At 38.9% G+C, this 72089-nt stretch overlaps 2 protein-coding genes across 2 annotated transcripts; one reads left to right on the top strand and one right to left on the bottom strand.

Annotated features, from left to right (window-relative positions):
- Positions 1–18067: 18067 nt before the first annotated feature.
- On the top strand, positions 18068–24565 carry LOC132631091 (vacuolar-sorting receptor 1-like). The gene is made up of 12 exons (XM_060346691.1): positions 18068–18662; positions 19557–20249; positions 21024–21112; positions 21207–21276; positions 21363–21446; positions 21894–21970; positions 22081–22162; positions 22259–22341; positions 22507–22573; positions 22855–22983; positions 23272–23378; positions 24084–24565. Exons 1-12 carry the CDS (start codon positions 18368–18370, stop codon positions 24177–24179), a joined length of 1872 nt encoding a protein of 623 aa, XP_060202674.1. The 5' UTR covers positions 18068–18367; the 3' UTR covers positions 24180–24565.
- Positions 24566–32131: 7566 nt separating this feature from the next.
- On the bottom strand, positions 32132–38398 carry LOC132631090 (protein FATTY ACID EXPORT 3, chloroplastic). The gene is made up of 7 exons (XM_060346690.1): positions 37991–38398; positions 35803–36196; positions 35450–35617; positions 34306–34352; positions 34156–34193; positions 32792–32893; positions 32132–32581 (listed from the first exon to the last, which is right to left on the bottom strand). The coding sequence occupies exons 1-6, from the start codon at positions 38222–38224 to the stop codon at positions 32803–32805; spliced, it is 972 nt and encodes a 323-aa protein (XP_060202673.1). The 5' UTR covers positions 38225–38398; the 3' UTR covers positions 32132–32581; positions 32792–32802.
- Positions 38399–72089: the final 33691 nt, after the last annotated feature.

Raw genomic sequence — 72089 nt, 5'->3', positions numbered from 1 at the left:
CTTGGTCTGGTGGTTCTAGTGGTTTTGGAGGTGGTAGGGAGTGTGTGTTTTCGGGTTGGGGGAGTGTGGTCTATCCTAGAGAGAGTTTTTTTTTTTTGGATTATTTACTTAAGTTACGTTGGAACTTACTTAGGTAATGTTAGAATTTGACATAAGAGTATTATGTTAAACTTTTTCTTTTGGATTTTGAATTTAGGTTATATTTTGAATTCTAAGTTATTTTCTTTAGTACTATTGACTTGTTATTTCACATTGTATGTTGTTTATTTTTCACTTACAGTTGATGGATTTTTTGTGTCAAACATTTGAAAAATGTTATGGCATTATATTTATAAATATTATTGTTTTGTCAAACATCCAATCCATGACGTTCTCACAAAAAAATTCTTCTTTTAAGTTTTATAATTAATTAAAATTAAATATTATTAATTTGAAAAATATATATCAATTAGTTTTTACAATATTAGTCACGAATATATAATTATTAATTAATATATTTTCAAGAAACAATGTCTTATTAAATAACTTATTTAATATCATTTACAAAGGAAAATATTTTTTAAATATTAATTTTAATTTTTTTTTATAAGTAAATTTTATTTTAAAATTAAACTAACTGTGTAATTACACTTGTGCAACCAAACAACACGCTTGTAATTACACTGTAATTACGTTATGACAAACAAATAAGTTTTTGTAACTACACTACTATGTAATTACTAGGTTGTGTAATTACTACCCCAGTAATTACACCAATTCCAATTACCAGGTGGCTTTCTAAACAGGCCCTTAATGGCGAAAATATATATTCATATGATATTCTTTGTCATAAATAGTGTATTCAAGTATCTAAATATTTGGTTAAAACCTCTAGACCTATTATTGGTTTTTTTTAGAGATTCGATTCTATAAAGATTTTTTTTTAACTGGTAACTGTATCTATATTTGATATGAGCAAAACAGTACAATGTACTGAAACCAAATTTACATAAGAACTCCATTACTCTACTGTCCTGTTCCTATATTGAATCCAAAACATCAATGACGGTTTGAGTAAACTTGATTACACCAAAAGTATAAGATCAAAAGACAATCCAGCTTGATCTTTTGCATACTATTCTCTACATTCTCAAAACATCTAGAATTCCTCTCCTTCCAAATAGTCCACCAAATACTTGTTGGGACAATTCTCCATCTACCTCTATTATTTGCCTGCAAACCTGCTTCCTCCCAACTCTGAAGTGCTTCCGTAGTCTTTCCAGGCATAGTCCATGAAATGCCTTTGAGATTTAAGAATAGTCTCCAAAGCTGTCCTGTAATCTTGCAGTGTAGAAATAGATGGTTAACTATCTCTGCATCTTCACCAAAAAAGAAACATCTAGAACATAAAGGCATCCCCCTTCTAATCAGATTGTCTTGTGTCAGTACTGCTTCCTTAGCCAACAACCATACAAAGCAAGCAACTTTGTGTGGGATTTTTGTTTTCCAGATTTGAAACCAGGGCCAATTGTGTTACACCTCGTGGTTTTGTACATTGAGATTCGTCGTGTGCTAGTGGTTCTAGTCTTGGACACCGAGGTTATCAAGGTTAAATGAGATTAGACAAGTTTATCTTATAGCTATAACGGGTTAAGTTCATGTTTAGCAGGTATTGAAAGGATTAGAGGCTCAATGAATCGACGAGAATACGTTTCAGGAAAACGTTTGGTTTTACAGTTGAATATACGGACCGTATATCTAACTGACCCCCACCGTAAATTGGTTCCATAAGGGGTGAGCCACTGGATGGATTTTACGGTCCAATTATACGGACCGTATAATTTTTACGGTCCATAGAAGTGGACCGTAAATCTGAGTCGGTGCCAGATTTTTTTTTTATGATATATTTCTACCCTTGCTCATTTTAGCTCATTTCAACATTTCCCAAAGTTCATGAAAGCTTTAGAAATATCTTCTAAACATATCTAACCAACCCCAAGTGAAATCAAAGATTAAAACACAACAACCAAGAGATTCAAGTGTTGGAAGGCTCACTAGGGTTTGTAGAATCCAAGTATTCCTTTGATATTGAAGTTGGAGGCTTCATCCTAGTGGAATAATTTGATCTGAAGTTTGTTCTTGTGTGATTGAGGTACGTTTTGATCCTTATTACATGTTATTGAGGTCGCTTGATTGTTATACAATTTGATTGAAGAAAGAAAGTGAAAAGGGAAGTTCAAATACGAATTTGAGGATATTTTGAGTAGTAAATTAACTTGATTTATAATTATTAGAATATTTTGGGCATAATCTTGTTATGAGGGATAATAATGATGATGAGGAAATGTTGTATACAAGTGTATAAGGGGTTGTGTTGAAGTTGTTGTTATAAATTGATTATGAGAAGAAGTTTTGGGATTTTAGTGGATATAATTTGAATGAAATCTCTTAATCATGGGATTGTTGATGTTGTTATTGTTGTTTGGGGGTTGATTTGGAATTTGGTAGAAGTAGATGAAACAGGGGAAGTGCTGCCCAAATTCTGCTATCTCATTAATTACTTTAGTTTGAACTTATGAGTGTTTCAAGAATTAACTCTAGTATGAATTCTCTTGAATGTCGATTTGTGAGTCTGGGAGGAGAAACGTTAAGTAGTTAAGGAGACGTAAAGGTATGTTAAGGCTAACCCTTTCTTTCTTAAGGCATGATGCCTTTGTTGTGAACCTACACATGATATCCATAATGTCCCTATTCCTAAAAAAATGCTGGAAGCTTGTGACTCTCAAGGTTCTTATGATATTGTTGATAAATGTCCTCCATGATGATGATTCCATTTCTAGAGATACCAAAGCTTATAGTTCTTAATGTTCTCATGATATTATTGAACTTGTTCCATGATTATTGATCTTGTGCATTGTTGTTGATCTCATCTTATGATAGTTGTTCCTTCAAGGTGAGATATAGCGATGATGATGATTCTGTAACGACACTTCAGAGGTTACCGACCTTACGTCACTCCGATAGATTTGTAGTTGTTATTTGGGCTCTCATGCATGCTTTTATATATATGTATGTATTTTCTCACACCCCTCCACGCTATAGTCGGCCGGGCAGGCACGTAGATGTGCACACCACTGCAGTGGGCAGGTTATGGTGTTACCCGGGACGCGGGATGCCCCGAACGCGGGATGCTGTGATGTACGGATCGGGTTGCACGTTCCGCAACACTAACAATTATATTATATATGTATGTATGAAAATGTTTATTTTTTTAAAAGGCTAAGCATGCATGATATCCGCCTTCAGAGGCTATCAGATGTACAGGTTATTTCTCGTATCTCATGTTTCTTCCATATTTTCATTATGTTGTTATTCATGGCTTACATAGTCAGTACGTTATTCATACTGATGTCCTTTTATTTGTGGAGGCTTCTTTCATGCCCGCAGGTAGGTAGGAAGATAGATCAGACGCCTAGACTGCTTCATCTATGATTGCACAGGAGTGCTCCATCTGTTTCGGAGCTACAGTTCTGCTGGTACTATTCTTTTGTGTATATATAGGCATGCTGGGTCCTGTCCTGTCTTTATGATGTTATGCAATCCATGTAGAGGCTCGTAGACAGATGTATATGGTTAGATGTCCTATAATCTCACCGATTCATATTTTGTATATCATTTTTGGCAGCCTTGTCGGCTCGTACATATGGGCATTGATGATGTTTATATAGGCATGTATATGTTTATTGACCTCATGCCTATTTCAGTTTATGATTATTGTAAGTTAGATATGCGGTCCACTTAGATATTATTTGGAGATGGATGTTAGAAGGTTAGCTCCAGGTGCCCATCACAGCCCTCTGGTTGGGACGTGACAGAAGTGATATTAGAGCAGTTCGTCCTAGGGTGTGTCTACGAGTTGTGTCCAGTAGAGTCTTATTTATGGGTGTGAAGCGCGCCACACTTATAAACAAGAGGCTGCGTGCATTTAGGAATGATTGACCTTTCTTCCTCATCTTAGATCGTGCAATAGAGCCATGTTATAAGGATTCCCCTTTTCCTGACTGTGTGTTATGATTTCAGCGATGCCTGTGAAGAAGAAAGCCACACTGGCCCAAAAAGGCAAGTCAGCGGCAGGTAGGAGGACTAAACGGGTACCGCCTACAGAAGTGGAGGAGGGCGAGTCTCAGAATGACATTCCATCTCAGTCCTCTCACACTCCGCCCGCTCCAGAAGAGCAAAGAGGAGCCCCAGCTCCAGTCTCCAACACCCCAGTTCCTCCACCAGATGTCTCAGGCCAGGAGATGAGGGAGGCCATTCAGTTGTTGACCCAGTTAGTAGTCGCTCAGGCCCAACGGCAAGGTGCAGGTCATGGTGATAAGGCTGTTAGTGCCCGAGTTCATGATTTCATTAATTTGGATCCTCTAGAATTATTTGGGTCAAAACCAAATGAGGACCCGCAGAACTTTATAGATGAGATGTTGAGGACATTGCGGGTAATGCATGCGTCGGATGTTGAGTCGGTAGATTTGGCCTCTTATAGATTGCGAGATGTGGTTGTTCATTGGCATAGTACCTAGGTGGCTTCTAGAGGGGTAAATGCACCTCCACTGGTATGGCAAGAGTTTGTAGATGCTTTCCTCCGACACTATTTGCTGCCAGAGGTTCGACGGGCCAGAGCTGATAAGTTCCTAAACTTCAGACAGGGGAACATGAATACTCGGGAGTATAGTCTTTTAATTCACTGGCTACGTATGCTCCAGCTATGGTAACTGATATGGGGGATCGTGTCCACCGGTTTGTGAGTAGTTTGGGGCCATATTTGATTGATGATTGTTTAACGGCCTCACTTCAGAAAGGTATGGATATTTCTGGCATTCAGGCCCACGCCCAGAATTTGAAGGAGCGATACCAGCAGCGAAGGGTTGAGCGTGAGCGTGATAGGGGTTATAGTAAGAGAGTTAGATCCTCAAGTGTTGTTAGTGAGTTCAGAGGGGGACAGAGGCAGCAGTATTCTAGGAATTCGGGCCATCCAGCAGTTAGTACACCTCAACGATTTGAAGGTAAGAGATTTGATCACCCTATTTATTTCGGACCAGATCAGAGTTCTAGAGTCTCGGGTTCTCAGTATAGGGGTGATTCAGGCCAGATGAGGCTACCTTTACTATGATATACTCAGTGTGGTAAGCTACATTCGGGACAATGCCGCTTGGGTTCAGATGCTTGTTATACCTGTGATCAGACAGGCCATATGATGCGCGATTGTCCATCGAGAGGTGCTAAGGTTCAGCCCATGGGATCAGCAGCTGGTTCTTCATCATCGGTACGCCCTCTAAGGCAAGGCTCACAGACACTGGCAGGCCGTGGTAGAGGTAGAGGGAGAGCGTCCAGTTCCAACGGTCCTCAGAACCGTATTTATGCATTGGCTGGACGACAGGATCTTGAGTCTTCCCCCGATGTTATCATAGGTATATTATCAGTATCTTCTCATGACGTATATGTATTGATTGATCCAGGTTCTACATTGTCATATGTTACTCCTTATATTGTCGGTCAGTTTGGGGTGAAACCTAGGTCGATTAAACCTTTCGAAATGTCTACACCCGTTGGTGACCCAGTGATAGCTAGTCGAGTATACAAAAATTGTGTGGTTATAGTATGCGATAGTCGTACCATGGCAGATTTGATTGAGCTGAATATGGTATATTTTGATGTCATCATGGGTATGGATTCGTTGGCTTCCTGTTATGCCAATGTTGATTGTAGGACAAAAATGGTTCGTTTCCAGTTTCCGAGAGAGCCAGTTCTAGAATGGAAGAGTAATACAACATTTCTGAGAGGTGGGTTTATTTCCTATCACAAGGCAAGGAAGATGATTACTAAGGGGTGTATTTATCATCTAGTCCGGGTTCAGGATACGGAAGCAAAACCACCAACTCTTCAATCTGTTCCAGTAGTAAATGAGTTTCCAGATGTGTTTCTGGACGAGCTTCCAGGTCTTGCACCAGAACGGGAGATTGATTTTGTCATTGATGTGTTACCAAATATTAAGACAATATCTATTCCTCCTTATAGAATTGAAGGAGTTAAAGGAGCAATTAAAAGATTTTCCAAAAAAAGGATTTATCAGGCCTAGTTCGTCGCCGTGGGGAGCACCTGTGTTGTTTGTAAGAAAGAAGGATGGCTCATTGCGGATGTATATTAACTATAGGCGGTTGAATAAGGTGACGACAAAGAACAAGTACCAATTTCCAAGGATTGATGATTTATTTGATCAGTTGCAGGGTGCCAAATGGTTCCCTAAGATAGATTTGAGATCGGGGTACCACCAGGTGAGAGTCAAAGAGAAGGACATTCCGAAGATAGACTTCCGAACTAGATATGGTCATTTCGAGTTTTGAGTAATATCGTTCGGGTTGACTAATGCACCGGCGGCGTTCATGGATTTGATGAATAGTGTATTCAGGCCTTTTCTAGATTTGTTTGTGTTTATCGATGATATCCTGGTATATTCTCGATTCGAGGTAGAGCATACAGATCATTTATGTGTTGTCCTTGGAGTTTTCAAGCCCGAAAGTTATATGCGACATTCTCTAAATGTGAGTTCTGGTTGAATTCTGTGACTTTTCTGGGGCACATTATTTTAGCTGATAGTATCCGGGCGGATACCCAGAAGATTGAAGCTATGAAGACTTGGCCGCGACCTACAATACTTACTGAAGTTCATAGTTTTCCGGGTTTGATAGGTTATTACAGAAGATTTGTAGAAGGTTTTTCTTTTATGTCTGCACCACTGACGAAGTTAACTCAGAAATCAGCTAAATTTGAATGGACGGATACTTGTGAGCGCAGTTTTCAGGAGCTGAAGAACAAATTGACTTCGGCCCCGGTTTTGACACTTCCAGAAGGATCGGAAGGCTATATTATTTATTGTGATGCCTCAGGCGTTGGATTAGGTTGTGTGTTAATGCAGCACGGTAAAGTTATTACTTATGCTTCAAGGCAGTTGCGGATACACGAGAAAAACTACCCGACCCAGATCTAGAATTAGTCGCGGTGATTCATGCATTGAAAATATGGAGGCATTACTTGTATGGTGTTAATTTGGATATTTATGTGGACCATAAGAGTCTCCAGTATATTTTCAAGCAGAAAGAGTTGAATTTGCGGCAAAGGCAATGGTTGCAGCAATTGAAAGATTATGATGTTAGCATCTTGTACCATCCTGGAAAGGTGAACGTAGTAGCCAATGCTCTTAACCATAGGTCCATAGGTAGCTTATATGACATCCAGCCAGAGAAAAGGGAGTTAGCTAGTAAGCTTCAGCAGTTAGCTAGCCTAGGAGTTCGATTATTGGACTCGGGCGATACGGGAGTTACTATTTAGGATTCAGCTGTCTCGTATTTAGTAGTTGAGGTAAAATAATGCCAGTATGAGGATCCCATGCTAGTTCATCACAGAAATACATCTTCTCAAAAGGAGTCGCCATTTGAAATTTTTGCACATTGAGTTCTCAGGTACCGAGTCAGACTATGTGTTCTTGATGTTGTAAAGTTATGTCGCCAGATTTTGGGGAAAGTCTATTGTTCCCGTTATTCTGTTCATTCGGGAGCGACAAAGATGTATCACGAGATTAAGTCATTTTATTGGTGGGATGGAATAAAGAAAGACATATCAGAGTTCGTAGCTCAATGTCCTAATTCCCAACAGGTAAAGATTGAACATCAGAAGCCCGGTGGATTATTGCAAGCTATTGAAGTTCCGACTTGGAAATAGGATGTAATTGATATGGATTTCATTACATGCTTGCCTCGTTCTCAGCGTAAGTATGATTCCATATGGGTAATTGTGGATAGACTTATGAAATCAACTCATTTTCTACCTGTCAAAACCACATACTTAGCTGAATATTATGCAAAGCTTTATATCAAAGAGATAGTATGACTCCATGGTGTTCCAGCATCTATTATCTCCGACAGAGGTCCGCAGTTCACAGTTAATTTCTGGAAGTCTTTTCAGCAGGGTTTGGGGACTCAGGTGAGTCTTACCACAATATTTCATCTCCAGACTGATAGACAGGCTGAGTGTACCATTCAGACCCTCAAGGATATGCGTCGGGCAAGTGTGCTAGACTTTGAAGGTAGTTGGGATGATCATTTGTCGCTCATTGAGTTTGCATATAACAATAGTTATCATTCCAGTAGCCAGATGGCCCCGTATGAGGCTTTATATGGGCGAAAGTGTATATCACCAATTGGATGGTTCGAAGTGGGAGAGACTAAGTTAATAAGGCTAGATTTGATCCAGCAAGCGGTGGAGAAGGTCAAGCTTATTCAGGATCGATTATTGGCAGCTCAGAGTCGTCAGAAGTCTTATGCAGATAATGGCCGACGAGACTTAGAATTCCAGATTTATGATTGGGTATTCTTGAAGGTGTCACCAAAAGGTGTCATGAAATTTGGTAAGAAAGGTAAACTTATCCCCCGATACATTGGACCTTACAGAATTGTATGCAAAGTAGGCTAGGTGGCCTATGAGTTAGATCTACCTTCAGACTTGGAGTCAGTCCACCCAGTTTTCTATGTGTCAATGCTTCGGAAGTGTATTGGAGATCCTTCCAGGGTTTTACCCGTAGATGATGTTCAAGTTACAGAGCAATTATCTTACAAAGAGGTTCTCGTTGCTATCCTAGATAGATAAGTTCGTAGATTGAGGACTAAAGATGTAGTTTCAGTCAAAGTTCTCTAAAGAAACAGTAATAAGGAAGAAATGACTTGGGAAGCTGAAGAAGATATGAAGTCCAGGTATCCACATTTGTTTCTTATTCCAGAGGAGATTCAGACAGAGACGCCATTGGCTTCAGGTGAGTAATGTTCTCTTTTTATAGTTTCTTGGTCGTGTTGAGCCATTGTTGTATTGTTGTTGTGGCCCTGTAAGGCGTTGCATATTTTGGGTTGTTGTGGCAGGTTGTTAGTGTATAGTTACAGGAGAAACTCTGAAATTTTTGTAGAATCCGCAAGAGTCTAACAATCGAGGACGAATGTTTCTAAGGGGGGGAAGGATGTTACACCTCATGGTTTTGTACATTGAGATTCGTCGAGTGATAGTGGTTCTAGTCTTGGAAACCAAGGTTTTCAAGGTTAAATGAGATTAGACAAGTTTATCTTATATCTAAAAGAGGTTAAGTTCATGTTTAGCATGTATTGGAAAGATTAGAGGCTCAATGAATCGACGAGAATATGTTTCAGGAAAAAGTTGGGTTTTATACTTGGATATACGGACCGTATAATTTTTATGGACCGTATATCTGACTGAACCCCATCGTAAATTGGTTCCAGAAGGGGTGAGCCACTGGTTGAATTTTACGGTCCAATTATACGGACCGTATAATTTTTACAGTCCGTAGAAGTGGACCGTAAATCTGAGTCGGTGCCAGATTTTTTTTATGATATATTTCTACCCTTGCTCATTTTAGCTCATTTCAACATTTCCCAAAGTTCATGAAAGCTTTAGAAATCTCTTCTAAACATATCTAACAAACCCCAAGTGAAATCAAAGATTTAAAGGTAACAACCAAGAGATTCAAGTGTTAGAAGGCTCACTAGAGTTTGTAGAGTCCAAGTATTCCTTTGGTATTGTAGTTGGAGGCTTCATCCTAGTGGAATAATTTGATCTGAAGTTTGTTCTTGTGTTATTGAGGTAAGTTTTGATCCCTATTACATGTTATTGAGATTGCTTGATTGTTATACAATTTGATTGAGGAAAGAAAGTGAAAAAGGAAGTTCAAATACGAATTTGAGGATATTTTGAGTAGTAAATTAACTTGATTTATAATTATTAGAATGTTTTGGGCATAATTTTGTTATGAGGGGTAATAATGATGATGAGGAAATGTTGTATACAAGTGTATAAGGGGTTGTGTTGAAGTTGTTGTTATAAATTGATTATGAGAAGAAGTTTTTTAGTGGATATAATTTGAATGAAATCTCTTAATCATGGCATTGTTGATGTTGTTATTGCTATTTAGGGGTTGATTTGGAATTTGGTAGAAGTAGATGAAATAGGGGAAGTGCTGCCCAAATTCCGCTAGCTCATTAATTACTCTAGTTTGAACTTATGAGTGTTTCAAGAATTAACTCTATTATGAATTCTCTTGAATGTCGATTTGTGAGTCTGGGAGGAGAAACGTTAAGTAGTTAAGGAGACCTAAAGGTCTTTTAAGGCTACCCCTTTCTTTCTTAAGGCATGATGCCTTTGTTGTGGACCTACACATGATATCCATAATGTCTCTATTCCTAAAAAAATGGTAGAAGCTTATGACTCTCAAGGTTCTTATGATATTGTAGATAAATGTCCTCCATGATGATGATTCCATTTCTAGAGATATCAAAGCTTATAGTTCTTGATGTTCTCATGATATTATTGAGATTGTTGCATAATTATTGATCTTGTGCAATGTTGTTGATCTCATGTTATTATAGTTGTTCCTTCAAGGTGAGATATAGCAATGATGATGATTCCATAATGACACTTATGAGGTTACCAACCTTACGTCACCTCGACAGATTTATAGCTGTTATTTGGGTTCTCATGCATGCTTTACATATATGTATGTATTTTCTCACACCGCACCGCGCTATAGTCGGCCAGGCAGGCACATAGACGTGCACACCACTGCAATAGGCAGGTTATGATGTTACCCCGGACGTGGGATGCCCTGGATGCGGGATGATGTGATATATGGATCGGGTTACACGTTCCGCAGCACTAACACTTATATTATATATGTATGTGTGAAAATGTTTTTTTAAAAGGCTAAGCATGCATGATATCCGCCTTAAGAGTCTATCAGATGTACAGGTTATTTCTCTTATCTCATGTTTCTTTCATATTTTCATTATGTTGTTATTCATGCCTTACATACTCATTACATTATTCATACTCACGTCCTTTTGTTTGTGGACGCTGCTTTCATGCCCGTAGGTAGGCAGGGAGACGAATCAAACCCCTAGACGGCTTCATCTATGATTGCACAGGTGTGCTTCATTTGTTCCGGAGCTACGGTTCAGCTGGTACTATTCTTTTGTGTATATATGGGCACGACGGGGTCCTGTCTCGTCTTTATGATGTTATGCACTCTGTGTAGAGGCTCGTAGATAGATGTATATGGTTAGATGTCCTATAATCTCACTGGTTCATATTTTGTATATCATTTTTGGCAGCCTTGTCGACTCGTACATATAGGCATAGTTGATGATGTTTATATAGATGTGTATATGTTTATTGACCTCATCCTCTTTCAGTTTATGATAATTGTGAGTTAGCCATGTGGCCCACTTTGATATGATTAGGATATGGATGTTAGAAGGTGCTCGGTAGGTTAGCTCTGGGTGCCCGTCGCAGCCCTCTAGTTGGGACGTGACAAATTGTGTAGCTTTAGATTGGAGTGATTCATTCTTCTGTAGGCTAAACTCACCTTGAAAGATCCCCTACTACTACTTTGCCACCATAACACATATTTACCTGCTTCCAATCCACTAAATTGGTCTAATGTGCTGAAAAATTCAGCCTCTCGTGGAATTTCCCAATCATTTAGTTGTCTTCTGAAAATAAAAATCCATCCTTGAGGTGTCCAAAGTTCTGCTATAGTCCTCTGCTGATGTAGGACTAAATTATGAAAGTTTAGAAAGAGTACTCTCATGTTGCCTGCTTCATGCCAATCATCTTTCTAGAAGTCAGTCTTCTCCCCATTGCACACTTTTTTAGTTTCAAGTTTTAATTCATCCCATAAAACTCTGATGAACCTCCACAAGCTTACACCATATGGTGTAGTAACAATCTTTGTTATCCAATTTTTCTCCTCCTCATACTTAGCTATGATGACATTCCCCCATAAAAGTTGATTTTCATTGTTGTACTTCTATAGTCATTTCATTATAAGGGCCTTGCTATGTATCTCCGGGTTCTTGATTCCCAGTCCCCCCCATATCTCTTTCCAACTAACAGTGATATCTATTTTACCAAGTTGTATCCTTTCCTTTATTTATTCCCCTTCCATAGGAAATTCCTTCTGATGCTATCCAGCCTCTTGATAATACCTGCTGGAATTGTGAACAGAGACATCATATATGTTGGAAGGGCATCAAGGACAGAGTTAATGAGAGTCAACCTACCCCCCAAAGACAAATATTGAGACTTCCACCTTTCCAGTTTCTTTTCACACTTCTCAATCATATTATTCCAAATTCCTGTGGATTTAGACTTAGCTCCCAAAGGCATTCCAAGATAGGTGGTTGATAGAGCACCAACTTCACCTCCGAGGATTGCATTTAACAGCTCCATTTCTAGTACTTCATTGATAGGATACATAAAATGTTTCCTCCAATTGATGTGGAGGCCAGATAAACCTTCAAAAGAACCAGAATCACCCTCAAATTTTTGAGTTGTTCTTCTTCTGCATTATAAAATATAAGGGTATCATCTACATATTGGAGATGAGTTATCTCTGAGCTTTCCCTACCTGCTATAGAAGCATCAAAACCTCTTATCCAACCATTAACATTTGTTGTTTTAACCATCTTGTTGAGTCCCTCCATGGCTATTAAAAACAAAAAAGGTTATAAATGATCTCCTTTCCTAAGACCTCTTTGTGCTCTTGAAAATCCTGATGGTGAACCACTTATCAGAACTGAGAAGCTTACTGTTAATATACAAAATTTGATCCAATGCATCCATTTCTGCCCCAAAACCCATCCTTTCTATAAGACTCAGTAAATAGCCCTAGTTAGCATGATCATAAGCTTTCTCAATGTCAAGCTTGCATAGAATACCAGGTTTTTTCTGCTTTAATCTGGAATCTACAGCTTCATTTGCTACCAAGACAGCATCCATGATTTGTCTTCCTTTGATGAAGGCCATTTGTTGTGAGTCTACCAGTTTAGCCATTACCTCTTTCAACCTTTCTGTTAGCACTTTGGAAAATAACTTGTAAATGCTGCTTATCAAGCTAATAGGCCTGAAATCCCTCAGCTTTTTTGCCCTTTTCTTTTTTGGTATAAGAGCAATAAAAGTGGCATTAAAGCTTCTTTCAAACATCTCTTGTTCATAAAAGTTTTGAAAGGCATTCATGATATCCTGCTTTAACACCTCCCAACATTTGATATAGAATCCCATGGTGAAACCATCTAGACCAGGGGCTCTGTCAGCTGCACACATTTTTAAACACCTTAGCACTTCATTCTCCTTAAAGTTTCCTTGAAGAGACTCCTTCTCTTCCTCGGTCAATAGTGAACAATTAGTAAATTGACTGGCTGGTCTCCATAGTGTTGTTTCTAAGTATAAATATCGATAATACTCAACTATTTCTTCTTCAATCTTAGTCGGGTCTTGATTCAGTTCCCCCTCAACAAGTAGTTGATCAATGTTGTTATACCTTTTATGAGCATTAGCTATTTTGTGGAAGAACTTTGTGTTTCTGTCTCCCTCTTTTAGCCATAGTGATATTGATCTTTGCCTCCATGAAATTTCTTCATTTTAATCAGTTCTTCATATTCCATTAGCATTGATGCCTTTCTAACTGTCTCCTCTTCTATTAGCATTCTATCTTCCAGAACTGCATCCAATTCTGCCATCTTCCTTAGCAAGTTCTTCCTCTGTGAACCCAGCTTTCCATGTTCACTTTTACTCCACTCCTTAAGTTTGGTTTTTAAAGCTTTCAGCTTATAAGCTAGTATGAAATCAGGTCTTCCAGTAAAGTTAAATGTGTTCCACCACTCCTTGATTCTGTCAAAGAAACCTTCAGTACCTAACCACTAATTTTCAAATTTGAAGTAGTTCTTGTTTTTGTTCCATGAACCACCCTATAAATCAATTGGTAAATGATCTGATATCAATCTTTGAAGAGGGACTTGTTTCAAGTTGCTAAAGCTATCGTCCCACTCTTCAGAAAGCAGTATCTTATCTATTCTAGAGGTTATTTCTTGATTGTCTCCTTTAAACCAAGTAGTGGCATCCTCTAGTTGAAGGTCAACTAAGTTCATGTTTTCTATGAAGTCAGAGAATTCCCTCATGCCCCTTGTTCTTCTAACATAATTTTTTTTTTCTGATATGAATCTGGTTGCATTAAAGTCCATCCCTTGACTGACCTAATCTCTTCCTAAACTAACCTTCTTTCAATATAGTTATTAGGAGCATAAACCCCTGTAATATGACAAGAAAAATTCTGAAGTTGTGCCTCAAATTTGCAGGTCAGAGTATAAGTACCTACTTCCAGAATTTCTCCATTCTAGATTCTACTATCCCACATCATCATTATCCCTCCTCCTGTTCCACTAGCCTCCAAACAAGCACTTCTTATCAATCTTCCTCCCCAAATCTGCATCACCATCTCTGTTATATCCCCCTCTAACTTGGTTTCCTGAAAACATATGATGTCTGCATACCAATCTATCACCAATCTTCTTTTGTCCCTGTCTTTCAAACCCCTTACATTCCATGACACAAGTTTAAATTGCATCAAGAAATAGATAGAGTGTTCCTCCCATTGCTCCTACTTCCACTATCTTTGAACTTAACATCAAAATTCACCAGATTTTTTAATTCATGTGCACCTTTGAATCTTGTCTTCTTGCTTATAGGTTGAGACTCCATTCGTATAGCTTGTCTGGCACTATCAATTTGCAGCAATAATTCCAGTGCCTCTTCTTCATGACCCTGAAAATCATCCTCCAGCATTTTCCCCACTTTAATCATAACTTGTTGTACCCAGATTGAAGTCTCTTTTTATTTTTTTATTTTTTTTATCCATGATAGCTTGTTGCTTAAGAATAAGAAGTGGTTCAAGCTCTTCTACCTCCCAATTCTCGATAGGGTTGATCAAGTTTTGATTTACTAATTCAATCGACCCTTTTTCCACTGCCCCCCTTTCATGAACCCTTTCTTTGACTTGAGTTTCTACCCCACTGTCTTCTTCGAACTCTCCCCCAATCACCAACTCACTAGAATTCATCGCCATCTCTGCATAAGTGTTTGTTTCTTCTGTACCTCTTGAGTTTGCATATGTAGAACTCTGAACTGAAAGTTCCAAGGCTTCTATGAAACGGTCCTTATGTTGCCAAGTGGAAATAGAGAGATTTGGGCCTTGTAAGTCATTAAAAATGACTTGGCTTGCAAAACCAGGCCCCATTCTCTTTTTCGGAGAGACCCTTGATATGGGCTTGTGTGTGAGGCCCAAGACTGAAAGTTCATTTAAAAATTGCATGTGCAAGTCACATAATTCCCCCTTCTTTGAGCCACCAGCTGTCAATAAAGTACAACCCATGTGCTGTCTTTCAGTAAAATCCCTAAATTTATGGGATTCTTGTACTTTACCACAGAGATTACCCCTCTTTACCTAATGGACAAAAGTATTTCCTAGATTCTCTTATGCTGCTTCTTCTCCGGCATCTCCACTGCCTTCTTCCGATGAAAGTTCAAATCTGGTTTGCTCTCCACCCAGATTGGGATATGATAGGTGATTCCATTCCTGGAAATAGACACCTCCCTCGGAAAGCATCTACCGTCGTCCGAGACAAGAATTCTAGCCCATTTCATGTGATTTTTAAGTTCAGTCTCCTCTTCTGTGGCCACCCAACCCCCCACAGTTTTTCAACTATCTCTCGACATACTTTCTGTGATTAGAGGTGAAGAGGAACTCCAACTGCTCTAATCCAAGTTTCCTTAACCTCGATGGAATTTAAAACACTCCACACTGTTAGACTCCACCATTCAAGATGAAGACAGAGTTTCTTCCATCTCCATTGGCCTTGAAGGATCAATTCAGCCATATGTCTATTCAGGAACTAGAACAGGAACATTTCACCATAAATGTCATAGCTATTCACCCCGAATGCATTCCATCTCATTATATCAGCAAGAGTAGGTCTTTCTTTGACATCCTCTCTAAAGTATCCAACTAAACATCTTCTCAGCAGCCCATTATCCTGTGAAACTAGTGGCTCAACAACTACAATGTTTCCTTCCTTGCTTTTAACTTCAACCTCACGAAGTGTTCTTGATTGCCATTTACTTTCTTTAACAGCCTTTGCATATGGATAGTTGGCATTAGTAACTCTAGGGGGGACTATCAACTCTGGTTTTGTGTTGCATTTAATGAACCCCTCGATCTTAAATGCTAAGTCACACCAACCTGCGTTCAAAGCTAGTCCAAGATGATAAATATTGATCTTCCACTACCATTTAATGATAAAATGCTCATATATCTCCCATGTTCATTATGTTTCCCGGTACAAAAGTGTTATGTGTCACCTTATGTGGTTTTCCATCTCCTAACCACCATCTTTTTGTCTCTTGATGCTTCTTTTAGAGTGAAACATATCCATTCCATGATCTTGCTGCTCATGGATGACCTTCTCATCATCTTCCGACTTCTTTCTACCCATTTATACCACACTATGCCTTCAGAAAACCATCTGGTAACATCAAAGGACTTGAACCCAACATTAAAGTAGATCTTGTTCTCTTATTTCCTTATGAAGAGAGATAACCAGGCTGAAAAAGAGAAAAACAAAAGAAAACAACTATCACAGAAGATAATAGCTTAATAGGAAAGGAAAGAAAATGGATTTCTCCTGCAGAAAGACATCGGAAAAGTGAGTTTCCCCCTTCTAGGAAGTAGGAGAGAGAAAAGTACTGAGGAATGTGCCTAGGTAGTTTTCTTATTTTTTTTATTATTCTATAAAGATTGTTAACTTTTAAATTATCAAAAAAGAAAAAAGATAACAGTTATAGGGGGTGTGATTTTACAAAGAGAGAAAAACTTGACTATTATAATGAGGTATTGTTATATAAGGATGTTGTTATAGAGAGGAGTGACTGTATAGGCAGAGTTGTAGTCACCCATTGAGTGCTTTGATAGCAGCTATAGAGAAACAACACAACCATTAATAGACAATGTTTTGAAAATTCAAACTAATTAGTATCTCTTTCTCTTTCATTTATGTAAATATTATTATTAAATAATACTTATTACATATATCATTCTCCTTTTACCATGACTTTCTTGTTTTGTTATTCCTTGCTTTCATATTGTTTTCAATACGCTTGATCATATCTAACCTTTTGTCTTGTCTTGTCTTTCTTTCTCTCCTCTCTTGAGCCGAGGGTCTTTCGGAAACAGCCGCCCTACCTTTCAAGGTGGGGGTTAGGTCTGCGTACACTCTACCCTCCCCAGACCCCACATAGTGGGATTATACTGGGTTTGTTGTTGTTGTTGTTGTTGTACTTATTACACATATCAACCCCGCAAAATTTAATGTTCTTTTAAAAGGAAAAAAGGACTGACAAGTCTAAAGGAAAAAAATATGTATTATCCCTTTCTTTTATCGGTCTTGCTGGTTCATAAATATGAAGAACTTGAGATGTAACCAAAGCAACCGAATGACATTGACGTATTAAAAAAATAAAAGAATATTAAAGAAAGCATGTCCCATGTAGCATGATAAAAATGTGGTATGGTTAAAAAACGTGGTAAGATTGTTTTATATAAAAATGTTGTAATATAAATAGAATTTGAGGGAAGATTTGTTTCACAAGTTTAGCTTCGATAACATAGATCACTTTCAAAAAAATTATTTTCAAAAATTAAATCAGAAGAGAAATTGATGTTATAAAATATAAAGTTAAACTAGAAAGAATATCCCTATATTTTCTTTAACACATATTCACTCCAAACAATTTAAAGATCCAATCTTGAACTAGTAATTAATGATTAGTAGTAGCGCTACTTACTTCTTGTTGACATTAACTAATTTTCACTCCAAGCTAATGAAAAGATCCAATCTCGAACTAGTGATTATTATGATACTGAGTTAATACAGTTACAAATTTCGTGTGAATTTTAATCCTCCATTCCTCTGTTGGTAAAAGGTTTTTTTTTTTTTTTTAATCTACTACTCATCCTAGGACTACTATTTCATCCACATCCAAACAAATATATATATATTTATATTCACATGGCCAATTCAAATATCTTTATCTGAGATAGTTGTGTTTATATATAGTTTTCATATCATATTGTAACACGTAGCTTTCTTTCAGTTTATCATATTTTACACGTCTCAAGTCGTTTGGTCTTTCTTTTGTTTTTTCTACCTTCCCCTTGAAGTTTTTTCTCATCTTTATACTTGTTCAAAGACTCGACCTTTTTCCATATTCTTCTCCTAAATAATACTTGCCTCAAAGAGTCTAAATATTGCTAGATCATTAATGTTTACGATCTTGGGTGTCATCAAGATTTATTTTTTCATGTAAATTTGTTTGTTTAGTAGCTAAATTTTAACTTTTCTTGATCTGGGTCATCTTTATTTTTCTCTATTTAATTGAGGAAGTAAAGATGAAGGAAAAAATAGGGATTTTAGTGTGTGTATGGTTTGTGTTGTTTGGTTCTTGTTTTGGTAGATTTGTGGTGGAGAAGAATAGTTTGAGAGTAACATCACCAGACTCAATTAAAGATGTGTATGAGTGTGCAATTGGGAATTTTGGGGTACCACAATATGGAGGAACAATTGGTGGTATTGTTATGTATCCAAAAGCTAATCAAAAATCATGTAAAGATTTTGCAGATTTTGATATCTCATTCAAATCTAAGCCTGGTGCTATGCCTGTCTTCCTTCTTGTTGATAGAGGAGGTAATGTTTCCAAGTATTTCTATTGCCTTTGAATTGGAGTTGCTACTTGTTTTTATGTTTTAATATTCTGCTAAATGAGATTCCTGTTAATTCAGTTAAGAATTTTGATTTGTGCTTACATAATAGGAACATGAAAGAATGGATTCATATATGTTAGATATAATGGTCAAAAACACACCTGAACTATTACTTCTTTTTGCTAGTTTCACACCCAACTATCAGTTGTTCCCTTTTCCAACCTGAACTTTTACTATCTATGTATTAAAATACACCATAGTGATAGTTCAGGTAGGAAAAGGGAACAATTGATAGTTGATGTGTGAAACTCGCGAAAAAATAATATTTCAGGTGTGTTTTTGACCATTAAGGCTATATGTTATCTAGTTTTAGTCCTTTGCTACTTGATTTTATTATCAGATGTAGACCCTGGTAATGGAACATGACAAATTTCTGCTGCCTGTTTAGGGAAGAATTGCCTTTACTTTTTATTTTTTTATTTTCTGAGAATTCAAGAACAGGCAAGCCTTACCCCATAAGAGAAAAGGAGAACTTGTTGCTAGGTGTTTGCTGATATTACGATCTTTCACTCAGTGATATGTAGAATTGCAAGCTAGTGCTCAGAGAAACATTAATTCAGATGATTCTGATGCCTTTTGAAGCTAAATATTGTAATGCAACTGTGAGCATGGATTATTTGGCTCTTGCACTAAATAACCGGGGAGTATTATTAATGCACGTTTTCTGTATTTGGAGTGCTTTTGCTTGTTAACTTATTGTAACAGTTTCATGTTGAAACAAAATATATAGGATTTATTGTCGTGGATGATTTTAAAGCTTGTATAAACTGTGTACATCTAACTTGTGCTTTCCACGTGTTTGTTCCTGTGCTGGCAGATTGCTATTTCACGCTGAAGGCTTGGAATGCTCAGAAAGCTGGAGCAGGTGCTATTCTTGTTGCTGATGACCGTGTTGAACCTTTAATTACCATGGACACCCCCGAGGAAGAGGATGCACAGGCAGATTATTTGCAAAATATAACTATTCCATCCGCTTTAATTAGTAAATCTCTTGGGGATAGTATCAAGAAGCAACTATCTAAAGGAGAAATGGTTAACATAAACCTCGATTGGAGAGAGGCTCTTCCACATCCCGACGAGCGAGTGGAGTATGAATTTTGGACCAATAGTAATGATGAGTGTGGGCCCAAGTGTGAAAGCCAGAGAGAGTTTGTCAAAAACTTCAAGGGGGCTGCCCAGATACTTGAGCAGAAGGGTTATACACAGTTTACTCCCCATTACATAACTTGGTATTGTCCGGAGGCTTTTATTTTGAGCAAGCAATGCAAGTCTCAGTGTATCAACCATGGCAGATACTGTGCTCCAGACCCTGAGCAGGACTTCAGTAAAGGTTATGATGGGAAGGATGTTGTTTTGCAAAATTTACGGCAAGCTTGTTTTTTTAAGGTTGCCAATGAAACTGGGAAACCCTGGTTGTGGTGGGATTATGTCACTGACTTCGCAATACGGTGTCCAATGAAAGAGAAGAAATACACGAAAGAATGCGCAGATCAAGTAATAAAGTCACTTGGTAGGTTGGAGTTTCTTTCCTTTCATATTTCTGCTGCTGTTTGCACTTTATGCACATCATTGCTTCACTGTTGCACAGTACATTTGGTGGTGCTGGTCATTCGTTGCTAGTGATAACTGTATTTTTTTTCGGTGTTTCTGTCTTCTCATCCTTGTTCATGAGATGAGAGAACTAGAAAATATCATCGAACTTTTGTAATCTACCAAAAGATCATAGTTTTGTTGAACTTGGTGTCAGATATTTATTATCCTGCTTGAGTTTAAATAGATTTGTTTGGCTGCAGTCAAAATATACAGAGTTGAATCTACCTTCTTTTTTCTTTATTTGATCACCGAGAAATTTGTCTGGAGCCGACCCTTTGGGCCAACCGCAGCCTTCAAAACTCAGGGATGATGGGCCCGCCCCTCTACCCTTCTCCACTTTCTACCGTCTTTCTTGTATGCTATTTTTGTTTCTGCATTGATAGTTCAATTGACAATATTCTACAAGAATTTTCCGTATGATAATGAGAAATCCCGACAGCACGTGATAGTTTTGGCTATATGCTTTTATACTAATTCCTTTACATTAGCTGTTCAAGTATCAGAAATGGGCCACAAATGAGATCACGCTCCATGGTTTCTCTCTGGAGCTAAGGTCTATGCTGCGCATGGCTATACAAATTTTTTTCCTTGCTATGTGGTTCTTGTGCTTTAATTAATTCTCCTTACTCATCATAGGAATTTGAAATGATGTCTTGAATTTTCCTTTTTTTTCTTTCAATGAACTCTGCAGGCTTTGACGTCAAAAAGATCGAAAAATGTGTTGGAGATCCTGAAGCAGATACTGACAACCCTGTTCTAAAGGCTGAACAGGACACCCAGGTGTGTATCCTATAGAAGTGATAGAACAGATCTTCTATATTGCCTCTGAGACTTTGTTGAATTGAATTTGCACTTTTTACATTGCTTCTTTCAGATAGGTAAGGGTGCACGTGGGGATGTGACTATCTTGCCAACTCTTGTTATAAACAATAGACAGTACAGAGGTATACCTTGTTTCATTTAGAGCAAGTGTGTTTGACTTAAATAGAAAGAAAAAAATCTTATTTTGAAGTATTTGTCTTCATCGTAGGTAAGCTGGACAAGGGAGCAGTCCTCAAGGCAATTTGTTCAGGCTTTGAGGAGACAACCGAGCCTGCAATTTGTTTAACTGAAGGTCAATTTTCTTGATCTTTTCTTCAGCTTGAAGGCTTAATATTTATTTGGTTTAGCTTCTTGCTGCTTGTGTATGATGAGACAAAAGACTGAGAGATGTCTCTTACTGGGATCTTCCTCAGTTCTTTTTTGTATCTCCAATGGTGTAGAATCATTTTCTTGGTTGCAAAGCCTGGTGAAAATATGAGAAGTTTTGCTTATCTTCTCAAAAGGAAAATAAAATATAAGAAGGGAGAGAATATTACCGGTATAAATTCTTGCAAATGCTTTTGGCTGCCCGACATATTCCAACTTCTAATTTGATGAGATAAAAACTACATTAGCTACAATTGCTACATCAAATTCGGATTATTCCATTCGAACAGGTTTTCAGGACCAGCTAGTCTGTAGTTTATGTGTTATTTCAACAAGGTGGTATATAAAAGTTGTTTTAATACTTGCTTTGCAGATATAGAAACAAATGAATGCTTGAAATCAAATGGTGGGTGCTGGCAGGACAAGGCTGCTAACATTACAGCATGCCGGGTAGAGTTATTTGTCAATCGGCTGCTTATTTGGCAGACCTTATTTTGCACAGTTCCAGTTTTATTTGCTTCTAGTTCAATTTCTGATCCATGCACAAAATTGTGATGCAGGATACTTTCCGTGGTAGAGTATGTGAATGCCCAGTAGTTCAGGGAGTAAAATTTGTTGGTGATGGTTATACTCACTGTGAAGGTAAGATTTTCATCCACTAATTGTCATCGTTTGGCGTTGTAGTGATGCATGCGTGTTGCCTTCAGAGACTGATCTTTCGAGATTGTGGTTTGACAGCATCTGGAGCATTGCGATGTGAAATAAACAATGGAGGCTGTTGGAAGGGAACCCAAAATGGCAGGGCATATTCTGCTTGCATTGTAAGACGCTTTATTCAAGCATGCTTAGCATTGCCTTTTGAACTGTCCTCCTTAGCAATTCTCATTCTTTTTTGGGAGGCCCTAAGCGCCTTCCTTCATTAGGCAGTTATCTCAAATGACTTTCTGTAGACAGAGGCATTATATGTCATATCCGTGTCTTGTCAGGATGATCACACAAAGGGTTGCAAATGTCCACCAGGATTCAGAGGGGATGGAGTTAACAATTGTGAGGGTATGTAGAATTTGTTCATTATATATCAGTCCGTCGACATATCGCAGAGCGTTTCAGCATTTAATTCTTTATTATTTCTTGAGATTTGGATTCTGTCTCTGTTTAATTGCCCCAAAAATATTTGCACCTTATTCTTTCTAAGAGACCAAATCATTTAACTTCCTGTCATAGGAACACATTAATGTGTATATGCCATCGAGGTTGGAGTCGGAATAGTGTAGCGATTTTGTTAAACAATTATCTTGTGACTAAAAGTTTGTCGTCAATTTTGCCTTCTTCAGACATTGATGAATGCAAGGAGAAGCTGGCTTGCCAGTGTGCTGAGTGCAAATGCAAGAACACTTGGGGTAGTTATGATTGCAGTTGCAGCGGCAATTTGTTGTACATGCATGAACATGACACGTGTATAAGTAAGTTGAGAAGCTCTCAATTTGATGAAAATGTACTTGTAACGGTAGACATAGGGTTTCTTATATACTTGGCTTTGGTGAAGGTAGTTAAGTTTTCATAATATGATGTTTCTTTATAACAGGTAAGTTTCTATAGTATGATGGTTGTGATATTAGCATGATTTAGCTTATTTTAAACATAACAGAATTTTGCCAACTGCATACTAAAGACTTTGATCTACTTTTATTCAAAGTTACATGTCTGTCGATGATCTCTTCTGGGACTAAGTTTTGTTGGAACAATTGCAGGCAAAGATGCCAAATCAGAGTTCAGCTGGGGCCTTGTTTGGACTATCATATTGGGTTTGGCTTTTGCAGGGGTTGCAGGATATGCTGTGTACAAGTACAGAATCCGGGTATGTCATTGTACAATGCTCTTAATTTTATCAAAGACAGACAACTGTCTCCTGGTGAAAACACAAAAAACAAAAAGCATTTGAAATGTTATGCTGGTGCTAATTAACCAGTTTTTCCACAGTAATTAACAAATGATCTTCAGAACTAATGCTGTTAGAAAAAGTGCTTTGGGAGTATGAAAATACTTAGGCAAGCCAAATCTCCTTGGATGCTTTTCCTTTTGGATTTTGCGTTTGAGTTACCTGTTTAAGTTGTTTGATCCTTAAATATACCTGGTTGATTGATGGGAAGGCCAGCAAGTTCCTTTTGCCTTACCAGAAGTTCCAGTTATAAACTTTCACCCGAGTCTTGTGTGAAAAAATTCTCCAAAATGAGATGTTCCACCAAATCCCACCATATTAATAAAAGCAAGAAAGTTAAGAACTTTTAGAGTAAATATCAAGTTTTTGGAGGGGATATCTTTCTTTGATTTTCACCAAGAGAGGTTTTCAAAGGTTTCTTTACGATGTAGTAACTCTCTCCAATCACCATCTTTGGGACAGATTCGTCTTTTCTTTTCAAGCGGCTTTTGCCTTTCTTGGAATTAGCATTAGATCCATGGCATGTATACACGGCTCCCAGATTCGATGCAGTGTTTTATCTGTTTTCTTGTTCAATGTTGCTTTCACCTTTTCATTAAATCCTGGAACCCCTTGTATGTGCAGAGATACATGGACTCAGAGATTCGCGCCATCATGGCACAATATATGCCTTTGGATCAAGGAGAGGGGGCTAATCATGTTTCCCATGGGAACGTCTAATTATAGATCATTGCTGAAGAATGATGATGGCATCAGCTAAGTTCTTTGTGCTTATGCTATTCCCCTCTAGAACTCTCATTTAGATAAACTAGTTAGATCTTATTTATGTACATGTATGTCCTAACTATGCACATAAACCCAATAATAGGAATATTTTCCTTGAATTGGATTTGCGCGATGTTTCACTCTTGGAAATAAGGAAATGCGCAGTATCAGTTTGTATTCCACTTGAGAAAGCATTTTGCATTGCACAATATGTATGAGGGGGTCCTGATTATGCCATCTCTTCCTGTTTTGGGTTGAGGCATAATTAGTTGGTTGATATCTCCTTCCCTCTTGTAAACGGTCATTTATTATTATCCAACAGCAGATATGTATAAGTAGAATGTACCAATTGTCAGTTATGGCCGCTGCCACAATGTTCTCAGTTGGCGGCGAAGATTTGATGGGCGATTTACAAGAATGGCCTTGGAAGTTAAGTGCTCTTGAACTTTTGACACCGTTTATTCCATGGTAAGGCTTCAAAGTTAACAAGTTTTGACTTTGAATCTTGAAGCTTTGTTCGTGGGCAAGTGAGATTAAAACTTAAAAAGTTTAAGACCATTCATTATTAGGTGTAATTTCTTGAGATTTTTATAGGTCATTGTTACTCTTTCTGGTTCAAAAAGCGCGTTCACTTAACTATTCACTCTTCAAAGAAGTGTTAATCCTAGGCAAAAATAGATAATTTGATTAAACAACTCTTAATTAAATAGGTATTAAGATTTGTTCACTTAACTTTTAATAAGGGCAAATTTGAAAAAATAAGGTAAATTCTTTCTTAATTTAGTAAATGGACACTCTTTTTGAACAAAAAAAATAAAGGTTATATCGACACTCTTTTGAACTGGAGGGAGTATTGTCAAAACTTTTTCGGTATTCAGGGCAGAATCAAAATCTAACCAATTACGAGATGATAGTTCAAGAGTGATTTAGGGTGTGTTCGGTATGGAGGAAAATGTCTTCCAAGGAAAAATGTTTTCCTAGAAAAATAAGTGAATTTCTATTTATTTTTTCATGTTCGTTTGGGTAGCGAAAAATAAATGAATTTCTTACTTATTTTCTAATGTTCATTTGGTTGGTAGAAAATATTTTCAGGAAAATACTCACCCAAGCCCCACAACTCCGCCCAACCCACCCCTATTTTTTTTTATTTTTTTTGAAGTTTTTAATTTTTTTCTGGATTTTTTAAACCACCACATCCCTCCCCCCGCCCCGACCCGCGTGGACCCATACCACACCAACCCCCCACCCCCAATTTTTTTTGAAGTTTTAAATTTTCTTTTCTGGATTTTCTAAACCACCACATCACCCCCTCCCCCCACCCCTCGCATAGACACCCCCCCCCCCCCCCCCCCAAAAAAAAAGAATTCTTAAAAAAAGTTTTAGAAGTTACTTTTTTTGGATTTTTACACCACCCACCCCCTCCAACAACCACACAAACTTTCAATTTTTGTAATTTTTTTAGTAAAGGTAAAATTAAATAGGAAGTAGAAATTCAGCGCAGGGGGGGGGGGGGGGGGTGTAGAGAATCAAAAAAGAAAACTTTTCAAAACTTTAAAAAAAATTAATTTTTTTGGAGGGGGGTGGGTGGGGTGAAAAAAAAGGAACTTTTAAAACTTTTTTTAAGCAAAAAGAAAAAAAAATTGGGGTTGGTGGGGGTAGGGTGCGGGGTGAGGGGAGTGGGTTGGGGGGTGGGTTGAGTGGGGAGTGGTGGTGGTGGGGGGAGGGATGTGGTGGTGTAGAAACCCATAAGATTTTTTTTTTAAATTTGGGGGGTGGGGTGCGGCGTGGGAGGAGTGGTGCATGGTTGCGGAAGTGGTTAAGGTTTGGTAGTTGGGGGTAGGGGTGAGAGGGGGGAGGTGGGTGGTGCAAAAAAAAAAAATCATAACTTTTTTTCAAAACAAAATTAATTTTTTTTTGGGGGGGGGGGGGGGGGGGGGGGGGCTGTGGGGAGTGGGGGTGATGAGGTGAGGGTTGGTTGGTTGGTGGAATGTATTGTGGACTTGTTTTTCCTACTTTTATTAGGGAAGTCATTTTTTCCATTTTTAATGTTGTTTGCTTATAGAAAATATTTTTCAAACTTTTTGACCAAACGAACATAAGAAAATTGGAAAATGTTTTCCTCCATACCGAACACACCCTTAGTTATTTTACGGGTTCTATTTTGACTTACAGAGTCCTTTCGATTAATTTTTGAGTTGTATTTGACCTGATTTTTTCAAAATAGGAAGCAATAGCAGGCATATGTTAAAGATATGTCATAACGTCTATCACAAATTCACAATGTCTAGTATAAGTAACAGGTGTTATAAAATAATAACTATAAAGTAAATATACGGAAGAATATGTAGAGAGATATCAGTTTATATTACTTCTGCTCTTTCAACATTGCATCTGTGCATCCTATTTATAGAGAAACAGGACATGAGATATTTTGAGATATTTTGGGATATTTTGGGATATTTTGGATATCCACTATTTGGGATATTTTTGACACTCCCCCTTGGATATCCATTAATAGATGATGTGTCTCGTTAAAACCTTATTAGGAAAAACCCTGTGGGAAAAAGTCCTAATGAAGGAAAAAGAGTGCGCATATCTAATAATACGCTTTGAGAGTTGCCTCATTAAAAACCTTACCAAGAAAACCCAATGGGACAAAACTTGGTTAAGGGAAAAAGAGTACAACATGTATTTCACTCCCCCTGACGAAGATCAAGATTCAGATGTCGGAGTCTTCGCATTCCAATCTTGAATATCATCTTCTCAAGAGTTGAAGTTGGCAAAGATTTAGTGAACAAATCTGCAGGATTGTCACTTGAACGGATTTGTTGCACATCAATATCACCATTCTTCTGGAGATCATGTGTGAAAAATAACTTTGGTGAAATGTGCTTTGTTCTATCTCCTTTTATGAAACCTCCTTTTAATTGAGCTATGCATGCAGTATTATCTTCATATAATACTGTTGGTATTTTTGTATCACACTTCAAGCCACATCTTTCTCTGATGAAATGTATCACTGATCTCAACCACACACATTCTCTACTTGCTTCATGAATAGCGATTATCTCAGCATGATTTGAAGAAGTAGCAACAATGGACTGCTTGGTCGATCGCCATGATATAGCAGTACCTCCGCATGTAAACAGATAGCCCGTTTGAGATCGAGCTTTATGTGGATCAGATAAATAACCTGCATCTGCATAACCAACAAGATCTGTACTACCTTTGTTAGTATAAAACAGACCCATATCGCTAGTTCCATTCAGATATCGCAATATATGCTTAATCCCGTTCCAATGCCTCCGTGTAGGAGAAGAGCTATATCTTGCTAGCAAATTAACAGAAAATGCTATGTCAGGTCTTGTAGCATTAACAAGATACATAAGTGCACCTATTGCACTAAGATATGGTACTTCAGGACCAAGTAGCTCTTCGTTTTCTTCCTGAGGTCGGAACGGATCTTTGCTCACTTCAAGTGAGCGAACAACCATAGGAGTACTTAAAGGATGCGCATTGTCCATGTAAAACCGATTTAAAACTTTCTCAGTATAGGCAGATTGATGTATAAAGATTCCTTTTGCGAAATGTTCAATTTGCAGACCAAGACAGAGTTTTGTCTTTCCGAGATCTTTCATCTCAAATTCTTTCTTCAAATATTCAATCGCCTTTTGGAGCTCTTCTGGAGTTCCAATGAGGTTTATGTCATCAACATAAACATCAAGTATAATGAACCCTGATTTTGTTTTCTTAATAAAAACACATGGACAAATGGCATCATTTATATATCCTTCATTTATCAAGTACTCACTTAGGCGATTATACCACATACGCCCTGATTGTTTTAAACCATATAATGATCTTTGTAATCTGATTGAATACATTTCCCGAGACTTTAAACCAAATGCTTCAGGCATTTTATATCCTTCAGGAATTTTCATATAAATTTCATTATCAAGTGAACCATAAAGATAAGCTGTAACCACATCCATAAGATGTATTTCAAGGGTTTCATAGACAGCTAAACCCATGAGGTATCGAAATGTTATAGCATCCATAACTGGTGAATATGTTTCTTCATAGTCGACGCCGGGTCTTTGAGAGAATCCTTGTGCAACAAGGCGTGCTTTGTATCGCACAATTTCATTTCTCTCATTTCTTTTCCGTACAAAGACCCATTTGTGACCAACTGGTTTTACACCATTAGGCGTTTGGACTACAGGTCCAAAAACCTCACGTTTAGCAAGTGAATTCAATTCTGATTGAATTGCTTCTTGCCATTTTGGCCAATCATATCTTCGTCGACATTCTCCGACAGATTGAGGTTCCTGATCCTCACTGCCCTTTATAATATTTAGTGCAACATTATATGCAAAAACACTATTCACCACAATTTTCAAACGATATAGTTCTTCACTCACTGAAGTCTCGGGTTTGCTGATTTCTTCAGGAATATCAGAATTAATCAGATCTTGAATCTCTTCATGAGATCCTTTCATAGTGTCATTCTGATCATTGTTTGTATTTCTTTTTCTTGGATTTTTATCCTTGGAGCCCAATGGCCTACCACGCTTCAGGCGTGGATGAGATTCAGAGGCTATGACACTAGTAGATTGTCCCTTTGGAACATCAATTCGAATAGGCACATTCTCTGCAGGGATATGCGACTTAGTTATTCTTTTCAAATCAGTAAATCCGTCTGGCATTTGATTTGCTATTTTCTGTAAGTGGATGATCTTCTGGATCTCCTGCTCACATATAGGGGTACGTGGATCAAAATGAGATAGTGATGGAACTCTCCACGCAATTTCTCTTTTGATTTCTTTTCTCTCTCCCCCTAATTGTGGAAAATTTGTTTCATCAAATCGACAATCTGCAAATCGGGCAGTGAATAAATCTCCCGTCAATGGCTCAAGATAGCGAATAATGGAGGGTGATTCAAACCCAATATATATTCCTAACCTTCTTTGGGGGCCCATCTTAGTGCGCTGTGGTGGTGCTACAGGCACATATACAGCACAACCAAAGATTCGGAGATGAGCAATATTTGGTTCATGACCAAATACTAATTGTGACGGGGAGTATTTATTATAATGAGTCGGTCTAAGACGAACAAGAGATGCTGCATGTAAAATAGCATGACCCCAGACGGTTGTAGGCAACCGTGTTTTCATAAGTAATGGTCTTGCTATCAATTGTACACGCTTAATAAATGATTCAGCAAGGCCATTTTGGGTATGAACATGTGCTACAGGATGTTCAACCTTTATCCCAACTGATAAACAATAATCATCAAAAGCTTGGGATGTAAATTCTCCAGCATTATCAAGACGTATAGCCTTTATAGGATAATCTGGGAAGTGTGCCCTTAAGCGTATTATTTGTGCCAATAATTTCGCAAACGCCAGGTTGCGAGATGATATGAGGCACACATGAGACCATCTTGAAGACGCATCTATTAGAACCATAAAATATCTAAATGACCCACAAGATGGGTGAATAGGTCCACATATATCCCCATGTATACGATCTAGAAAAGCAGGGGATTCAATGTCAACTTTCATTGGTGATGGCCTGGTTATCAATTTGCCCTGATGACAAGCGACACATGAAAATTCACTACTTTCAAGAATCTTCAGGTTCTTAAGTGGATGCCCTTTTGAATTTTCAATAATTCGTCTCATCATTATTGATCCAGGATGACCCATTCGGTCATGCCAAAGCACAAAAGTTCCTGAATCGTTAAACTTCTGGTTTACGATTGAGTGTGCTTCCATTGTACTAATTTCTGCATAGTACAGGCCAGAAGACAAAGTTGGTAATTTCTCCAAAACATATTTCTGGCCGGAGACATTCTTTGTAATGATAAGATATTCATCATTTGTTTCATTTAATGTCTCAACGTGATACCCATTACGGCGGATATCTTTGAAACTCAACAAGTTTCTTGGGGATCTAGAAGAGAATAGTGCATCTTCTATAACAAGTTTCGTCCCCTTAGGTAGAAATATAGTAGCTCTTCCGGAGCCTTCAATTAATTTCGAATTGCCAGAAATTGTATTAATATTTCCCCTTTTTCTACGCAATTGAGAAAAGTATTTCTCATCTTTGAATATAGCATGCGTTGTTCCACTATCAATCACACAAATATCTTCATGATTTGTCATTGATCCAAATAATATTTGAGGATTTTTCATATATTCTTCAAAACGAAAGAATAGGCAAAGTAAACATCGAAGTAGATATTTTGATTAGACAAAGTATTTCACACACTTTATTATATATATATGGAAACATAACCACATTAGATAATACAAATGACATGTATGAAATATCTAAGTTAATACAGATCCATCACCGATCAGATGATTTATTTTCCCTTCAGGGAGTTCAAAGAAATCTGTCACATCTAGATGCATGGGCTCAACATTATCTTCAGAAATAAAATTTGCTTCGGCATCCTTTTCTGCCCTTTTGAGGGAGGCTTGATATAGCTCAACAAGGTGCTTTGGCGTACGACAGGTACGTGACCAGTGCCCTCTTCCTCCACATCGGAAGCAATTATTTTCTGAATTTTTCTTTTGCACAACTTCATGCTTTTCATCCTTCCTTTTACACTGCTGGTGCTGAAGGGTATTATATGGTGCAAAACGAGAATCATGATTAAAATTCCTTCCTCGACCACGACCATGACCACGACTGGGGCCACGACCTCTTCCACGCCTAGAATGGCGAAAATTTGCCTCATTCACTTCAGGGAATGGGGCAGTACCAGTGGGTCGGCTTTCATGATTTTTCATCAGTAATTCATTATGTTGTTCAGCCACTAGAAGATGTGAGATTAGATCAGAATATTTTTTGAACTTCATCTCTCGGTATTGCTGCTGCAGGAGCATACTCGAGGCAGGAAAAGTGGAGAATGTTTTCTCCAACATATCAAGATCAGTAATATTTTCACCACATAATTTCAATTGAGAAATAATTTTAAACATAGTAGAATTGTATGCCTTAACAGATTTAAAATCTTGGAACCTTAAATGGAGCCAATCAAAACGTGTTTGTGGAAGTATGACCATCTTCAGGTGATCATATCTATCTTTCAGATCATTCCACAGCGTAAGAGGATCTTTAACCGTGAGATATTCCATTTTTAAATTCTCATCAAGATGATGGCGGAGGAATATCATTGCCTTAGCACGGTTTTGATTTGATGCCTCGTTTTTATCTTTGATGGTGTCTTCCAGACCCATCGCATTAAGGTGAATCTCGGCATCAAGAATCCAAGACATATAGCTATTGCCGGATATATCTAAGACTACAAATTCACGTCTTGAAAGATTTGCCATTAGTAATGGAAAACAAAGAAATCAATACCTTCGAGGCTTGTAAAGTATTTGCTCGAGATGACAGAGTCTCGTGCTGATAACGTGTTATAAAATAATAACTATAAAGTAAATATACGGAAGAATATGTAGAGAGATATCAGTTTATATTACTTCTGCTCTTTCAACATTGCATCTGTGCATCCTATTTATAGAGAAACAGGACATGAGATATTTTGAGATATTTTGGGATATTTTGGGATATTTTGGATATCCACTATTTGGGATATTTTTGACAACAGGCCAATTGATAAATAGTTATACGTAGGACAACTTCATAATTTTAACTGCCAAAGAATTATGAGAAACGAAATTGCAAAAGTTGTGCCTGCTCGTACAAGGTCATACTGAATAAAATTTGCTTCCGGTTTTATCGAATAGTGTAAAAAATATGATTCTAGTAGCATCGTGATAACGAAGCATTGCATTATTCAATTGCCTAATGTAATTTTGCGCGAACATTAAGAAAATTCCAGTTGAAGCTTACAAAACCAGTTTGAAATTTGAACACTTGTTTCCTTGCAATGATAACTAATGCAGAAATGCCATTAAGAGCAAGAAGATACATTGCCATAATACGTCAACCAACGTCCTGAAAGAACCAATCACTCAGCTAGAAATATCTTCCTGAAGTATAACCTAATAGTCGTCTTAAGATGTTCAAGGAATTACTCATTTCTAGCCTGCAAGATCTGAACTCACTACTATTTAGTACGGGGAAATAATGCACAAACACTCTAGTTGCAATATTTAGAGACTCATTAACGTAGGCAAACGGAAAATCATATCCTTGTCCAGCAGATCACCCAATTTGCATGAGCAGATTTATTTATTTTAGGACTAGTTGTTGGGTCCTTCAGCGAGTTCAGAGCAAGATGCAGCACAAAGAAGCTCATATATTGGACAAATTATCTACCAGATTGTGATTGATTTGAACTTGAATTTCCCGCAACTCCTATAGCATGTCTTTCTTGCCTGGACCGTTCAAGAAGCAGGAATAAAAAATTAGAGAACGAGCAGAAACCGACATGAACTTTTCTGGAATTCTAGATAGGGCAGCTGAAGTGACCTATAAAAGCATTCAATAGGACTCCAACAAGATAAATCCAGAGAAACTTTCTTTTTGATAATTTACTACAGAGAACATGCTTGTATACATAACATCTTGATGTACATTAACATTACCCTGAATTAGCTTAGTTATCTGTCTGTGCTGTCGAGTTTGAACCCTTCGTCTGCTCACCATCCCTTAAGATTCTATAAGCATAGAATGCTGCCACCCCTCCACTACACACAGCAAAAGCCAATTAACAACACTAACGTCAGCACCTGAGATGCAACAATCTACAATGCCAGGGCACATAACGCATTCTTTCAAAAAATTCATGTAGCTAGATCACTTTCTCATGGGGATACAATAACAAGTGCACCTTAATCTCAAGCTAGAAACATATGTATGAACATATATTAAGAGAAAGCTCAAGGAAGAAAGCAAAAATTAGACCAGGAAGACGGAGAGCGACAGTGGAACAGAAGTTTTTTTCCATTAAGATGAAAATCAAGTTTTTCACATTCAACAAGGCAAAATCATTGTGAAAAATAATACTACCTTTGTCCCAATTTATGTGATGCACTTTCCTTTTTAGTCTATCCTAAAAAGAATGATACCGTTCTATATTTAGGAAGAATTTAACTTTAAACTTTTCATTATTCCCTTAATGAGATGATTTATAACCAAACAAAAAATATCTATGGCTTATCTTAGAGCACAAGCTCCAATTTATGTGATGAACTTTCCTTTTAAGTCTATCCCAAAAGAATGATACTGTTCTATAGTTAGAAAGAATTTAAATTTAAACTTTTCATTTTACCCTTAATGAGATAATTTATAACCAATCAATTATCTATGGCTTGTCTTAGAGCACAAGCTTCAAAAGTCTTTTGTTTGTTCTTAAACTCCGTGCCCAGTTGAAGTGCATTACATAAATTGGGATAGAAGAAGTGATAAATAACATTTCATAAACAACATGAGAGCAAAAATTTCTCGAGGGACTTGATGAACTCTGGTGCACTTGTTTATCATGCTCTAAGTAAACATGTTCATCCTACCATCATTAGCAAGTATAGAATCTCCCACCAGCCTTTTTAAATGAGATAACTGCATCTAGAGCTAGCTTGCATCATGACCCTTGGTCGACGAACTCTGGTGCACTTGTTTATCATGCTCTAAGTAAACATGTTCATCCTACCATCAGCAGCAAGTATAGAATCTCCCACCAGCCTTTTTAAATGAGATAACTGCATCTAGAGCTAGCTTGCATCATGACCCTTGGTCGACGGATTACATCAAGTGGGTTGCTCTCACCCCCCCCCCCCCCCCCCCTCTCCCTTTCTTTCCCCATCCCCTCTGTCAAATCCTTCTCTTCCTTCGATTTGAACAAGATAGAAAGAATATTTTGAGGAGGACAATGAGCAAAACTAAACCAGCAAAATAACAAATAAGAGTGCAGCATTAAAAAAAGGTATGCAGGGGCTGGAAATATGGAAACCTGATGATGGCTGTAATAAAATTGAAAATAAACGGTCTCTGCAAGGCAAGAGAAAATAAGTTGTCAGAAATCATAGCTTAAACATTATTGACCGAGAACAACTGGATAAGGACTATACAGAGAGGGAGGGGGAAGAAAAGGAAGTCATGCCTGCAACAGCATGCGAAATTCTCTGACAAATAAGATGGTAGCAATGGCTGCAAAAAGAGAAAGCATGTAACAGGTAAAGCAATGGCTGAAAAATGAGAATGTGTATAACAGGTAAAGCAATGCTGCACTGATTAATACAGAATTTGACATATGAGAAACAAATTCCAGCATTACAATCACAAATAAAAGGGTTGTTTTTATCAAAATTGTAAAATTATCTGGAAGTCAATTTTCCCAAGCAGGACTGAAAAAATGGAAGATTTTGAAGTGGATAAAGTTATGAAATCCCTGAACTAACCTACACTAGCCAGTGCGTACCCTTAAATATTGCAAGCATGCTGGAAGCAGCGGAGTAAGGTACAGCTCACAACCACAATGGGAGAAAAAGATACTTGGAAAGGCTCGTTGATATAAAAAGAAATAGTTCTGTTTTTATTTTTTTGGGCTCGTAACTTGGAAAATTGGTGAAATTGTCACAGATGATCCCCCTAAATTGTTTAAATTCTGTTTCCACAACTTAATCTAAAGTTAATAAACAAAAAAACCAAACAATAAAAAATCCAGATTCCGCATATGTTATCTAGAATAATAAATATGAAAGTATTTCCACATCAATATTAGCCAATTAAAGCTCAACCCAAATTAGTTCGGATTGGCTATATGAATACCCTATACCAGTTCAGCTCCATTCAGACCCATTTCGTTCAAACAGACACTAAAACTAAGGGCTAATTTGCATATTATTACAACAGCAGCTATGACTCAATTCTGAACTAGTTGGGATCAACTATATGAATCCTTAATATATATTCCACTCAATTTGAAATTGATTCATCCCAATACTCGATCATTTGTATTTTAAGACAAATTAGGGATCTCTAACACTAGAGATTCTCTGCTTCTTTTACTTACATTGCAAGTTTATTCGTCCTTCCTATATAATGGCATGTCGCTATATGACAATTACATACCAAATTCACAAGCAATTCATGACACCCTTTGCTGAAATTGGTAATAGCAAACTAATACATAGAAGATGCACCAAATAAACCAGAATCTTCTTTTGAGAGTTGCATATAGGTGTTAGTAAGAGTACATGCGGAGTGGGGAGTAAATGATGATAGATTGTCTCTCAAATGCTAACCTGCCTGTCCCTTTAAAGATAGGGAAGTTGACTCTCCACTTTTCCATGATCTTAAACTTGAGATGCTCAAGGCCAAAAGAGTACTACCAAGTATAACACCAAATCTAAGGGCAGCAATGCTTCCACTTAGCATGAAGTACAAAAAGCCACCAGCAGAAAGAAGAGTTCCTGCAGAGCATGACCAAGGCAATGAAAAAGCTATAGGTTTCAAGGCATTGCATGCTTCATTCCAGAGAACTTTAAACTAATAGTAATTCAAAGAAAATCATAAAACAACTTATAAAAACAAAACTTCAAAACTGCACATCGAACAGTCCCTTACTACTACATTTGGAAATATCAGCTCTACATACCATAAGGTATTCCCACATAAAAGTCTCGCACTTTCGACACGTCATTCAATTCATCTGCAGAGGAAGCAAATGTTTCAACAATATCTTTCACTGGTTCAGGGGAGTTCTCAGCAGCATTGGTTAAATATTCTTTACTATCCTCACTAATTTCCTTTGCAATAGTAGTCAAATCTTCTCTTGCTTTGTCCGCTTGAATTTTTAATTTCTCAGAAGTGTCTTTCAAAATGATCATAGCTTTATCGGAATACACCTCATATGCTTCTTGTGACACAGCCTGCACCTTCATTGCTTGTTCTTTGAAGGAAGCTAGGGTCTGTTTCCAGGCTTCTTCTGACGCCTCAGTCTCCCTCTTAAGATCATTATTGTCCTTCTCTGATTCAACATCTGAAGGCTTCTGAAAATATGAAAACTTTTGACTCATAAAATTGAAAGAACTATGCCTAACATGATAAAGATCAATATGGATCAACAAATAAATGTTATACAGAGCGATTAACATACTACTCCCTCCACCCCAATAAAATCGTCCTAATTTGACTTGCTTGAGTTTAAGAGTAAAATATTTGAATCAATTATCATATTGAGTTTGCTTGGAAGTTTCTAAAATAATAGCTTGAGATGTAAAGAAAGTGGAACAGTTATACAAATACACGCCACATCAAGTTTGATATAAACATGAGCAGTTTATCCTACTACAAGTCTACACTTGTTGGAGAGGAATATTTTCCATTTAAGCAAAGCAATCGATATTCTTTTGGGTGGACCAGAAAGGAGAGGTCAACTTAATAGAATGGGGAGATTAGATGCTCCATTCCTTTAATAATGGAGTATTCAGTATCACATCAACCAAAGTTCTGGTATCTTATAGTGCGCTGCTCTTAAGTTGTGTTTTTATTAAAAAGAAAAGTATGTAAACAAGTTTATATGGAAAGGTAAATTGTTACTTACAAGTTATGGGCATACTAGGAGAGATATGATTAGGAACGAAGTTATACGGGCCAAGGTGAGAGTGGCCTCTGTTGAGGAAAAAATGAGGGAAGCGACGCTAAGATGGTTCGGGCATGTGAAGAGGAGATGTGAGGATGCGCTAGTAAGGAGGTGTGAGAGGTTGACTATCGCAAGAGAGGTAGAGGTAGGCCGAGGAGGAACTAGGGGGAGGTGATTAGACAGGATATGGCACATCTTCAGCTTACTGAGAACATGACCCTAGATAGGAAGGTGTGGAGGTTGAGGATTAAAGTAGAAGGGTAGTAGGTAGCCGAGTGGTGTCGCACTTTAGGTGGGAGAGGTAGGGGCTAGCCTCCTCTCCACGTACCCTTGTTAGTAGTATTATTTAGTAATCTTGCAGTTTTCTATTCTTCGATGTGTATTACTATCTTTTGCGCATTTGCTTTGTATCTCGTTACTTTGTATTTGCGTCGATTTCCTTTTTTTTCTTTTGAGCTGACGGTCCGCGTACACTCTACCCTCTCCAGACCCCACCTGTGGGATTACACTGGTTATGTTGTTGTTAAGTTCACAGTGTGTATACCAAGAAAGTTAGGCCCGAGACTCCTTCCTATTCAGCATTCTTGTTATGGCATATAGAGCTATGCTCAATTCTTTCAAACGAAATGACCTAAAACTATTGAAATTCTGAAAAACAGTTTTTTGATAATAAAGCTGCTACTTTTGACTTTTAAAAAAAAAGGGGGCGCAGCCCGGTGCACTAAGCTCCCACTATGTGTCTTTGCCGGACCACAAGATAGATGTCTATTGTTCGCAACCTTACCCTGCATTTCTGCAAGAGGTTGTTTCCAAATAAAGCTTCTACTTTTGACTGCAATACAAAAATCAAATAATTTCGGAAACTCCTCATTTAACTAACTAAACGAGCTATTGAAACATACTAAATGAATGAACAAATTAAAATCTACTCCCTCCGTCTCAATTTTAAGTGTTAAATTTCCTTTTTGGTCTGACCCCCTATATTTAGTAAGTTAATTCAAGCATGTTTACCTGACAAGTTTAAAACCACAAGATATAAAAGTCAATTTAGTACACTACACGCGTCTTTAATTTAGGGCTACCAGATTCATAAGTCTTTTTTATTACTTAAACTTCATACCGGGTGAAAGTAAGACGGTTAAATTGGGAGGGAGGGAGGGAGTAATAAATGAAAGAAGAAAGTAGCAAGTTTATCACTCACGGATTCCTCATGTGAAGCTGCGAAGGGGAGAATCGATCTACGCCGAGCCAACGGAACCGAGCCGAAGCAAAGTCGGGACCGAGAAACAGGTAAAGTAGTAGTTCCCTTGTGTGTAAACCCTAGAGATGTAGGACTATAACACAGCGCCACCATTGAAGAAGAAGAAGAAGAAGCTTGCTGCTTTAAGAGAAGAGATGGGCTAGGGTTAGGGTTTGATATGATAGCAACATTCATTTCTTCCAATGTTGCTTTTTGCAGGAGTAGGTAAGCTGAGATGGCTTTACTTTTGTCCAAAATAGCACCCCAGTTTTCAATTTCATATCATAGAGGTGTTGCGACACGTAATACACCCACATGACCCTACTGCATCTTCTAACCTCGTAAAGCTCCGGGTTATTCTTGCTTCGATATTGAGTATAGTATCAACCCCCAATTGCACAAATACGCGTCAAATAACCATTTGTCCTTTACAAAAGGTCTTTTTGCTTGAGAAAGGACATAAATGGTAAGTAGTTCAAAATAGTCCATTAACTGTACACTTAACAGTTTTAGCCCTTTAAGTTTGTTACAAGTTAATAAAAATGATCTCTTAATTATGAGAGTTGGTTAAAAATAGTCCCTTAAGTATGCACTTAACACTTTTGATCCTTTAAGTTTGTCAAAAGTTAACACTTTTAGTCTCCGATAAAATATTCATCGAACTCTGTTTGTTAGATTTGACGAGAATTATAAAAAAAACATAATAATTAGCGAGAACTCACATTTAGAGGTACACATTACTAAAAAAAAGATCAAATACCTCGGAAAAAAACCGACGGATGTTAGTCCGTTATAGGAAAAAATCAACAGAATTGATAGTGTCAGAAAATAATGTCTCGGAACACAAAGACCGACGGACTGTGTCGATTAAAACTGAGGGAGTCCATTGGCTAAGTAAAATACACCAGACTTTAGAAATAAATTAGAAATAGCAGAAACTACAAAAGTTGTCACTACTAAAAACAAGTGGAAAAACAATGGACGATGGATAAAATCGAGGGAAAATATTTTTATTTTATTATTTTTTACGAAAACCCACGGACGTCTGTCGGTTATTTTCAAGGAAAAATGCGCGGAAACTATTTTTTTTTTTAAAAAAGAATCACTATAATGGAAGTATTTATTTTTATATCAGGTTTTCAGTAAAAACGACTCTAGTGTATTTTACTTAGCCGATGGACTCCATCGGCTTTAATCGACAGAATCTGTCGGTCTTTGTGTTCCGAGACACTATTTTCTGACATTATCAATTCTGTAGGTTTTTCCTCCGTTTTCCTTATAACCGACTGACGTCCATCGGTTTTGTCCTGAGGTATTTGACCGTTTCTTTAATAATGTGTACCTCTAATGTGAGTTCTCGCCAATTTCTTTTCATAGTTCTCATCAAATCTAACAAACAGAGTTCGATGAATATTTTGTCAGAGACTAAAAGTGTTAACTTTTGGCGAACTTAAAGGACCAAAACTGTTAAGTGCATACTTAAAGGACTATTTTTAACTAACCCTCATAGTTAAGAGACCATTTTTGTTAACTTGTAGCAAACTTAAAGGACCAAAAACGTTAAGTGCATAGTTAAGGAACTATTTTGAATCTACTCTCATAGTTAAGGGACCATTTATGTCCTTTTCTCCTTTTTGCTCTGTAGAACTCTACAATTTTTTTTTAAAAGATTATGACCCTTGTGGGACCTACATATTCAAAAGAGATTGCCAAGGAACATTTGTGATTGTCTTGCAAAATAGAAGGGCCTTATGGCAATTAAAAGATTGATTAAGAGCCCGTTTGGCTTAGCTTATAAGTTGCTGAAAACAGCTTAGCTTATAAGCCATTTTGTACTTAAAATAAGCCCAAAAAAATAATTTGGCCCGTTTGGCTTAGCTTAAAAAAGGCAGCTGCTTTTTTTAAGCCCATCCAAAGGGGCTCTGAAGAAATTTGGGTAAAACGATGGGACATATTTGGAACCGATTCTTTTCCCTCCATATAATCAAGCTTCTCAAACAAGATGGTGTGAAAATATAGATGCCTTGCAAAAGATTCTTGTTTTGAGTTGATAGATTTCTGGGTAAGTAAATTTGTATTATTTCAAGTTTTGTTTTGTGATTATTTTGTGGGTGAAATTGAAAAAATGGGGAAACCATAAAAGTAGAAGATACACCAGAAAAGAGATTTGACAGTTGAAGTAGGAGATTTGTGTATTAAAACATAGGAGATATTTATAGAATCACAGGAGATTTGTGTATTTAAGTAGTAGATAAACAAGATAAGAGATTTGATTATTGAAGCAGGAGATTTCTGTATTTCAAGGTAGGAGATCTAAGGTCAAAACGCAAGAGATTTGGGTGTTGAAGTAGACGATGAATAAGAAAAGAGATCTAATGACTTGAGCAAGAGATTTATGTTAACACATAGATCTTTTTTATAGGATTCAAGATATTGGTACATATTAATTATTTTTTTTGTGTTTTGCAGGTTATCATTTATAAATAACAATGGATAATCTGATTATTTACATTGAGTTTGAACTCAAGGAGGATTTATTTTAGGATGATTCATTGTTGTCAAGGAATATGTTATAATGAGTTGGTAGAAGTAATATGCTGACGCGGCAAGATAACATGTGATCCGGGCAACATTAGTTTGAGTTATAAGCCAACAGTTTTGGATAAAAATTGGCAAGAGACACCATATGTTCCAGTAATGGATGATTTTAACTTAAAATCCTATTTTACAATTGTTAATGAACTAGGTGCTAGTCCAACACTGAAAGTGTGTTTACTTGAGGATGGAAAGAGAATAGAAAAGACAAGAGCAGTAAATTGTGAAAGTGGTGAAATACAGGTTCTTGTGGGAAGTAATGAGTGTAACATGATCCAAGAGCATTATAGTACTATTTTTGGAAAAGAAGAACAACCAGTTGATAAGTTTACTTAACTTCACTTGGAGCAAAATGTGATTCAAGAGCATTATAGTCCTATTTTTATGGAAGAAGAACAACCAATTGATAAGTTTGCTGAACTTCAATTGGAGCAGAATGTGATCCAAGCGCATTATAGTCCTATTTTTGTGGAAGAAGAACAACCGATTGATAAGTTTGCGGAACTTCATTTGGAGCAGAATGTAACCTCTGATTACCAAGTTGTTGATAATGAAACAATGTATACAGAAGGGGGTTATCCTATGGCAAATGTGGCTTCGGAGGACAACTTTACAACCATGTCAAGTGACGAGTGTTGCAACGAAGATAAATTTAGTGATCTTTCAGACCTTCATTTTGGGCAAATATTTGAAGGCGAAAAGACAGTTTTGAAGAAGTTAAGAAAGATTGCTCTTATTGCTAAGTTTCAAATGAAGACAAAGAAGTCTAATCCTTAGTTGGTTTTTGTAAAATGTATTATTAAGAAGTGCACTTGGCATGTATGTGTTATAAAGTTGGAAAATTTGACACACTTTGTTGTCAAAAGGTATTGTGGTGAACATAATTGTGGTATTAAAAATGCGCCAAAATATCATAAACTAGCTACATCTAATGTGATTGTCGACATGATGCATAAAAATTTTGATGCATCAGGACAAGACCAACACAAAAGAGATAAGAGCTTTGGTACATAATGAAATTGGATGTGAAATTAGTTATTGAAAAGATTGGAAAGCAAGACAAAAATCCTTGGCTATCATAAGAGGGGCCCCAGAAGAAGGTTATTCATTGTTACTGGGGCACTTGCATATAACATCTCGTAAATCCGAATTAGGTGTGAATGTGAAATAATTGGAGTTGGATATCATTTTAGCTATATGGATCCCTTCGATATGGGTACAGGTGTTAATGATCTTTTCGGGGTCAAACGAGGTAAGGAAGTTCGTTAGAAATCCTGAAATTCATCTAAGTCTGAGACAGTTTTCAGTTATGTCTAGTTTTCGGGCATTTGTGTTAGGAATTTGGAAAAACTTAAAACATAAAAGTTGTAGGTATCTGAAATATCTTTCCAATCGTACAAAGTGGGTCTCAAACCAAGCTATGTACATGGAGTTATGATCATTTTACTGAGCAAACATTGATTATCGGAAACACGTGTTGGGCGTGGGTCGCGGGCCCATCACGCAAAATACAGCTGCAGACAAATTATGTTCAGGCGTTAGAGCTATGTCACGTGGACAACACATATCCCATGATCAGGCGTTGCACCCGTGACGTGGGCTCAACGCGGAGCGGGTTATTTTTCTGGTTCCGAATTTTCTTTAAGTCCTACTTCATGTTATTTCCCACTTCGTTCCAAATCAATATTTCTGAGGAAAAGAACCATAGAAAATTCTCTCTAACCCTAAGGTGAGTTCCCACTAAATCTTGATCATTCCCACACCATATTCATCCCTTCTTGATAGCAAATCATCTCTCTAAAACCCTAAGTTCTTGAAATCTCAAGAAGAAGAAGATAGGGGCGTGTGTATTTTGTCTAAGAGGTAAAATTTCTAAATTTTATAAGTATTAATAAATTTTGGTTAGAGTAGAAAGTTCTTCAAGTTTTGAATCCGTTAGAGATTCATGAAAGGGTTCAAGAACCCGTTTATAGGCTTAGAAAAGCCCTAGTTTTAGAATAAGGGTAGAAATCCCTAGAATTCATTAAAGTTCTAAACTTTCTCATCTAAAACCATTGTAGTGTGATTGTAGGACCTTAGGAATTACATTTGAGCGAGATTTTGAGGTATGTCTAGATTTCCAAAAATCTTTCTTGAAGTATGTCTACTTTTCAAAACCTTTCTTTTTGAAGTATGTTATCTTGTTTGAAACGTGTGGATGATTGTTTGTGACTTGAAATCTTCCTCTGGAATATGAACATTATTATAACTCTTGTTTGGTGGAAGTTCTTTTGGAATTAAAGATGATTTCTTTTAGACAAGGTCATGCGTGTGTAGGGTCAAGCCCGCATCGAACCTTATACGAACTATACTACTCTATGAAACTCGTTTTTCCCATTATTGGATGATTGAACTCATTTTTTCTAAATGTTGGACCTTAAACTTATTTTATTGTTGAATGTGTTTCTTGAACTTGAAATTGAATAAGAGATTTGAATAAGATTTCTAAATTGGTTATGACTTGAAATGCCTCTATCTTGAGATGATGACTTAAGAAGTGAAATTCGGCTCTAAGTCATGATTGATGATTTAGTTAATATGCCATGATCTGTATTTTGTTTGTGTTTGGGCAAGTTGTGCTAGTCCATAGGACGACTAGCCGTTATGGATCCTAATGTATCGATACGATTATTGTTGTGTCAGTCTAGAGGACGATTAACCTCCGAGGCATGTACCCCAATGCATCTATTGTTGTGCTAGTCCAGAGAACGATTAGCCTCCGTGGTTTCCTAGCCCGGAGTATCGATTGATTGATTTGCCTGTGAGTGGCTTGTTTCGTATTTTGGTTGCTTGTGAGTGGCTTGTTTCATATCTTTGTTGCTTGTGAGTGGCTTGTGGAAGCCTTGAGTTCGTAAATGAAACACATAATGATGTGAACGGTAACATAAGTGGAACTTGATATATTCCCGTATGTTAACTCTTATTGGTGATTTCCCTGGTTTAGTTCAAACTATTTCTTTTGATATCGTTTTATTGATTTTACTACTTTACTTTTGTTTTATTAACTATTTCCCCTTAGACATTCACTGAGTACCCAGTACTCAGGTATACCATTATTGTGTTTGATAGTGTGTCAGGTAACATAGAAGAGCAGGTTCATGATACGCCTACGACTTAGCAGAACTTGCTGCTTTTGAGACCATTCGGTGAGCCCACATGATTTTTCGTGGGGCATCATTCTATCTTTACTTTTCTTATTTTAGTTTCCGGGCTGCGTCCCTATGAGTTAGACATTTATTCATTGTCGTAGAAGCTCCATAGATAGTTGTCAGATTGTGGGTAGTGTGTTGGAGTTTCGTATGAGTCGTTGAGGCATTTTTCCACGTTTATTAACTGAGTATTTGCTTTGACTTCAGCTGAATTATCTCTAAGAATGGTTATGCTTTCATTGAAGTATTAATGACTAGTTTCATATTTGTTAAGATAGTTGTTTAATAGAAAAGATTGGGTGTTCGTTGATTTCAATAAGGTGCTTCTGGTGTTGTTTATAGCATCGGATGCCGGTTACGATCAGGGTTGGGTTTGGGGCTTGACATTGCATATATTAGAGCAAACAAATCTGGGTTCGAGGACAGACTTGCAGTTAGATGAGGATAAAAACTTCGAATATTGCCTTCTTGCTTATGGGACAGCCATAGAAGGATTTTCTCACATGAGGAAAGTAATTCTATAGAAGGGGCATTCTTGACTAGAAGATATGGTGGTGTACTTATCTCAGCATGTGCACAAGATGGTAATCATCATATTTTTCCAATTGCATTTACAATTGTTGACTCGGAAACTGATAACTCATGGATGTATTTTTGCACGAAGCTTGCTGAATGTACTCCTGATAGTGATGATTTGTGCATTTTATCAGACAGACATATAAGTATAACGAATGTTGTTGTTGATGTCTACAAGCTTGCACATCATGGATTTTGCATGTATCATATTACTATGAATTTGGGGTCCAAGTATGGTGATTGAGACATTCTTTATAATTTTCAAGAAGCTGCAAAAGCATACATTGGAAGAGTTCTTTGTTTATTTTGATGCAATAATGGAATCAAATATGGAAGCTGGTTGGTATCTTGAAAATGATATTGGGTTTGAAATATAGGCGAGAGCCTATTTTCCTGAAAATAGGTATAATTTGATGACAAGAAATATTTCAGAATCGCTCACGCAGTTTTAAAGGATTAAGAAGCTGACCTATTATTTATGTTTCAAAGCTATCCAAGATAATATGACCAAGTAGTATGTCCAACGCAACGACAAAGCTTAAAATAACATTCATTTCTTAACCCCTAAAGTTGAGGGGTTGGTTCGGGATCATTATATTGCCTCTTGTTTGCTAGCTCTGACCTGTTTAAATGAACATGAGTTTTATGTGCGTGGTGATATAGATTGTTTGGTTAATTTGGATCATAAAACATGTACTTGCAGGATTTTTCAGCTGGATAAGCTCCCGTGTGAGCACGTGATAGCAGTTTTGAAACTAACCCCAGGCCAAGACATATGGGAGGAGATATATAAATTGTGTGATTCTAAGTACCTAAATGAAATGTGAAAAAAAGCTTGGGATAGAATAATTTATCTTATTCCTCATCCAAAACATGGATGAGACCATCCGAGGAACAAAGGGTGGTTCATCATTCTCAATCAAATTGCCTAAAGGTCGTAAGAGAGAGAATCATGCTCCTTCAGTTGGAGAAAATCCGAAGAGGAAGAAGCAATAGAGAAGTTGTTCAATATGCAGGCAAACGGTTCACTATAAGACGAAGTGTCCTAGAAGATAACTGATGATACATTGTAAGCTGAAGACTGATCTCTTTTGTGGACTAGATCTTTTGTGGTTTACTTATATCTTATGTTATAAGGATTCGATCTCTTTTGTTATATGATCTTGATCTCTTGTGGCATGGTTATAGATCTTTTGTAGTTTACTGTTTTATCTCTTATGTTATAAGGATTCGTTTTGTTTTTGTGGACTATATCTCTTGAGGTTTAATGGTTTATCTCTTATGTTATAAGGATTTTATCTCTTTTGTTATATGTTTTTAATCTATTACTGTCACGACCCGACTCGGGGCCGCGACGAGCACCCTGTGCTAACCCACTCGAGCACCCTCTTAGCTTACTCTTATACTTACATGTAGGTGAGCCACATAATTATACATGCATTTCCATTGATTCGTCAACTAGTCCCATATGGACAACCGCACATTTATATCATCATAGGCATTTATGCTACATCAATATACATGGGCCAACGTGGCCGACAAAATGATGTACAAAACATAGGCCGACAAGGCCAAACACATCTACCCACACACACACACGTCTACGAGCCTCTAAGAGTATAACATATCACATTAGCGGGACAGGACCCCGCTATACCCATAATTATATACACAAAAGAATGAGTACCCAAAAGATATGGCTCCGAAGGAAATGGAGCTCTCTATGAAATCACCGAATAGGCAGCTAAGGATCAAATCTGTCTCCCTGCGCACCTGCGGGCATGACGCAGCGTCCACAAACAAAAGGACGTCAGTACGAAGAATGTACTGAGTATGTAAAGCATGATCAACATCAATATAGAAGCATAATAGATATCATATGAAGATAGCATAGGAGGGGAGACAGTAATATCATCATCATGTCGCTTACTTGCATACATCGTCGTTCGTATCCCATAATAATACTCGTACCATACTTGTACTCATATTCGTATACATGTCCTTATTCATATTCCTATACATAGTCTTTTCACATTCATATTCATATTGTGTACATAGTCATTTCATATACATAGCATTTATATAGCATACCCGACCTCATGGGATCGGTGTCTTATACATACTTGGCCAACTAAGGCTCAAGGTCATACATACCTGGCCTTACCAAGGCATCAGGGTTATCCGTACCCTCTGCAGAGGTGTGCGCGCGTTTCGTAATCGTATACATACTTTATACATAGTCATATACATATAGTCTTACCCGGCATCATAAGCTCGGGGTCTTATTATATCCCTTCATAGGCACACATACACATATATCGTAGCTCGTAAGCATCTCTAGTCTCATCTTACTTTCATCATTGTTACTATCCTCATCATTATCGTTACATTTACATTATAGACTTACTCGTCATACGAGGAACGTAGTATAAGCATAGTACATATCAAGGGTCGTGAGCTTATGAGCTCGGAATGTCAACCATGTGAAGACAACATACTCATATAGAGAAATTTAGGAATTTGGCCAAGAACCATGCCTTATGAAAGAAGGGTTAGCCTTACATACCTTTCCGTCGAACTATTCTATGCTTGCACGTTCCCTTCCAATGCTAGCGTTTAAACCTTCATTAATATCATAACAATGGCCATTAGTCATTCACATTATCCACATTGTCTAGAATTCCTCAATTTGCCTCTAATTCACCCACATTCATGATTATAACACACCCATCTTCGTCCATTCGTCTAAAGTGTTTAGTTCATGATCTTAATACCATTTATAACACATTCATATCACAACACAACAACATTCATAACTCAATTCAAACTATTTCTCAAAATGTCACTATTCATCATTCATGACCTAGTTGACCACATTTTCTACAATCCATGTATTTTAATTCTCCAATACCTCAAACATCTTGTAAAAATCATGAATCTTACCTTAGAAGTTGTAGGAACAAGCTTTGGTTGATAATGCTCTTCTTTGAGCAAAACCCTATTTTTTCTCCATTTGGATTTCTTGACTTGGACGATCCTTGATGATTCCCTTATCCTTGATTTACTTGTCTTAATGTTATGGATGACTTATAATCCTTGAAAACTCATAAAATAAATGTAGAGAGAAGTTCTAGAGAGAAGTGGTGTAATGTTGTAAATGAAATAAGACAAGTCTTGATCCTCATATTTAATGAATTGAAAAATCTGTGCTGGGTGAACAGTGGTCGTCCATGGAGGTTTACGGTCCGTATTTCAGTTTACGGACCGTCCCTCGTGGTCGTTTTTAAGCTTAAGCAGAACCAGAAACTTTGGTCTGCACGCATGGTGATTTACGACCATGGTTTACGGGCCGTAAATCACTTTACGGTCCGTCCACCAGGTCGTATTTTAGCCATTTCCTCAGCCGGCAGAAAGTTGAAGTTGGACATGCCAGTTTACGACGTCAAGTTTACGGACCGTATTGCACTTTACGGTCCGTATTTTACACTATACGACCACTGGGCAGTTTTGCCAACTTTCAATTTTTCTCATTTCTTGACTTTTCATTCTAATCATCCACATCCCTTTACATACATTTCTCATGAAACATTATACACTCGCACTCCTCGCACACACATCATTAGTTCATTTACTTGCGTACCAACGGGAAATTTTCCGAGGTGTAACATTCTACCCCCCTTAGGAACATTCGTCCCCGAATGTTAAAGGCTTGGGGAATTCTATAAAAATTTCGCCAGAGATTCCTCTGTAATGTGGTACTACCACCCTGTCACAACAACCCACAATAACAATGCCTCACAAGGCAATAATACAACAGCACTAGAAATTTGGCCACATACGACCTGAATGGATAAAAGGAAAACATGCATACCTTATGATTTTGACGTCTCATCTTGGACTTCTTCCAAGGGCTGAAATAAATTTGGGTATTTGGATCGCATATTCTCTTCTGCTTCCCATGTCATTTCCTCTCGATTGTTATTTATCCACAAAACTTTAATTGAAGCCCACTTCTTTGTTTCTAAGCCTCCGTACTTGCCTATCTAATATGGCAATGGGTATTTCATCATAAGTTAACTTTTCTGTCACTTGAATATCATTCACTGGGACGATCCTCGTAGGATCTCCAACACACTTCCGAAGCATCGAGACATGAAATACTGGATGGACTGACTCCAAATCTGGAGGTAGATCTAGCTCATAGGCCACTTTGCCTATTTTGCGTATAATCTCATAGGGTCCGATATACCGGGGACTGAGCTTCCCCTTTTTGCCAAATCTCATAAGGCCTTTCATTGGCGACACTTTCAAGAATACCCAATCCTTAACTTGGAACTCTAAGTCCCTTCGACGATTATCTGCATAGGACTTCTGGCGACTTTGAGCCGCTAATAATCGATCTTGTATAAGCTTGACTTTCTCTATTGCTTGCTGGACCAAATCTGGCCCTATCAACTTGGCTTCTCCGATTTCAAACCACCCAATTGGGGATCTACACTTTCGCCCATATAGAGCTTCATACGGTGCCATTTGAATGCTAGAATGGTAACTGTTATTGTAAGCAAACTCAATGAGTGGCAAATGGTCATCCCAATTTCCTCCAAAATCTATCATACATGCCCGTAACATATCTTCAAGAGTCTGAATGGTACGTTCAGCTTGCCCATCGGTCTGTGGGTGAAACGCCGTGCTTAGGCACACTTGGGTCCCTAAACCTTCTTGGAAAGACCCCCAAAACTTGGCTGTAAATTGAGTCCCTCTATCGGAGATAATAGATACCGGAACGCCATGGAGTCTCACTACCTCTTTAAGATAAAGCTTGGTATAATCTTCTGCCACATAGGTCGTTCTGACCGGTAAGAAATGCGCTGACTTTGTGAGCCTATCCACGATCACCCATATAGAATCATATTTACGTCGAGAACGGGGTAACCCTGTAATGAAATCCATATTAATCACTTCCCACTTCCAAGTTGGGATTTCTATAGCTTGCAATAAGCCACCCGGCTTTTGGTGTTCTATCTTCACTTGTTGGCAATTAGGACACTGAGCTACGAATTCTGCTACGTCTTTTTTCATCCCATTCCACCAATATATAGTCTTAATATCGTGATACATTTTCATCGCTCCGGGGTGAACGGAGTAACAGGAACAATGAGCTTCTCTCAAAATCTGATGGCGTAGACCTGCCACATCGGGAACACATAACCTGCCTCGACATCGGAGAACTCCGTCTCCCGAAATGTCAAATGATGACCCCTCCTTCTGAGGGAGTGTATCTCTGTACTGCATTAGCATGAGATCCTCATATTGTCGCTCTTTTACTTCCGCTACTAACGATGAAACTGCTGAATTCTGAATAGTAGCTCCGCTGCTACCTGAGTCCACCATTCGGACTCCTAGGCTAGCTAACTGCTGAAGATCACGGGCCATCTCTTTCTTTTCTGGTCGTACCTCACTTAGACTTCCCATCGACCTACGGCTAAGAGCATCAACCACAACATTTGCCTTTCCGGGGTGGTATAGGATTTCAACATCATAGTCTTTTAGCAACTCTAGCCATCATCGTTGCCGCAAATTCAACTCTTTCTGCTTGAAGATGTACTAGAGACTCTTATGATCTGTATAAATATCCACGTGGACACCATATAAGTAATGTCTGCATATCTTTAAAGCATGGACCACCGCGGCCAATTCTAAGTCATGGGTAGGATAATTCTGCTCATGTTTCCGTAATTGTCTAGAAGCATACGCAATCACCTTACCATTTTGCATCAATACACAGCCTAGCCCGATGTCTGAAGCATCACAATAAATAACATATCCTTCCAATGCCTCTGGAAGTGTCAAGACTGGGGCTGAAGTCAGTCGGTCTTTCAACTCTTGGAAACTACGCTCGCAAGCATCTGTCCATTGAAACTTAGCTGACTTCTGAGTCAACTTGGTGAGCGGTGCAGAAATAGAAGAGAAACCCTCAACAAATCTTCTGTAATAACCTGCTAAGCCCAAAAAGCTACGAACCTCCGTAGGGGTCGTGGGCCTTGGCCAAGTCTTCACTGCCTCAATCTTTTGGCTATCCACTCGAATACCGTCAGCTGCAACAATGTGGCCCAGGAATGCCACTGAGATCAACCAAAACTCGCATTTGGAAAATTTCGCGAATAACTCTCGAGTTCGAAGAACTCCAAGGACAATACGCAAGTGATCCGCATGTTCTGCCTCGGATCTAGAATACACTAGGATATCATCGATGAATACTATCATGAATAAATCCAGAAAAGGCCTGAATACATTGTTCATTAAGTCCATAAACACTGTCAGTGCATTAGTTAGCCCAAACGACATTACTCGGAACTCGAAATGGCCATATCTTGTTCTGAAAGCTGTCTTAGGGATATCTTTCTCCCTAACTCTTACTTGGTGATACTCGGACCTCAAATCAATCTTTGAAAACCATTTGGCACCTTGCAATTGATCAAATAAATCATCAATCCTCGAGAGGGGATACTTGTTCTTAATTGTCACTTTATTCAATTGCCGATAATCAATGCACATTCTCAAAGAGCCATCCTTCTTCCGGATGAACAATACGGGTGCTCCCCACGGGGATGAACTAGGCCTAATGAAGCCTTTTTCAAGCAAGTCTTTTAATTGCTCCTTCAACTCTGCGGGTGCCATCCTATAGGGAGGAATAGATATGGGTTTGGTGTCTGGCAACACATCAATCACAAAATCTATCTCTCGCTCGGGAGGAAGGCCTGGAAGCTCTTTCGGGAACACATCCGGAAATTCGTTCACTACCGGAACTGACTGAAGAGTCGGCGACTCAGCTTCTACATCTTGAACTCGCACTAGGTGATAAATACACCCTTTCGTGATCATCTTCCTTGCCTTTAGATAGGAAATAAACCTACCTTTTGGTGATGCCGAATTCCCTTTCCATTCTAAGACTGGTTCTCCCGGAAACTGGAAACGAACCATCTTCATTCGGCAATCAACATTAGCATAACAAGAAGCCAACCAATCCATGCCCATAATAACGTCAAAATCTACCATTTCTAGCTCATGCAAATCAATCATGGTACGACGATCACAAATCACAATCACACAATTCCTATATACTCGGCTAGCTATTACCGATTCACCCACGGGTGTAGACACCTCAAAAGGTTTGATAGACTCCGGCTCAATTATAAATCGACCCGCAATATATGGAGTAACATATGATAATGTGGAGCCCGGATCAATCAAAGCATATACATCATGAGAGAATACCGATAATATAACGGTGACCACATCAGGAGAAGACTCAAGATCTTGGCGTCCAGCCAAAGCATAAATACGGTGCTGAGGACCGCTAGTACTGGGAGCTCTGACTCTACCCCTACCATGGCCGACTGGCGCATGTGAACCTGGCCCCGTAGGGCGTACAGATGCCGAAGATCCGGCTGCCGACCCTGATGGCTGGGTCCTACCTCTACCCTGTACTGAGGGGCAATCACGCATAATATGGCCTGGCCGACCACATGAATAGCAAGCGTCTGAACCTGATCGGCACTGACCCCAATGCAACTTTCCACACTGAGAACATCGTGGTACGGGTGGCCTTGGCTGGCCTGAATCACCTCTAAACTGAGACCCCGAATAACCCTGACTTGGCTCGGAACGAGTAGATCTGTCAAATCTCTGCCCCGTGAACTGTGGAGGTGTACTGGTCATAGAATAGCCTGAATGGTTGGGAAACTGCTATCTGTGTCCGCCCCTGGACTCGCCCCTCGAACCCGAAGGTCTGTCCCTCTTGTTATGGCCCCTCTCCTGCTCACGTTCATTTCTCCGCTGCTGTAGGTGTTCCTCTAATTCCTGAGCATGTGCCTGAATGCGTGCAATATCCATGCCATCCTGAAGGGACGCAGTTAAGCATTTATCCATCAAGTGTGGCCCTAGGCCTTTCACAAACCGGTGCACCCGATCGCCCATATCCGCTACCATGGCCGAAGCATACCTAGCCAAGGAATTGAAGCGGAGACTATACTCTGTAGCACTCATGCTACCTTGCCTCAGATTCAAGAATTTATCGGCCCTAGCTCGCCGAACTTCTGGAGGCATGTAGTGACGGAGAAAAGCATCGACAAACTCTTGCCATACCGGCGGAGGTGCATTGGCTCCCCGCGAAGCCATCCAAACCGTATACCACTGGATTGAGACATCCCTCAATCTATATGACGCTAGCTCCACCGATTCGGTGTCTGAAGCATGTATCAACCGGAGCGTCCTTAGCATACCATCAATAAAGTCCTGGGGATCCTCCTCCAGTTTTGACGAAAAGAATTCCGGGGGTTTCAAAGCAATGAAGTCACGGGCCCTTGCACTAACAGTCCTGTCACCTTGCCCTGCGCTTGGCCTCTGAGTCTGGGCCGCAACCAACTGAGTCAACAAATTAATGGCCTCTCGTACGTCTTGGCCCGAAGCATTCGGCGGAGGAGCTGGAGCTGGGGATGAGGCCCCCACGTGCTCCTCAGTAATAGGCACTGTCTGGGAGGACTGAGATTGAGCCGCACTCTGGGACTCATCTTCCTCTACTACCGGTGGCGGTGCTCTTTCAGCCCGCTTTTCTGCCACCGTCTTGCCCTTTTGGGCTGCTGTAGCCTTTTTCTTTTTAGGCATCTCTGAAATACACAACACACGATTTAGGAACAAGAATTTCTTACATCATAGCTCTATCGCACGATTTTTATGAAGAAAGAAGGTCATATATTCCTAAAATGTCCGCAGCTTCTCGTTTATAAGTGTGGCACGCAACACACTCATAACCAAGACTCTACTAGACACGGCTCGTAGACACATCCTAGGACAGAACTGCTCAGATACTACTTTTGTCACTGTCACGACCCAACTAGGGCCGCGACGGGTACCCGATACTTGTACCGAGCACCCCTTATCTATCATCTTACCTATATTACTGAGCGGGCCGTATGAACTATACCACATATTTTTTTTTTGTTACTAAACATTAACATTGGTAGCATACTTATAAACATAGGCTAACAAACTTTGCTAGCACATTATATAGCGACGAGGACCATCAAAAGTACAAAGCATCTAACTGTACATATCTGTCTACGAGCCTCTAAACATAGTATAAATATACATAGGAAGGGCCGAGTACTGCCGTGCCCGAACATATATACATAAAATAGTACCAAGAAACTGAGGCTCCGGGACAACTGGAGCGCTGCTGATAACCGCTGATAGAACTCCTAGAAATCAGGTCCGTCTACCTGCTGCCCTGCGCGGCATGAAACGCAGCGTCCACAAGAAGGGACGTCAGTACGAATAGTGTACCGAGTATGTACGGCATGGAAATTAATAAAAACAGGAACATAGATTATGATTACCAATATCATGGGGTCATAGACATATAATGAGACAAGAACCTGTACACAGGACTGCCTTTTCAGGCTGGATACCATGCATGCTTGGCTGTCTTTGAAAACATTTCTTTTTCATATTCATAGAAAATAGAGCTTATTTCACATTGTATCATGTCATAGCATATCATAGTATATTACGTAATATCATAGCACCGAACCATGTCGGCTCGCCCACATTGCGCCGAAGTACATCGGCTCGCCCAAATATATATATATATATATATATATCCCGCGTTCGGGATGATAAGCCAGCTGACCAGGTGGCAGTGAAACATGTTTCCCTTCCCATCCCCATGTATCCCTTCCCCCACCCCATGTTCATATACATGTCTTATATATATATGTCATATAAGCATGCAAGAGAGCCCAAGGAAAATCATGTATCCATCGAAGTGACGTAAGGTCGGTGACCTCCGATTGCATTATGGAACAACCGTGATCGCTTTGTCTCACCTTGAAGGAACGAGTATTTTAAGGCGAGACTACCAACGGAGAATAATACTAGAAGAAAACGTAGTATGAAATCATAGGCATCATAGACGTCAATTCATAGGCTTTGAAATCCTTAGAACATAGTGTCATAGCTAAGAAATGGAGATAAGGATCAAGAACTGGTTTGTCACCTTCGTATTCACATTGAATCCTTTGCTTAGAAATCTTGGTCATGGAATCGTTCTGGTCATACTTATCGTAGGCATGTTCTCTTTTCTAACATCATCGTTATCATTATCGTCATAGAAGTATTCTCGTTGGAATAGGTATAGCACTTGTCATTTGATAACGGAATAAGGATCAAAGGTTTCTTTTGGATTCAACTTCAAAGTAAGTCAAGCGGAATGATAAGGAAAATCCGGGAACAATGGGCCCACCTCGGGTCAAATGAGGCGGCGTACCAAATTTACATATGTTACATGTCATGGCGTTACTTGTGAGGGTTTTAGGGTAGTCGGGTCCTATTTATGCGAGTTCTAGAGGTTTAGGAAGTTCTTCCAACATTTTACACAATTTTAATTCAATTCTACTGAATGAAAAAGGGGAAACTTTAGGCGCGGATTCCGGAGGGTAGAGTTATCCCCGAGGCTCATATCCAACATATTACGTCTAAGACATGCCATAGAAGGAAGGGTGAAGCCTTACATACCTCTTTCCGCTCCTTATGCTATTCCAAATTCAAGTTGGAAATCCGCCAAAATCTACAAATTGGTCACATTTACCAACTTTGGTTAGAACATTTGGAATTGGAATCTTAAGATAATACTTGGCTACCGAAATTTCGGCAGCACTTCACCTGTAAATACATGATTCCCAAAGATCAACTTAGCCAATTCTCATCAACAACAATCCGGAAATTCAACCCGACCAAACTATCAATCATAATATCAACAACCATACTAACAATTTCCATACTCAATCCAAGATATATTATAACAACTTAATCAATTTTTCACTTCCTTCAAAACCTTCCAACTCCAATAAAAACGATAACAACCTTATAATATATATTCCAACAACACCATACTAATATCATTATCTTCCATACATGTAAGGACATTATTTCAATTTACATAATCTTCCAAGACAAGCCTCCAACTATTAATACTTCCCTAAGCTCATTAGGCTTTTATTTGCAACATAAAGTTCACAACACAATAACCAACATACTAAATAAAACTTGCTCACCATTCCTTCATAATTCAACACATATACACGGCTATACATACAATATACACCACACGGCCACCATCATGCATACACAACTACAACCTTTCCAAAATCATTCAACTTCCATTATCAACATAACATTCACAACAATAACAACTAAACACTAAATAAAATAATTAGCTCATAATTTCTACACACACATATACACATACACGGCCACCACCCCCACTTCCATATTCCTCATGAATTTCACTTATTTTAGTATATAACAACATGCAAAAATATCCATAACATGTAAAGAGAATGAATTCTTACCTCCTTCTTTGATTCTCCAACTTGCTTGAATTTCCAACTTATGAATATATGTTTTTCTTGCTCCAATGAATACTCCACCTTGCTAAGGGCCCTTCAAGGGATTGTTTGGCTAGAAGAGAATGATTTTTGATGGAAAGTCTTCCAAGGTTTTGGTGGAATTTGTTGTGGCCGAATGGCCTTTAATGTTTCTCCTTGTTTTTCTTGTTCTTCCACTTCTTGAGATTTCTAGAAAATTACATGATAAGGATGACTTAGTCATCTTTTATTCTTGTAAATTAAACCCCCTCATGGGCTTAGCCCATGCCATGGCCGGTTGGGCCCTCTTTTGCCTTTTAAAATTCCAAGCCCAATTATTCTTCATGACAAGTAGTAATTCATAAAACTATTTTCCCAAAAATTCCAATTTTACCCCTATACTCTCGTGATAATTCCGCTTCTAAATCTTTCATAAGCAACTCATATGCCAAACAAAACAAAAATAAGGCCTTGCTTATTGTCTTCCCGCGATTGTCTTGAATTATCCGATTGCACAAAAATGCGGGATATAACATCCTCCCTTCCTTTAGAACATTCGTCCTCGAATGTTAAACTGGCCTCATAGTGTATTATAATACTTCGGGGAGGTCTCCTTCGTAGATATCCCACATGTCGCTTAACACATCCATTTTAGGAGCTTAAATTGCCTTTATGTCGTAGGCCAATTGTGGTAGCTCCAAACGCTGGCCCTGCGTTAATAAGTCCCCTTTTGCTAGTCTAGTCCGTCTCAGCCTACATGACTTCTATAGGGTTTCTGACCACTCCACACACTCTAATTTACATTAGGCTACCTAATTTCACATTCGTCTCTTGTTCCCACATTTATGAAATTTTCAGCATATTTCCCAGGGGGTCACCCATCCTCCCGCCTTAGCACGCTTAACCTCGAAACTTTAATGCATGTCACTTTCTTGGTGTTAGTATTTTCGCCTCCACTCCCCCGCAATACCTATATCACATAATATGGGACAAGTTGGGGTCTTAGCAGTTTTCAAAACGCCCGCGTAACACGTCTTTTCTTTTAATTACAGTTCTATCCTCTGCAATCCCTAGTATTCGTCTTTTTACCTTTGTATATGGCTACCTTTGTCCTAAATTTCCTGAATCCCTAATACGTTCAGTAATACAAGGAACGGTGCATGATAAAGTAAAATCCAGTTCAATTTAACACCCACATATCGTAGAAAATGCCGAAAGTGTACCTGTGGCCGCATCTGCGGAAAGTTCAGGATCGTGTCGTCCTGCCAATGCGTATATACGGTGCGGAGGGCCGGCTGAACTGGGTGCCCCTCCTCTGCCTCGACCACGACCTGCTGGGGCCTGGGAGGCCTGTCCCGGAGGGCGCACGGACGGTGACGAACCCGCTGCTGACCCGACGGGCTGAGCTCTACTTCCCTAATTCCTTAGCGGACAATCTCGCATCAAATGGTCCGTCCGTCCGCAGGCATAGCATGCACCTGTATCCCGGTAACACTGTCCCGAGTGTGGCCTGCCACACTGAGCACACCGTAGTGGGGGTTGCCCCGTCCTGCTGAAATCGGCTCTATACTGTGACCCCGAAGCTCTAGTACCCTGATCTGTTCCCGAGTAGGCAGAGCGGTCAAATCTCCTATCCGCAATTCGAGGTGGTGCACTGGCCACTGATTGGTCTGAATACCTAGATTGCTCTTATGCCTGCCCCCCTCTGTACTCACTTCTAGCCCCAGAAGATCTGCCCCTTTTTCTGGAACCCCTATCTGGATAACGCTCCCCTCTCTGCAACTGATACTGTTCCTCCAGGTTTTGGGCGTGGGCCTGGATACGGGTAATAGTCATCCCGTTCTGGAGTGAAGCCGTCAAGCACTCCTTAACTAAATGTGGCCCCAGCCCACTCACAAACCGGTGCACGTGGTCTCCCATATTAGCTATCATAGCTGGGGCATACCTGGCTAATGTGTTAAAACGAAGACTGTATTCTCGAACGCTCATATTTCCCTGTCTAAGGTTCAAGAACATATCGGCTCGAGCCCGTCGAACCTCCGGTGGTAGAAAATGTCGCAGAAATGCCTCAGTAAATTCCTGCCAAACCGGGGGAGGGGCATTCGCTCCCCTCGAAGATATCCAACTACTATACCACAGAACTGCTACATCCCGCAATCTGTATGAAGCCAATTCCACTGACTCTGTATCTGAGGCATGTATGATTCTCAGTGTCCTCAGCATCTCGTCTATAAAGCTCTGCGGGTCCTCCTCCGGTTTCGATCCATAAAACTCCGGAGGTTTCAGGGTAATAAAGTCACGAGCCCTTGCACTCACCGCCCTGTCTCCCGGGTCTACATCTTGCTGCTGAACCTGTGCGGCAACTAGCTGAGTCAATAACTGGATAGCCTCTGTCATCTGCTGGCCCAGAGCTGCTGGCGGTGGAACTGGAGGTGCTGGGGCTGGAGCTGGAACTCTTTCCTGCTCTGCTGATACAGGGGAAGCAGGAGGAGTCTGAGGGGGAGCTTCATTATAGGACTCGTCTTCTTCTAGCTCCCGTTCAACTCTGCTTCCAGCCGCCAACTTGCCCTTCTGGGCCGCCGTAGTCTTCCTCTTCTTCGGCATTACTGAAATCGTAACATAGAATTAAGAAAAGAACAAGGAAACCTGGTAACATAGCTCTACCGCACGATCTAGAAGACAAAGAAGGTCATATTTCCTAAATGCCCTGCAGCCTCCTGTCTATAAGTGTGGCGCGCTACACACCCATAAACAGGACTCTACTGGACACGGCTCGTAGACAAACCCCTAGGACCGAACTGCTCTGATACCACTTCTGTCACGACCCAACTAGGGCCGCGACGGGTACCCGATACTTGTACCGAGCACCCCTTATCTATCATCTTACCTCTATTACTAAGCGGGCCGCATGAACTATACCACATATTTTTTTTTGTTACTAAACATTAACATTGGTAGCATACTTATAAACATAGGCTAACAAACTTTGCTAGCACATTATACAGCGACGAGGACCATCAAAAGTACAAAGCATCTAACTGTACATATCTGTCTACGAGCCTCTAAACATAGTATACATATACATAGGAAGGGCCGAGTAATGCCGTGCCCGAACATATATACACAAAATAGTACCAAGAAACTGAGGCTCCGGGACAACTGGAGCGCTGCTGATAACCGCTGATAGAACTCCTAGAAATCAGGTCCGTCTACCTGCTGACCTGCGCGGCATGAAACGCAGCGTCCACAAGAAGGGACGTCAGTACGAATAGTGTACAGAGTATGTAAGGCATGGAAATTAATAAAAACAGGAACATAGATTATGATTACCAATATCATGGGGTCATAGACATATAATGAGACAAGAACCTGTACATAGGATTGCCTTTTCAGGCCGGATACCATGCATGCTTGGCTGTCTTTGAAAACATTTCTTTTTCATATTCATAGAAAAAAGAGCTTATTTCACATTGTATCATGTCATAGCATATCATAGTATATTATGTAATATCATAGCACCGAACCATGTCGGCTCGCCCACATTGCGCCGAAGTACATCGGCTCGCCCAAAAATATATATATATATCCCGCGTCCGGGATGATAAGCCAGCTGACCAGGTGGTAGTGAAATATGTTTCCCTTCCCATCCCCATGTATCCCTTCAACCACCCCATGTTCATATACATGTCTTATATATATATGTCATATAAGCATGCAAGAGAGCCCAAGGAAAATCATGTATCCATCGAAGTGACGTAAGGTCGGTGACCTCCGATTGCATTATGGAACAACCGTGATCGCTTTGTCTCACCTTGAAGGAACGAGTATTTTAAGGCGAGACTACCAACGGAGAATAATACTAGAAGAAAACGTAGTATGAAATCATAGGCATCATAGACGTCAATTCATAGGCTTTGAAATCCTTAGAACATAGTGTCATAGCTAAGAAATGGAGATAAGGATCAAGAACTGGTTTGTCACCTTCGTATTCACATTGAATCCTTTGCTTAGAAATCTTGGTCATGGAATCGTTCTGGTCATACTTATCGTAGGCATGTTCTCTTTTCTAACATCATCGTTATCATTATCGTCATAGAAGTATTCTCGTTGGAATAGGTATAGCACTTGTCATTTGATAACGGAATAAGGATCAAAGGTTTCTTTTGGATTCAACTTCAAAGTAAGTCAAGCGGAACGATAAGGAAAATCCGGGAACAATGGGCCCACCTCGGGTCAAATGAGGCGGCGTTCCAAATTTACATATGTTACATGTCATGGCGTTACTTGTGAGGGTTTTAGGGCAGTCGGGTCCTATTTATGCGAGTTCTAGAGGTTTAGGAAGTTCTTCCAACATTTTACACAATTTTAATTCAATTCTACTGAATGAAAAAGGGGAAACTTTAGGCGCGGATTCCGGAGGGTTTATCCCCGAGGCTCATATCCAACATATTACGTCTAAGACATGCCATAGAAGGAAGGGTGAAGCCTTACATACCTCTTTCCGCTCCTTATGCTATTCCAAATTCAAGTTGGAAATCCGCCAAAATCTACAAATTGGTCACATTTACCAACTTTGGTTAGAACATTTGGAATTGGAATCTTAAGATAATACTTGGCTACCGAAATTTCGGCAGCACTTCACCTGTAAATACATGATTCCCAAAGATCAACTTAGCCAATTCTCATCAACAACAATCCGGGAATTCAACCCGGCCAAACTATCAATCACAATATCAACAACCATACTAACAGTTTCCATACTCAATCCAAGATATATTATAACAACTTAATCAATTTATCATTTCCTTCAAAACCTTCCAACTCCAATAAAAACGATAACAACCTTATAATATATATTTCAACAACACCATACTAATATCATTTTCTTCCATACATGTAAGGACATAATTTCAATTTACATAATCTTCCAAGACAAGCCTCCAACTACTAATACTTCCCTAAGCTCATTAGGCTTTTTATTTGCAACATAAAGTTCACAACACAACAACCAACATACTAAATAAAACTTGCTCACCATTCCTTCATAATTCAACACATATACACGGCTATACATACAATATACACCACACGGCCACCATCATGCATACACAACTACAACCTTTCCAAAATCATTCAATTTCCATTATCAACATAACATTCACAACAATAACAACTAAACACTAAATAAAATAATTAGCTCATAATTTCTACACACACATATACACATACACGACCACCACCCCCACTTCCATATTCCTCATGAATTTCACTTATTTTAGTATACAACAACATGCAAAAATATCCATAACATGTAAAGAGAATGAATTCTTACCTCCTTCTTTGATTCTCCAACTTGCTTGAATTTCCAACTTATGAATATATGTTTTTCTTGCTCCAATGAATACTCCGCCTTGCTAAGGGCCCTTCAAGGGATTGTTTGGCCAGAAGAGAATGATTTTTGATGGAAAATTTTCCAAGGTTTTGGTGGAATTTGTTTTGGCCGAATGGCCTTTAATGTTTCTCCTTGTTTTTCTTGTTCTTCCACTTCTTGAGATTTCTAGAAAATTACATGATAAGGATGACTTAGTCATCTTTTATTCTTGTAAATTAAACCCCCTCATGGGCTTAGCCCATGCCATGGCCGGTTGGGCCCTCTTTTGCCTTTTAAAATTCCAAGCCCAATTATTCTTCATGACAAGTAGTAATTCATAAAACTATTTTCCCCAAAATTCCAATTTTACCCCTAGACTCTCGTGATAATTCCGCTTCTAAATCTTTCATAAGCAACTCATATGCCAAACAAAACAAAAACAAGGCCTTGCTTATTGTCTTCCCACGATTGTCTCGAATTATCCGATTGCCCAAAAATGCGGGATATAACAGTCACGACCCGACTCGGGGCCGCGACGAGCACCCGGTGCTAACCCACCCGAGCACCCTCTTAGCTTACTCTTATACTTACATCTAGGTGAGCCACATAATTATACATGCATTTCCATTGATTCGTCAACTAGTCCCATATGGACAACCGCACATTTATATCATCATAGGCATTTATGCTACATCAATATACATGGGCCAACGTGGTCGACAAAATGATGTACAAAACATAGGCCGACAAGGCCAAACATATCTACCCACACACACACACGTCTACGTGCCTCTAAGAGTATAACATATCACATTAGCGGGACAGGACCCCGCTATGCCCATAATTATATACACAAAAGAATGAGTACCCAAAAGATATGGCTCCGAAGGAAATGGAGCTCTCTATGAAATCGCCGAATAGGCAGCTAAGGATCAAATCTGTCTCCCTGCGCACCTGCGGGCATGACGCAGCGTCCACAAACAAAAGGACGTCAGTACGAAGAATGTACTGAGTATGTAAAGCATGATCAACATCAATATAGAAGCATAATAGATATCATATGAAGATAGCATAGGAGGGGAGACAGTAATATCATCACCATGTCGCTTACTTGCATACATCGTCGTTCGTATCCCATAATAATACTCGTACCATACTTGTGCTCATATTCGTATACATGTCCTTATTCATATTCCTATACATAGTCTTTTCACATTCATATTCATATTGTGTACATAGTCATTTCATATACATAGCATTTACATAGCATACCCGACCTCATGGGATCGGTGTCTTATACATACTTGGCCAACCAAGGCTCAAGGTCATACATACCTGGCCCTACCAAGGCATCAGGGTTATCCGTACCCTCTGCAGAGGTGTGCGCGCGTTTCGTAATCATATACATACTTTATACATAGTCATATACATATAGTCTTACCCGGCATCATAAGCTCGGGGTCTTATTATAGCCCTTCATAGGCACACATACACATATATCGTAGCTCGTAAGCATCTCTAGTCTCATCTTACTTTCATTATCATTACTATCCTCATCATTATCGTTACATTTACATTATAGACTTACTCGTCATACGAGGAACGTAGTATAAGCATAGTACATATCAAGGGTCGTGAGCTTATGAGCTCGGAATGTCAACTATGTGAAGACAACATACTAATATAGAGGAATTTAGGAATTTGGCCAAGAACCATGCCTTATGAAAGAAGGGTTAGCCTTACATACCTTTCCGTCGAACTATTCTATGCTTGCACGTTCCCTTCCAATGCTAGCGTTTATACCTTCATTAATATCATAACAATGGCCATTAGTCATTCACATTTCCACATTATCTAGAATTCCGCAATTTGCCTCTAATTCACCCACATTCATGATTATAACACCCATCTTCGTCCATTCGTCTAAAGTGTTTAGTTCATGATCTTAATACCATTTATAACACATTCATATCACAACACAACAACATTCATAACTCAATTCAAACTATTTCTCAAAATGTCACTATTCATCATTCATGACCTAGTTGACCACATTTTCTACAATCCATGTATTTTAATTCTCCAATACCTCAAACATCTTGTAAAAATCATGAATCTTACCTTAGAAGTTGTAGGAACAAGCTTTGGTTGATAATAATCTTCTTTGAGCAAAACCCTAGTTTTTCTCCATTTGGATTTCTTGACTTGGACGATCCTTGATGATTCCCTTATCCTTGATTTACTTGTCTTAATGTTATGGATGACTTATAATCCTTGAAAACTCATAAAATAAATGTAGAGAGAAGTTCTAGAGAGAAGTGGTGTAATGTTGTAAATGAAATAAGACAAGTCTTGATCCTCATATTTAATGAATTGAAAAATCTGTGCTGGGTGAACAGTGGTCGTCCATGGAGGTTTACGGTCCGTATTTCAGTTTACGGACCATCCCTCGCGGTCGTTTTTAAGCTTAAGCAGAACCAGAAACTTTGGCCTGCATGCATGGTGATTTACGACCATGGTTTACGGGCCGTAAATCACTTTACGGTCCGTCCACCAGGTCGTATTTTAGCCATTTCCTCAGCCGGCAGAAAGTTGAAGTTGGACATGCCAGTTTACGACGTCAAGTTTACGGACCGTATTGCACTTTACGGTCCGTATTTTGCACTATACGACCACTGGGCAGTTTTGCCAACTTTCAATTTTTCTCATTTCTTGACTTTTCATTCTAATCATCCACATCCCTTTACATACATTTCCCATGAAACATTATACACTCGCACTCCTCGCACACACATCATTAGTTCATTTACTTGCGTACCAACGGAAAATTTTCCGAGGTGTAACAATTACGTCATGATTATAGATCACTCATGATCATGGTTTAAATCTCTCGCGTTATATTTAGTGATTGCCTTTTATTAATTTTATTATTTCTTAATTCAAGCTCAACTTATATTCTAACCCTTCTTAATCTCTCATTCAATAATAAGCGGGATCATGTTTTAAGGTAATCATTCGCAATAGCTGTCAACTTACAATGAAAGACAGAGAATGAGTACACTACGGTCTTAATCTCTTATGGATATGCAACGATCTTTTGCGGCATGATTATAGATCTCTTACGATCATGGTTTAGAACTCTCGCGTTATTAACTTTATTATTTCTTAATTCAAGCTCAATATATATTCTAACACTTCTTAATCTCTCATGAAATAATAAGCGGGATCATGTTTTTAGTTAATCATTCATAATAACTATCAACTTACGATGAAAGACAGAGAATGAGTACCACTACAGTCTTAATCTTTTATGGACATCCAATGATCTCTTGCACCATTATTATAGATCTCTTACGACCATGGTTTAGATCTATCGCGTTATATATAGTGATCGCCTTCTATTAAATTTACTATTTCTTAATTCAAGCTCAAATTATATTCTAACACTTCTTAATCTCTCATGAAATAATAATAGGGATCACGTTATATTAATTTTATTATTTCTTAATTCAAGCTCAAATTATATTCTAACACTTCTTAATGTCTCATGAAATAATAAGCGGGATCGCGTTCTATTAATTTTATTATTTCTTAATTGAAGCTCACTTTACCTGTTATCGATTTTTAAATATACTAATCTGCTAATGGAACTAATAAGACATCGGTTGATGATGTATAAATCAACAAGTTATATCAAGCTAGCCTAAAATGAAATTTTACAAATCATAATCGAATTTTGTCTCAAAAATAGCTAGGGAAATAGAAAAAATGCAGCAAACTAAACGTATGCAGCACCCAAAGCACATTCAAACTTATGGGAGTGTAGGATTAACTGAGTAATCAATCATAATGGTCTAAGCCAGTAATCAATATGGTCTAAGACATTCCTCATTATAGTATCATCTCCACAAAAATGACATTCACTAGATACAAATAACTAGAGAAATAATTTACTTTCTTAAGGCATTGATATCCCAGATCCGAGCAATATGATCCAAAGATGCGGACAAAAGCACAAGACCAGCTTAGGCAAATTGAGAAATATTGAGTGTTCTGCTGCTTAACCTGCAAGAGATTATGACTTAACACGAGATACTAGAACGAAGCATAAGAGATCCACCATATCCAAGCTTTTCAGCAGCAACTTTTTGTAAACACTCAATAACTTCTCATGCCACAACCTTTTGTAAACATGTCCAACAAAGCCTATAATAGGAAAAAAGCTAACACGAAGGAGCAAAATGACCGCAATAGCAGATCATTCCTTGCCAACAAACTAATTACAAGAAAAGAAACTCGACAATTTACTTAGTGCGACTACTTAGAAAAGAAACTCCCGAACTTATGTCAATAACACAAACTGATATTTTATCCACGGCCAGCTACACAAAGCATGAAAGCATTTTATATAAGAGATAATTTAAACAAAACAGGAGAGGCAATTAGAAATTTAAAATATTTATATTTCAAGGTGTGCTAGTTGAGTCTTGAAAGCAAAAACGAACATAAGAAAGTATCATCAATTTTCTAGCTCTTGTTCATCTGACATCCTCTGCTCATTCTAAACAATCATCGTGCAAGGCAGTTGGAGTAACTACCTATACTGCATCTTTTCTAAATAGTCGATGCTTGCACGATTGCACTATCAATTCAGTTACTTTGTGTTTCCTCTTTGGGCGTCCATCACCTGTCCAAGATGGGCTCTTATACTTAGCTGGATGTCTGATATTCCTGGGAACTTTAGAATCGTGTATTTGTACCAAAATATTCACTTTTTTTTTTTTTATAATATCATCCAAAGATAGTTTCATTTTTTCTGGACAACCTTCAATCTAACTGCTTCTCAACCGTTTCTTTAGGGTCATAAATTTACTACCAGAACCCATTCCATAAAAATTAGAATCTAATATATAAAAACCAGAAGCAATAATACTAGAAACACCAAAATCATTTAGAGCATAATTCATCATAGGCGTCTCATGTTTAGGACTTTGGTGAAGATGATCGTCTTCATTAACCACTTGCATTTGCTCAACACCATCTTCTTTATTAAATACATGCATTTGTTCAATCTCATGTTGTTGGTCTTGTCCTTGTTGTTGTTGTTGTTGTTGTTGTTGTTGTTACTGCTGCTGCTTCTCATCTATGCCGTCAAGATGACCTAAAACATATATTTTATCTAGCTCGCTTACTAACTCATTAATAGTTTCGTCCTTCTCATCCACCAATTCTTCAAAAAGGTTTACCCATTTACTTTTAGCTTCCTTCTTGGATGGTTTCATTATTGGTATGAAATGCACCTGTAAGACTGTCACGACCCAACCGATGAGCCGTGATGAGTACCGGACCACTACTGGCCAAGCACTCCTATGCTTGCATTTACTTCTCACTGACTATCCTGGGCCCATACTGTTACACCTTGGAAAATTCCCCATTAACGTACAGGGAATAGGCTAGCGAAGGGCACGAATTATATGACATTTTGATAAGTAAGAAATAGCATTTGATGATCCTAATCGATAAACAAAGACATTTGACGCTAGGGAAGAAGGTTGTCAAGGGAAGTAAAGGATATGTTGCGTGTCGGGTAAGAATTATGAGCGACGAGTTAATGAAGGCATAATGATGTCCTGGAGGAGAGTGATAATGTCCCTTAGATTGGTACTAAAGTGTTAATCAAGTGTCAAGAAGGTTCCATAAGGATTGGAGATCAAACGAGTCGACAAAAACGAGTTTCGGACAACTGGGCATTATACGGCCAAACATACTGGCCGTATAAAACATACGGACCGTATGTTGGACCGTATGTTGGACCGTATGTCTTGCCCAGAATAAGGGTCCTCACTGGACCAAATATACGGCCAGACATACGACCCGTATAAAATGTACGGACCGTATGTTGGTTCGTATGTTCTGGTCGGGACAGATTTCAAGATTAATATAAGGACCCCTCCCTCTAATTTTAATTCATTTCATTTCACTTCTCCACACCTTAAGAACCCTCTAGAACTCTCTCCATTATACATCCATAAGAAACCAAGATAAATCTATGATCAAATATATCAAACCCACAAAAATCAAGTGTAGAAAACATATCAAAGTTCATCTAAGCCAAGAAATATCAAAGGAAGTGAGCTAGGGTTTTTGTGCAAGAAGAGAATCTCCACTCAAGGCTTATTCATTCATTATCTAAGGTGAGTTTTATGATCATTCTTGGTTGTTTAAGGTGTTGAAAGTTAAAAACACATGGATTGTAGAAAGATATAGGAAAGGGGTCATGAATGTATGAATAGTGTTATTGTTGAGTAGTAGTTTGGGGTGAATTATGAATATTGGTATGTTGTGATTGTAAGTATGTTGTGAACGACATTTAGAACATGGAATACGTACTATGTGTAAGGAAATTCAATAATGAATTATGATCATGATTATGGAGAAATTGGAGTGAAATTGTGAAATGCGAATGATGTAGATGAATGATGATTGTTGCCTATTATATTGTGAATGTTGTTATGAATGTTTGGGAGTTGATATAGAATATGGGAGAAGTTTTATAAACAAAGGAAATGCTTCCCAATTTTCTTTAGCTTTAGTAAGCACGTTTAAGTAATCGATTAGCTAATGTTCATGCGACTTCTTTTGAAGGTAGAAACGTGGGCATTGAAGGAGAACAAGCAAGCGATAGATTTGTTAAACGAAAAATATATGTGAGGCAAGTCCTCTCTGTAAATGGCATGAATCCGATGGCATGATTTTTCCTTCTTCTCCATAAATCCTCGATATCCTGGAAAGCTAAGAGTCTATGTTCATGTGTAACTACATGAGATAAGAGATACATTACGAGCCCAATAATGATGATGATGAGCTTAAGTCTAAAGATTCTAGAGTTCATGATACGATGTTCTTATATAGTTAATGATGTCGTTTATTACATACACTCACCTTATATACTATTTCCTTCAAGGTGAGGTAGACTACTTATAAATGCTCCATAATGGAATCGGGGGCTCACGACCTTATGTCAACCCGACATAGCCATAGTTGCCTTCAAGTTCTAATGTATGTTTTAAATGATAAATGTATAATGATGCTAAGTTAGGATATGTCTATGAGATGATTAATAATGTAAGTTTATAATATGCCTATACCATGTATGAAAATGTTGAGTTACGATGGGTATATGACGATATGATTCCACCGTGCCCAAATGGCCGGACATGTCACCGCTAAGGCGGGCTGCTTATGATTCCACCGTGCCTAAATGGCCGGACATGTCACCGCTAAGGCGGGCTGCTTATGATTCCACCGCTCCTAGAAGGCCGGACATGATCACCACTAGTGGGCGGCATATGATGGTTACCCGGACGCGGGTTAACGACGAGGATTATGATGCGATGATATATGTGCTATGATGACACATGTACTATGATTATATAAATGTACGATATATGTATGAAATGTATTCACCTATGAAACTCATGGAGGTTATATCTTTCTCGTATGGCTTATGATTATTCTATTATGTTCATTTCATTCTTTCCTTACATACTCAGTACAATGTTCGTACTGACGTCCGTTTTATTTGGACACTGTGTTCATGCCCACAGGTAGACAGGGAGGTGAGCTTGATCCAGACTCGTAGGAGCTATTAGTTGACTTGAGAGTACTCCATTATTCCGGAGGTGCCTTTGATTATTCTTTTGTGTACATATGTATATTTTGGGCATGACGGGGTCCTGTCCCGTCCCTATGTCTAGCACTCTAGTAGAGACTTGTAGATACGCAGGTGTGGGTAGTATGGTCTCAAAATGTTTCTAATGTATATGTTTGTATTAGTTTGATAGCCGAAGGGCTTATGTACACATATATATATATATATATATGTGTTAAGTGATTATGTTTCCAAATGAGAAAATGACTTTCTTATGATATGAATATGATAAGTAAGGGAATGAGTGGTGCTCGGTGGTTAGCCCCGGGTACCCGTCACGGCCCCTAGTCGGGTCGTGACAAAAGTAGTATCAGAGCAGTTCAGTCCTAGGAAGTGTCTACGAGCCGTGTCTAGTAGAGTCTTGTTTATGGTGTGTTGCGCGCCACACTAATAAACAAGTGGCTGCAGGGCATTTAGGAAAAATGACCATCTTTCATCTTAAGAGATCGTGCGATAGAGCTGTGCTATAAGATTTTCTCCTCCCTAATAGTGTGCTATGGTTTCAGAAATGCCGCCAAAGGTAAAAGCTACAGCTGCCCAGAAGGGCAAGACTACGATGAAATGACGGGTAGAAAGAGAGCCGCCCATGAATGTAGAAGAGGGCGAGTCACATAATGAGGCTCTATCTAATACTTCCTCCACCCCGCCCAATGAAGAAGAACAAGGAGGAGCTTCAGCTCCAGCTCCTCCACCGGTTGCTTCGGGTCAACAAGTGACCGAGGCCATTCATCTATTGACACAGTTAGTTGCCGCCCAGGCACAGTGGCAGAATGTGGGCTCAGGTGATCGGGCAGCTAGTACCAGAGCCCGTGATTTTATGAGTTTGAATCCTCCGGAGTTTTTCGGGTCAAAGCCGGATGAAGACCCGCAAGGTTTTATTGATGAGATGCTGAGAACGTTGAGGATCATTCATGCCTTTGAAACTGAATCTGTGAAGTTACCATCTTATAGACTTCGAGATGTGGCGGTATTGTGGTACAATAATTGGCTAGCATCAAGAAAAGAAAATGCACCTCCTCCCGTTTGGCAAGAATTTGTGGATGCCTTCATCCGCCATTATTTTCCACCCGAGGTCCGCCGAGCCAGAGCGGATAGATTTTTAATTTCGAAACAAGGGAATATGAGTGCTCGGGAGTATAGCCTTCAATTCAATTCATTGGCTAGGCATGCCCCGACTATGGTGGCCGATATGGGAGATAGAGTGCACAGGTTTGTGAGTGGCTTAGGGACACATTTATTTAAGGATTGTTTGATGGCTTCGCTGCAAGAGGGGATGGATATTTCCCGAATACAAGCCCATGCCCAGAATTTAGAAGGACAACAACATCCGCAAAGGGGTAATCGTGACATTGATAGAAGGCAAAGCAAGGGGCCAGATCTATGGGGGCAGGTAGCCATTATAGAGGGGGATCGAGGCAGACTTATTCCAGACATTCATGCCAGTCGGTGACTAGTGCGCCTCCACGATTTGCAGATAGGAGATTTGATCGCTCCTTTCCTTCAGGACAGGGTCATAGTTCGAAAGCTTCGGATTCTCAGTTTAGGGGTGATTATTGTCAGAGGAGACCACCAGTTCTACGATGTAGCCAGTGCAGGAAATTACACTCGGGGCCATGTCGCCAGGGCACATATGCTTGCTATGTTTGTGGAAAGACTGGGCACCTGATGCGAGATTGCCCCTCGAGGTATGGCAGAGGTGGGGCTCAGCCCACAGGATCAGCAGCTGGTTCCTCTTCAGTGCGCCCGATAGGACAGACTCCCCAGATTTCAGTAGGTCGAGGTAGAGGCAGAGGGGGAGCATCTACTTCAGGTGCCACTCAGTGCCGTGTGTACGCTTTAGTCGGACGACAGGATCTTGAGTCCTCCCCAGATGTGGTTACAGGTACATTATCCATATTTTCCATGATGTATATGCATTGATAGATCTGGGTTCTACCTTGTCTTATATTACCTCGTATGTTGCTGGTTGCATTGGGGTGAAACCTGAGCCAATTAAACCTTTTGAGGTATCTACTCCTGTTGGTGATCCCGTGATAGCTAGACAGGTGTATAAAAATTGTGTACTTGTGATATGCAATCGCCATACCAAAGCTGATTTAATTGAGCTGGAAATGTTAGATTTTGATGTGATTATGGGTATGGATTGGTTGGCCTCATGTTATGCTAATGTTGATTGTCGGATGAAAATAGTTCGATTCAAATTTCCGGGAGAGCCCGTGCTTGAATGGAAGGGTAATACAACATCTCTAAAGGGTAGGTTTATTTCCTACCTTAAGGCAAACAATATGATAGCTAAGGGCTATATTTATCACTTAGTCCGAGTACATGACACCGAAGCAAAGTCGCCAACTTTCCAATCCGTTCCGGTAGTGAATGAATTTCTGGATGTATTTCCAGATGAACTTCCAGGCCTTCCTCCAGAAAGAGAGATTGATTTCGCAATCGATGTGTTGCCAAATACCAAGCCTATTTCCATTCCTCCTTACTGAATGACTCCGGTAGAATTGAAAGAGCTAAAGGCATAGCTGAAAGATTTGCTTGAGAAGGGGTTTATTAGACCCAGTTCATCACCGTGGGGAGCACCAGTCTTGTTCGTGAGAAAGAAAGATGGTTCCCTACGAATGTGCATCGATTATAGGCAGTTAAATAAGGTGACAATAGAGAACAAATATCCTCTCCCAAGGATTGATGATTTGTTTGATCAACTACAGGGTGCCAAGTGGTTTTCTAAAATAGACTTGAGGTCGGGTTATCATCAAGTGAGAGTTAGAGAAGAAGATATTCCCAAAATAGCTTTCAGAACGAGATATGGCCATCATGAGTTCCGGGTGATGTCGTTTGGGTTAACTAATGCTCCGACAGTGTTTATGAATTTGATGAATAATGTATTCAGGCCACTCTTGGACTTATTTGTGATAGTACTCATTGGCGATATTCTGGTATACTCTTGCACAGAATCAGAACATGCAGATCATTTACGTATTGTTCTTGGAATTCTTCGAACCCGAGAATTATATGCCAAATTTTCCAAGTGCGAGTTTTGGTTGAATTCTGTGACATTTCTGGGCCATGTTATTTCAGATGATGGTATTCGAGTCGACAATAAAAAAATTGAAGCTGTGAAGACTTGGCCAAGGCCTACAACGCCTACAGAAGTCCGTAGTTTTCTGGGATTGGCAGGTTACTATAGAAGGTT

Source organism: Lycium barbarum, chromosome 3, assembly GCF_019175385.1.
Source record: "Lycium barbarum isolate Lr01 chromosome 3, ASM1917538v2, whole genome shotgun sequence".
NCBI lineage: Eukaryota > Viridiplantae > Streptophyta > Magnoliopsida > Solanales > Solanaceae > Lycium > Lycium barbarum.
This window is presented reverse-complemented; position numbering and strand designations above follow the sequence as displayed.

Coding starts and splice junctions, on each gene's coding strand:
- LOC132631091 (XM_060346691.1), top strand. CDS start 18,368: ATGAAGGAAAAAATAGGGATTTTAGTGTGTGTATGGTTTGTGTTGTTT. Junction 21,971..22,080: donor CTAACATTACAGCATGCCGG/GTAGAGTTATTT, acceptor ATTGTGATGCAG/GATACTTTCCGTGGTAGAGT. Junction 22,574..22,854: donor TGGAGTTAACAATTGTGAGG/GTATGTAGAATT, acceptor TGCCTTCTTCAG/ACATTGATGAATGCAAGGAG.
- LOC132631090 (XM_060346690.1), bottom strand. CDS start 38,224: ATGAATGTTGCTATCATATCAAACCCTAACCCTAGCCCATCTCTTCTC. Junction 34,353..35,449: donor ATCTTTAAAGGGACAGGCAG/GTTAGCATTTGA, acceptor CTCTTTTTGCAG/CCATTGCTACCATCTTATTT. Junction 32,894..34,155: donor TTTATTACAGCCATCATCAG/GTTTCCATATTT, acceptor TGCTGTGTGTAG/TGGAGGGGTGGCAGCATTCT.